This window comes from Primulina eburnea, chromosome 15 (genome assembly GCF_022965805.1).
Source record: "Primulina eburnea isolate SZY01 chromosome 15, ASM2296580v1, whole genome shotgun sequence".
NCBI lineage: Eukaryota > Viridiplantae > Streptophyta > Magnoliopsida > Lamiales > Gesneriaceae > Primulina > Primulina eburnea.
In genome coordinates, this window is record NC_133115.1 from 26,093,028 (window position 1) to 26,165,116 (window position 72,089).

At 36.0% G+C, this 72,089-nt stretch overlaps 3 protein-coding genes across 4 annotated transcripts; 1 reads left to right on the top strand and 2 right to left on the bottom strand.

Moving 5' to 3' along the window:
• Positions 1 to 15,679: 15,679 nt before the first annotated feature.
• LOC140813922 (plant UBX domain-containing protein 8-like) lies at positions 15,680 to 22,070 on the top strand. Of its 2 annotated transcripts, none has more exons than XM_073172733.1 (11): positions 15,680 to 15,879; positions 17,724 to 17,785; positions 17,891 to 18,452; positions 18,543 to 18,626; positions 18,714 to 18,832; positions 19,434 to 19,653; positions 19,736 to 19,948; positions 20,026 to 20,157; positions 20,671 to 20,814; positions 21,066 to 21,122; positions 21,822 to 22,070. In XM_073172733.1, exons 1-11 carry the CDS (start codon positions 15,796 to 15,798, stop codon positions 21,927 to 21,929), a joined length of 1,785 nt encoding a protein of 594 aa, XP_073028834.1. In that variant the 5' UTR covers positions 15,680 to 15,795; the 3' UTR covers positions 21,930 to 22,070. The 2 variants fall into 2 exon arrangements, with proteins under 2 accessions (XP_073028834.1, XP_073028835.1); XM_073172734.1 differs by having other exon boundaries at positions 15,754 to 15,890.
• A 1,873-nt stretch (positions 22,071 to 23,943) lies between these two features.
• On the bottom strand, positions 23,944 to 26,150 carry LOC140815587 (uncharacterized). Its single transcript, XM_073174664.1, has 3 exons — positions 25,530 to 26,150; positions 24,566 to 25,458; positions 23,944 to 24,322 (listed from the first exon to the last, which is right to left on the bottom strand). The coding sequence occupies exons 1-3, from the start codon at positions 26,148 to 26,150 to the stop codon at positions 23,944 to 23,946; spliced, it is 1,893 nt and encodes a 630-aa protein (XP_073030765.1).
• A 107-nt stretch (positions 26,151 to 26,257) lies between these two features.
• LOC140815588 (uncharacterized) lies at positions 26,258 to 35,404 on the bottom strand. The gene is made up of 4 exons (XM_073174665.1): positions 35,006 to 35,404; positions 34,781 to 34,920; positions 26,799 to 26,880; positions 26,258 to 26,263 (listed from the first exon to the last, which is right to left on the bottom strand). Exons 1-4 carry the CDS (start codon positions 35,402 to 35,404, stop codon positions 26,258 to 26,260), a joined length of 627 nt encoding a protein of 208 aa, XP_073030766.1.
• Positions 35,405 to 72,089: the final 36,685 nt, after the last annotated feature.

The window sequence follows — 72,089 nt, forward strand, 5'->3', positions numbered from 1 at the left end:
GCCTGCATGTCTGGAGGTAGAGGTGGAGGAGCGTCTCTTCTCTCCTCTCGAGGCTCTCTTTCCTCATCTCTTGCTTCACAGTCGATCACACGTCTATGAGGCATAATGTTCCAATAATTTACCCAACACGTAAACCCCACATGCAGGAACATGATATAGACAACATAAGATGCACATACTCGAACTTAAAAATATGCACATGCTGAAATCAGAATTTTATGCTTACTACATATCATAAATTTGAAACCTTAAAACTTACAGACTTGAGGTGTGACTTCGTGAGCTTTTTATGACTGGCAGTAGGCATAACCCTTTACCAGAACACCGCTCTGATACCAACTGTAATGTACCGTTACTACTAAAATTTGCGGAAGAATTTAAAATTTTCTTAAATAAAAAAATGAGCATCCAAAATTTGATAAAATGAACTGTACGTCTCAACAAAGGTCTAAAATAGAGTTTGACAATAGTATTTGACCATTTTCATAAAGACTTAAAAACATGACGGTCCTCGGGTTTAGCCTCCCGCTCAGTCCAAGCCTGCTCCTTGGTCCCCACCTCCTGTCTCCTCATAAACATCCTCACCTGCATCGATCAAGTCTAGTGAGTCTAAAGACTCAACACGTATAAACTGGAGATAACAAGTACTACATATTAAAATTCACATACAACTTTAAAATAGAGCATACATACTTTAAACTTGAACTTGCATATTAAAAACTGAACATCATACATACATACTTAGACGTGCCATCAACATAAACTTTACTTAAACATGCTTGCATACTTAATCATACTTGAACATACATAACTTCATCATTTTGCGTAGAGGCATGTTTCAAAGCATGTGACCCATACATAAATACGCCTGATCAGACTAAACCACAGTACTGGGCTGACAGGGAAGGTCCACTGTCACATACATGAGATCTCCGTTCATGTTTTAACGGGTGGATTGGTCCCCGTTCATGATTTAACGCTTTCCAATCCGGATCTAAACCTGTTCATAATTTAACGGGGTGGGTTGGTCCCTGTTCATGATTTAACGCTTTCCAACCCCATACATACTTGGTCACATGACAATTAGCATACCTCCAAAAACTTTAAAAAGTTTTCTTGCACGTCAACATACTTACTTGGCGTTGAGGAATTCGTTGAAATTCGATGTGGGGCCGTTGTTGCACATACTAACATGAATTCACATATTTAACTTGCATAGATTAGACGTATTAATCATGCTTAATTGCGAGTTCATTCAACTCCTTAGGATATTCTAAAATTCCCATGACTCGACTTTGTAAATCATTGCACTAAACCATGACATCAAACCTCAAAGTAAACATTACATTTTTCCCAAAATATGAAGTACACGGACCCCGTGCCCGGGTCCGTGTACGGGTCCGTGTAGGTACGCTAAAATGTGTCGTGAAGAAAAGGGAAGGCACGGACCCCGTGCCTAGGTCCGTGTACGTGCGCAAGAATTTACTCAAGAAAAAGAAGGGACACGAACCCCGTGCTAGGGTCCTTGTAAAGGTCCGGGTAGCTTCACAAATTTTGACACCGAGAAGAAACAAAGGCACGAACCCCGTGCCATGGTCCGTGTGGGGGTCCGTGTACCTGCGCAAATCTGAAACTCACGAAAATTCTGAACACGAATTGTTTATCATTTTGGACTCGGTTATACGGACCACGAACCGATACCACGAGACCAACCTAAGATGCCATAACATTGACCTAATTCATACAAACGTCCCAAAGCAACGACGTTCACCCTACGACACATATGACACAAAAATACGGCAATTGACATCAAATCGTTTCCTACGACTTATAATTAAATAAAGTGTCTATCGACATGAAACAAAACCTCAAAAATACTCCCAACATAAATATCAATGTACCCATATGCAGCAACGATCACCCGTTGATCCCCAACGAAGCCTACAACATTAAAACTTCAAGAACGCATCAACATCAATATTTCTGAAAACGAAGTTTGATCAGTCCCACGAAAAACATCATAACTCGCTCAATTTTAATCCAAATAATTAGAATTTACTGTCAAATCGAAAGTAACAAAAAGTTTTACAATCTTCGTGTTGAAAGTTTTCTCAATAACGTGACCGAGAACTCGTAGTATTTAAAAGTACAACAAAAACGAAATTTTAGATTTAAAATGGTTTCAAAAGCGTTCTAAACATAATTGCTCAAACTCCTACGCATCGCACATGAATTTTTGCACATAAATATCAACACACGCATAATATGACGAGATCGAGCAACAATAACAGTATATATGTGCCTTTTGATGATAAACTTTACCGAAACGACGATAATGAAGCGGAGAAAGAAGCGAGGTTAATACGGGACGAACGTGGCTCGATTTTTCTTGAATAAAAGTGACGAAATTTACTGAAATTTATGAAGGAAGGGGGCGGCTTCTGAGTGACTCCAAGAACCCTAATATTTGTTATTATAAATGTGTAATTGAGAATGAATATGTAAGTGTGTGTTGTGTGTTGTAGCGTGAGTTTTAGTGTGTGTAAACATGTGTGTGTGCGTGTGTTTAGGATAGTACTTAGGGAATAGTTAGTGTTAAATAATTAATAAACTCACTAATAAAAAAGCTAATTAAAATACCACCTAACATACCATTTATAATGCTAATAACATGCTAACTCATAATAATTTTAAAATAAAATGCCTCACTACTAATTCTTTAACAGTTTAAAATAATTAAATCACATAGTGATAAAATTAGACTTTTGAAAAAATACTAAAACTAAATAAATTACTTAAAATACACCTTCCTAGCTTTAAAATAAAATACCGCATTTCAAAATACCAAAATCGTCACCGGTCTTTTCTTCGATCCCGTCTCGAGTAATCGACTGAAACATGAAACTCGAAAACATTTTAGCGTGCATCACATAAACATAATTAATTTAAAATAATGCATTTAAATAAATCATGCATGGATAAAACTCAGTTTAACTTAAATAAATGCTTTAATAATTAAATTAATGCAAGGGTTATACGTGTACTGAATTTGGGCACTACATGAACCTTTTCTTTGGTTCGCCGATCAAACGTTCCGGCTTTCACCAAAAATGCTTTTGCTACAATATCAGCGAGCACTTGAAATTCCATCTTCAAAAGCTTCTTAAAACAAGATGGAGAGAGTTCCTCTCCAGAAGCTGAGAAACCAAGTAGAGCAGTAGACATTTCCTCCTTAGAAATGCTAGAAAATTCAGAGAAACCAGAACAAGGTAGAAATAAAGTTGATCCCAATAGGCACTGTCGATGGAAATAGATGCGTTCCCTTGAGAATATGTGGTTTTTCCTTCTTGTACAGTTGCCTTGGCATAGAAATCCAAAAGAGCATATTTGTATATAACTGTAGGTGCTTCGAAGAATTTTTTGAGTCCGGATTTCTCAATAGCTTGAAAATTTTTGACAAGATGTTTATCCTTTATAGTTAGGACGGAAGCAAAGTTAACTTGATAAGGGTTCAAAGTGTAAGCTTGGTGTGCTGTAGTTGACCACCAAATTAATTCCTACCCTTTTAAATAAAAACGAGTGTAATGGTGAGTAGGGTCGAATCCACAGGGAACGGGAGATGATTTCTTTCGAGCAAGATGCAAATAAAGGGGGGATTTGTTTAATAAAAACTAATAAAATACTATAACTAATTTAACATGCAAGAAGAAATAATTAATTAAGATGAAAACTAATGAAATGTAAATTAATATTGCCAAGCTCGATTCAAGGGATTTCTACTATTCAATTGTATCACTGTTCATCGGCTAACATATATTTATTCATGCAATTACAAGCAATTAACTTTAGAATATAGGGATAGCCGCTAAAATTCTTGTGTTTTCCTAAAATAATTGACCAAACCCATCATCCAGTCAAAACTTATCAATAATTAACTTGGCACGATAGCGTTCCATATTAATTAAAAATAGCATTTTCGTTTTGTGAAAACAGTTAATCCTAAAAAAATCTAACAACCGAGATAGCTGCAATTTGAAGATTTAGTTCCGTCGATTTATTTAGATTAAATATATTATGATAGCACAATACATCTAATCTATGCTACTCATGTTCCAATCGTTCATGACAATTACGGATCACTGAATTCATGGATAGCAGTAGAAAATTATATATCGAATTAAATTGTCAGATTAACCGAGATACAACTTTCATAGAATTAAATATAAATCAACAAATACTTGAACAAAACACGAATATTAAATTAAAGTGCAAATAGCCTCACAGTAATAAATCGAAATAGTAAAAATATCCCTTAAACCAAAAATAAAAGTTAGCCTAAAGTTGTGGAGAGAAGTTGAGAGAAAATCCTTCTGCCTTTCTTTTGCTCTTCACGTTGGATTGATGGAGAATTGTGAATTGAATGGTCTCCTGTAAAAAATAATCCGCCGCCTCCTTATGTGTAGATGGTGTAGGTCATCAAAAAAATAAAAGATTAATGAGCCCAAAAGTCTAAAAGCCCAATATTCAAAAATAAAACCTAATCATAAGCAGTAGAAGAGTAGTCACAAGGTGTGATCACGCCTTATGCAAAAACATCTTCTGAATTTTTCTGCTCCACGTCTTCCACTAAGATCATATCGGCAACTTTAATTATGATATAAAATCACCCTTTTTAGCCCAAATTTATCGCAAGAACAGAAAACTTCACCCTACATTAAAATCACACAAAAATGTGTCAATTAAGCACGTTGAAAGTGGTAACAATGAGAGATATGACAACAAAAATTCAAACTATTACGAGCCTATCAAATCTCCCACACCTAAACCATGCTTGTCCTCAAGCATAAAAGAGTTCAATTCATTGTCACAGCTCATTATCCTCTTTCTGCTTCATTTACTTGTCCGTAAAATATTTTTTTCATGCACCAAAGAAATTTAATTGTTGTGCATCTGACTACCAACATCATGAGCAATTGCTTCCATCCGCATGTGTAGAAATAAAAATACATATGGTCCAAACACTCCTCACAGGATTCGCTCATTTCACTCGTAAGTGTCTAGGTATGTGTCAAGGAGCTCTCATGCCAAAACACTGAAAATTTTTACCATAAGCTTGCAAATATATCATATCCTCTACAAAATGAATGAATTAAAATGCACAAACAAGGGCCGTAAAAGGGTTGTACCGTGGCTAGAGGTCAGGTAGGAAAGAAGGCACAATGGGTTTACGGAATTGAAGAAATCATACGCACTTTTCACAAAGACATTTGCATCTAACTATCAATAACATCTTCAATCTCATTATAACATCCAAGAAAATTTTTTTCTTCGTTGCTCTTATTTTCCTTCTCACTCTCCTTTTTTTTTTCATTTTTCTTTTCATTATAAATATATATTTTTTTTCTCTTTTCTTTTTTTTTTTGTTTTTTTCATAAGGAGTTTTTGAGACAACGATTTCGAGTATTAATCCTCGATCTCAACAATTTGCACTTTCTTGGCTCAAAGCGTTGTTAAATGCGAAAAGTTTGTATGATTCTCCAATTCAAGGTTCAAATAGAGAAATAACCAAAAAAAAGGATTTTATCATGGCTTGTAACGTGGTTATTTTTCAACAAATAGGCTCAGGCTCGAACTTGGCTCACTAGGGGTAAATGAATCAGGGTAGGCTCAAAAAGAACGACACTGATGATGCGAAAAAAAAAAGGGTTTGAACCTAATGCCCTTTACTTTGTTTATGGACCTAATCCATCACAAGGTATCAACAAAGACATGTATAACAATGCAAGTTCTAGAAAAATTAACAATGTATGACTAACACACAATCAAGAAAAAACTGGAGCATGATATGATGATTGCTCATAGGCCCAAAGCTCACAAAAAATGGTATGTGTGTTAGACCCCATACACTTGTCATTTCAACACATCATCAAGAGAAATTTCCCATAAATATAGCAGTAAGAATGCAAAATCAGTTGCACACAGAGAATACATCAGTTTTTTTTTCATAGACTCGCATCAGAGGCATTCAAGATTCAAATGAGAGAGATAACGAATAAACACTAGATGCTTTATGGATCAAACAAATTCATTTTGCCGGACTCTCTCCTCTCTTTCTTCTTTATTTTTTTTCTAGTATAAACATGAAAAAAAATTTGAAAAAAATAGAACTTGAAACGAGAAATAAGGCTATATACCCCCTCCCACACCTATATGTGACAATGTCCTCAATGACACAAAATTTAGATGCGCAACATAAACAGTAAAAGCAAGTAAGAGAAGTTAGAGAACTCCCCTGAAAATTGTTGGGCATCATAGAGCAAAACTTTCTATTGTCGTGGCGGTGTTGAAGAAGCCTGCAAGAGAAGATGTGAAAGGGGTGAGAACAAATAGAATAAATAAAAGAAACGTAAATTTTTTTTTTTAAATAATAATAATACTTTTATTTGCCCTTGAGACAACATCAGAAGATGTTTTCTTATAAGGCGTGATCACGCGCTGTTAAGAGACATCTTTAGCATATATGGCCAAAAATTTTCAAAATCAGAAGATGTTTTCTCACAAGGCGTGATCACGCCTTGCTAGAAAATATCTACTGTGTGTAAGACAATTTTTTTTTTCAGAAAATGTTTTCGGACAAGGCGTGATCACGCCTTGTCCCAAGACATCTACTGTGTTTAGGGTAAAAAAAAAATTTTTTTTTTTTTTTTTGGTGCAGAAGTGATATTCTTGTAAGGCGTGATCACGCCTTGTTAGAAGACATCTTCTGCACAAAGGTAACAAAAATTGTACTATTTGAAAAAAATAAAAATAAAAGAAATTAAAAATAATAAGAACAAAAAATTTGGGTTGTCTCCCAAAAACGCTTGATTTTTAGTCGTCGGCTTGACCCTCAAAAACTCTCATTCAAAGAGCGGCTGACGCCCAAAGTACGTGTCATATGACACCATATATGGGTCTTGGTTCCATGTGCCCTCAAGTTTGGCTAGATGTATGCAATGTAAGCTCGTCTCCTCAACAAAACGTGACTTTAAATAATAGGCATGAGATGAGTGTATCATCGTTGGCCCTTGAAGAACAAAATCTGTTGAAATATGCAATGGAAAAAGACAAGGATCTCCTAGATGTATGTATGATAATGATATCGACGAGCTCAAATCGATAATCTCAGGAGCTTGTTCATCTCTCAACTTCATTGGTGTCTCATCTTCATGTGAGATTTCTTCCAAAACTTCTTCAGACTGAGGTTCAACAGTTTCCTCATTCAATGGCACGCGCTTGTTCACCATATCATTTAATCGACTTATGATTATTTCAAGAATATATCCCTCATCTTCTTGATGCTCGAAGGGTTGGTCTGTAAAATCAGATTGGCTAATTTCTGGAGTGTATTGGTGGCTCCAACTCTGCAGTGAAGGATCCCAATATTGATGGTAGTCAAAGTCGGCCATATCATTTAGCAAATATATCACACTTTCTTCACATCGACTAAGTAGTGGACTACCAGTTGTTAGTGCTCCATTAAATACCCATCTTCGTGTAACTGTATCCAAACCTTTAAGAAAAAGTCGAATAAGAACATAGTTAGAAAAAGCATGATTCTTGAATGTTGTTACCAAATTATTGAATCTCTCCCATGCTACATAGAATGGCTCTCCGTTTTGTTGGGCAAAAGTTGTGAATATTTGTCGATGAAACATCTCGAAGTATTTCACAACAAAAAATTCTCAAATTCTTCTTCTCTCGATGAATCACCTGTAAGAGAAGAACAAAGCATAAAACAATAAAACAAAACAAAACTCGAAAAAAACTAACCTTGCACCGTTCCCCGGCAACGGCGCCAAAATTTGGTGTGCTGTCGTTGACCACCAAATTAATTCCTACCCTTTTAAATAAAAACGAGTGTAATGGTGAGTAGGGTCGAATCCACAGGGAACGGGAGATGATTTCTTTCGAGCAAGATGCAAATAAAGGGGGGATTTGTTTAATAAAAACTAATAAAATACTATAACTAATTTAACATGCAAGAAGAAATAATTAATTAAGATGAAAACTAATGAAATGTAAATTAATATTGTCAAGCTCGATTCAAGGGATTTCTACTATTCAATTGTATCACTGTTCATCGGCTAACATATATTTATTCATGCAATTACAAGCAATTAACTTTAGAATTATAGGGATAGCCGCTAAAATTCTTGTGTTTTCCTAAAATAATTGACCAAACCCATCATCCAGTCAAAACTTATCAATAATTAACTGGGCACGATAGCGTTCCATATTAATTAAAAATAGCATTTTCGTTTTGTGAAAACAGTTAATCCTAAAATCTAACAACCGAGATAGCTGCAATTTGAAGATTTAGTTCCGTCGATTTATTTAGATTAAATATATTATGATAGCACAATACATCTAATCTATGCTACTCATGTTCCAATCGTTCATGACAATTACGGATCACTGAATTCATGGATAGCAGTAGAAAATTATATATCGAATTAAATTGTCAGATTAACCGAGATACAACTTTCATAGAATTAAATATAAATCAACAAATACTTGAACAAAACACGAATATTAAATTAAAGTGCAAATAGCCTCACAGTGATAAATCGAAATAGTAAAAATATCCCTTGAACCAAAAATAAAAGTTAGCCTAAAGTTGTGGAGAGAAGTTGAGAGAAAATCCTTCTGCCTTTCTTTTGCTCTTCACGTTGGATTGATGGAGAATTGTGAATTGAATGGTCTCCTGTAAAAAATAATCTGCCGCCTCCTTATGTGTAGATGGTGTAGGTCATCAAAAAAATAAAAGATTAATGGGCCCAAAAGTCTAAAAGCCCAATATTCAAAAATAAAACCTAATCATAAGCAGTAGAAGAGTAGTCACAAGGTGTGATCACGCCTTATGCAAAAACATCTTCTGAATTTTTCTGCTCCACGTCTTCCACTAAGATCATATCGGCAACTTTAATTATGATATAAAATCACCCTTTTTAGCCCAAATTTATCGCAAGAACAGAAAACTTCACCCTACATTAAAATCACACAAAAATGTGTCAATTAAGCACGTTGAAAGTGGTAACAATGAGAGATATGACAACAAAAATTCAAACTATTACGAGCCTATCAAAGCTCCGGCCATTTCTGTAAACAAGATGAATTTGAAATAAGATCTGGAAGAGAAGTGAGCAAGAGAAATCAGTAGCTAGTAGACAATAGTCTGGAAGTGTAAAGGTGAAAAGAAATGAAAGAGGCGGTTAATATTCAAAAATGTACAGCAGTGAAACATAAGGACACATGTCAATATGTTTGCGGTTGGGTATTTGAAAAGTTTAAACAGAGGGTGTTAGAAAAACTAATGATTTCAAAGTTTGAAAAGTAATTAAAAGCGCGGGTTGTCCAATTGGTTACTGAAAATAATATCCAAAAGAAGGTTTGTCGTTTTATGATTATATCTACTGGAAGTTACAAAGTACTGAGATATTTCCAGAACTTTTATGAAAACCAGTAGACACATTTTTTATCGAAAAGACAAACATCATTTCTGCTTCTGACAAAGCATGAAAATAACAGTCTGAAAACGATACTGTTCCCCCTTAATTAATGAAACTAATAAATGCGAAGATACGAAATCTGAAAGAATGGCAGATGATTCTTGGTATTCGTGTAGACATATAGCCGTCTCTTCAGCTTCTCAAGATTCTATATAAGTGACTGCAAGTTCACAAACTAACTCATTTATACTTTTATCAAATCAAATGGGTAGAATAAGTAATCTTAGAGTCTTCTCCAGAGTCTGAATCAGCAGAAGAGATCCAGAGGCAATTTCCAGCTTCTCGTAATAAGATGTTTGAAGACATCTTTTTTCAAGATATGAAGACTCGGAAGAAAATCCCCAGTTTATAATATGAACAATCAATTATATTGTTCAAAATTATTCGGACTAAGTTGTGGAATCACCTCTTCCACAACCACAATCATTCGAAGAGATGGGATCCCAGCAGTCCTTAGTTAGATTTCTGTTGAAGTACTTTGCAATTAAGGACTTCAATATGCTGATATCAACAAATGTAGTAGATAAACGTTATGTAATGTTTCTGGTTTTATGAATGAAAGATCTCATTTTGTCATGTCTTTGTTTATCTACTGCTTTTATTGATTGCATTAATAAATAATGGATAAAAAAACTCAGTCTGTGTAAATCAAAGAACGGTTCGGTTGACTTGAGACTCTTCAACTTCTTCAACATTAAATGTAACATGTCTATAAATAAGGTAACAAATGTTAAGGAAACAACAATTCGATATGTCGGACTCAAGTAATTCGGATGCCTGTAGCAGTACTCATGTTTTGGTAACACTAGAGACACTTCCTCATCTGGAAGCCTTGAAGAAAACCATTGAAGAGTATGTCTGGATAAAGGTCATGTCTTTATGGTTCAAGGTGCAAGATCTTCAGAATGTGCAACAAAATGATTTGACTCCTACTATTGCACAAAGATCAACAGCAAGGAAGTACAAACGGGAGTTTGAAGTTGATCATGTTTCCGAGCTTGCAATTGATAGAGTTCTGCTTCATGTGATGCTCTGGAAGGAATGACATCAGCTAGAAAAGATTTCCAGTGCAGAGTCCTTTAGTAGGATTAGGAGTCATGAGTTGAATAACTGGATTTCTGAGTGTCAGGACTCTGTAGGAAATGAATTAGATCGTGTAACACGGTTTCAATTACATTCTAAATAAAATAAAAATAGTTGTCACAAGTTTTCTCTTTACTCTTCTGCAAATAAATCAATGTTAGTCGAATAACATATAACTGATAATATTTACCGAAATAATCAAGTTAAATTAATTAAACCGAGTATATTACGAAAATAAGAAAACTTATTCTCAGACAGAGGTTTTGTAAAGATGTCTGCTGCTTGTAAATCAGTAGAAACGTATTCAAGACGAATGTTCTTCTTCTGCACATATTCTCTAATAAAATGATGTCTAATGTCGACGTGATTTGTTCTGGAATGAAGTACTTGATTTTGCGTAATTGCAATGACACTGGTATTGTCACAGAAGATAGGTGATTCAGAATCATGAACACCATAGTCTTTAATCTGTTGTTGTATCCACAATATTTGAGAACAGCAGCTTCCAACAACGAGGTATTCTGCTTCTGCAGTAGACGTAGCTATAGAAGTCTGCTTTTTACTAAACCAGGAGATCGGCATATCACCAAGGAATTGACAAAAATCACTTGTGCTTTTCCTGTCTAGTTTGCAACCTGGATAATCAGCATCTGAATATCCAATAAGATTAAAAGATGAATAATTGGGATACCATAAGCCGAAATTTTGAGATTGAAATCTTGCATAAATGCAAACAGCAAACATAATATCAGGTCTACTGGCAGTAAGATATAACAGAGAACCAATAAGACCACGATACTGACTTACCTCTACTGGAAATCCACTATCATCCTTATCAAGTTTAGTAGATAAGCTCAATGGAGTGGAAGCAGCAGAGCATGCTTCCATGCCAAACTTTTTCAGTAGCTCCTTGGTATACTTAGCAATAATAGCAGTAGTAGCAACAAGAGCTCTGGTTGGTAGATTTGTTGAGGGTTCTTCTCCGCTTCTTACTTCCAATTCGAACTCATTTGCCTTCAAGTCAGCGAACAAGTCATGTAGCTCCAAAGTGTTTAGATCTTTAGAGACTCTCATGGCCATTGTTTTAATGTCTCATTCCCTGGGTAAAGCTCTCATCACCTTGAGTGCTATTTCTCTATTCCATGCTCTTTCCCAAGGCTGCTAGTTCATTAACCAGGCTGCTGAACCGTTCATCAAACTCATTTAGAGTTTCTTCGGCTTTCATTTTCAGATTTTCAAACTTCTGCATTGCTACAGACAGTTTATTTTCTTTAGTCTGCTCATTTCCTCCACATATTTGAATGAGCTTTTCCCAAATTTCTTTCACGGTAGAACACATCTTGATTTTGCTGAATGTGTTCTTATCAAGAGTTTTATAAAGAATGTCCTTCGCGACGTTGTCGAGATTGGCTTTATTTTTATCTTCTCCAGTCCATTCACTTCTTGGTTTGTCAACCATTTGCAGCGCACCATCAGTAACAGCAACATCTGTATTAGGCTTTAAAATCTTTAATGGAAAATATGTGATGACATACCACATGTCATCGTCTTGGGCTGCAAGATGAGCTTGCATCCGAATCTTCCAATCATTAAAGTCATCTTTTGAGAACACAGGAACCTTGCTAAAATGTGCCATAACTGTTGTAAATATTTCAGAACAAGAGAAATCTGGTCTGATACCACTTGTTGGGGATCGATGTAGAGTTTAGAAGAGGGGTGGGTGAATAAACTCTTTCTCTTGACGATATTTTTTGCAAAGGGTGCTAGAATCCTGTTAGAGATTGTAGCTGTTCTTGTTCAAACATAAGTCCAGCAGATCACAATAATAAGTACGGAAACGATTTGATGGAGTAAGTGAAAACAGTAATAACAGTAGGCAGTAGAACAGTAGTTGTTTCTGGAAGTTCGAAGATAAAATCTTCTACGTCTCCCCTTCTTCTGTTTTCAGAAGGTATCACTAAAAGATTTTGGATTTTACAGTACAGACCCACTTCAGCAGGACTTATCATTTGCCTACTGAAACTCTTAGTATCTCAACACAATAAATAGACAATACAACAAAGTTCTGGAAAAAACTCTTTTCCAGTTTACAAACTCTTCTCAAATAAGTAATAACGCGACAATGATTGTAGAGAGAGTAAGAAATAGTCAGCACAAAATTATCTCAAAGGATCAGATAACTTAAGTGAAGCGTGTGCTGCTTTTCTGTATGTTGAGCCTTAAAGATGATAAGAAAATCTGAGTGCTCAAATCAACGTCCGTATGTTAGAAAATAAGCTCGTAGTTTTTGGTAACTTGTAAACGTCGTTGATCTCGTGTATTTATAGAAGTCTTGAATCCAACGTCTATAAATAAAAACTGCTTCTTTGACTTCTGATAAGATCAGCTTTATTGCTTAAAAGAGTTCCTGCAAAAAGGCTTTAAAACAATCAGTCTTGTTTTATACCAAAATAGGTAAGACGCATTAAATGACTTTGTTTAGCATTAATGAAGTATTTAATACTCGTAAAGTAACGGTAACATTTAATATATCAATGATGGGTTCGTTTCTAGCAGAGAGTCATGTTCTGCTTCTGTTTTTCTAAACCGCTAAGTACTCGAAGAGTACTGCTTAGTTAAGGCGACAAAAGAACTTCTGTTTTTATACAGTCTTCTGGTTTTACTTAACGACATCTACTAGTTTTGACTATCATCACCGCAATTAAATTAAGTTTATCACATATAGCTAGCGATCCACGTAAGCGACTCCTTACATTCCTGATGACATTTCATGCATTAAGCTAAGCACACGAGACCACGCTCGGACCCATACACGTGTGCCTTTGGATGTAACCCTTAAAAAAAAGGAAAAACTTTATGTCCTACCCACGCTCGGAGGCACGATCACGTGCCTCTGTGCATGGGTGACCCTAAAAAATGGACTGTTCAACCCACGCTAGTAAGCACACATTATCCACTCGCGCAAGCTCTACCAATCTAAAAAAAAGAATAATAATTTCCTTTTTCTCGTCTTAGGAATTAATCGTGACTCCAAGAACACAATTCTAGTCTTTACTCCATTGAGCAATGTCAAAAACTATTGAAAAAATTGAAGGAAATTTTCGCGTGGCTTGGGGAAGGGGGAGGCGGTTGGCATGAGAGAAGAAGAGTGAGGTTTTCTTTTCCCATCTTTGAACTCTTTTTTAAAACAAGTAAGCACGTATTAGACTAAAATAAACTAAATTGAAATTTCTTACACTTAAAAAAAGTAAAATACTACTTACTTTTTTATAAAAACACATCTATAATTTATAAAAATATCTCACTATAAAATTATAAACTTTGCTCATTGACTAATCTCGATTCCCTTCGTCTCTGGAACTATACTTAGTACTTAAAAAAATAAAAATATTTTTTTACATGGTATACATAATATTTCATAATTTGAACATTTAAAACTAGGGTTGTCAAAATGCGACACGACCCGTCAACCCGACACGATCCAATACGAAAAAAATCAGGTTCGGGTTGGGGTTTTTCGGGTTCGGGTTGGGTGGATTCGGGTTAGTGCCATGTTAGGCGGGTTTCGGGTGGGTCGCGGGTTGACCCGCGATTTTTTTTTTTGAAAATATTACCTATATTTTTATATATTTTATGTTTGAACAAAATTTATTGTATATTTATATGATAAATTTTCATCATTTAATATTTATTTTGCATATTTTTATTTTTTTAACCATTTCATTTTTTTTTTTTGAAAATATTACCTATATTTTTATATATTGTATGTTTGAACAAAATTTATTGTATATTTATATGATAAATTTTCATCATTTAATATTTATTTTGCATATTTTTTATTTTTGTAACAATTTTTTATTTGATTTAGTAAATATACTTTTAATTTTCTACGATTAAACATTTAAATTTAAATCGAAAATTTTGTTAGTATGTGTTTAAATTAAAATATTATTAATATTTTAAATTTTTTTTTGAATTTTTTACATTAAAATTTTAAAAAAATTAATAAAATTCGGGTTAGGCGGGTTAGACGGGTTGAGTTGGGTTATACGGGTTCGTGTTCGGGTTGGGGGTTTTCGGGTTGCTTCGGGTTCGGGTTGGGTTCGAATTGAAAAAAATAAAAAAAATTCGCGGGTTGACCCGAAACCCGACCCAACCCAACCCACCTGATTGACACCCCTATTTAAAACACATAGATTTGTGTAATAAATGTAAGACCGAGTGCTTTGTCGCTTTACCAAAAGCTATAGTTGGTGATAATGGTGCAACTCAAATCTTTTAAACCGTACAACAATTCAAGCACCACGGTTCAATCGCTCTACTAAGCAGGGACAAATATTGCACCCAACAATATCTCTCCCAATAATTGCACTCCTTGCAATCAATAGGAATCGAACCCATGACCTTGGCTCTGATACCAATTGTAGGACCAAGCGCTTCTCGCTTTACCAAAAGCTATAGGTAGTAGTAATGGTGCAACTCAAATCTTTTAAACCGCATAACAGTTCAAGCATCAAAGTTCAATCGCTCTACTAAGCAGGGACAATTATTGCACCCAACAATAAATAATTTAAAATCTCTCGTGAGTGAATTTGTGGACATTGGATATTAAAATAAAAACATTAATTTTTTTTTTGTGAACGGAAAAATGTGTCTAAAAAATTAGAGAATCTATTAAAATTAAGACTATATTGATTTTTTATTTAAAAATATAACAAAATAATTATGGCATTTATAATATTTTTGGATGAGAAGAAATACGATTATTTGATTTGGATAAGATTCGATAACATTAAGAAAATTTAGTGTGAGAGAATCTATAATATAATTTAAAAAATTATGAATTGATATTTGATATTAACTTAAATTAAAGAAAAAGATACGAGAATACACACATTTGATGTTCTTCATGTAATTGGTAATTTTATCCGAGGCCGAGTTCCCAGCCCAATGGAGCAAAAAGAATAGAAGTCTCAAAGTTACAGAATGGCCATTCATTTCAGGTTATTTACCAAAATACCAAATTATATATATGTATTTGTGCGTCTCACCATTTCCATCTGGTTCCTTGATTTTTCTCCAAGCAATAGAAGCAGCAGGAGGATTCTTCTTTTCTTTATTCCTAAAAATTCCTAATTTTAGAGAAAATTAGGGGAAAAAAATGGCGAGACCTGATCAGGAAGCAATCGACACTTATATGAGCATCACCGGCGTTTTGGAGGCCACGGCAATTCAGAAACTCGAGGCACGTTTCTAGTGAGAATCATGTTATTGTTGTCATGCTCATGTTGTGATTTTTTTCTGCTGTTGTTAGTCGATTGTTGTTTGAATCATTTGTTCTTTATCGGATTTGTGAAAAATAGTTTTTGATTTATGATGCGAAGTTTTAATTTATTTTGTGGCACTGCGCAGTGTGTTGGCTGTTAGCAGCTAGGGTTCGTGCTTTATGGAATTGAAAGAAATTATGGTTTTTATGTGTGGTTTAACTTCGGGTTTTCCTGTTCTTTTAAGATCCTAGTTACACGATATGCTTGGGATTGCAGTTTAGTGGATGGTTCTCACTTGTGTCTCCTATTAACCAATTCAGATTTGTGTAAGCTCGAACTTTTAGTAATCTATGTTTCTCATATTGTTTAAAAAACTATTTTGATCATTATTACATTATTGGATTGTCATCATAGTACTGATGGGTATGAATTTTTTTTGATTGAGTTGTAAGTTGTAGCTTATTGTGCTTGTTTTTTGAATTTTATAGCACCTGTGGCGGTGTGAAAATGCGTGCGTCAATAAGTGAATTACTTACACACTTTTGCCACTATGATTGGCATCATAGCACAGGATCAGTTATGATTTGTTTCTCAAGGAATCAATTGTCGAATTGCTACTTTCGCATTTACCGACCGGTAACAATGTGCATTTAGGGGTGTGACAATCTGTATTTTGGGGTGTGTGTGCTCTAATTTTATGATTCATAGTTTTGCCTTTTGCCATTGGTAAGGGATGAAACGAGAATAAGGCCAAAATCCTGTTCCACTCTGTTCCTCTATCTTAAAGTTTTTTTGTTTTTTTTTTCTATTTTCTTAAATGTTCACGTGAAATGTGAGAAAAAGCTGAAAATGGGATTTGAAGGCAAATACCCTGCAATAACGCACATGCACTTTTATGGATGTCTAAGTTGAGCTGCCATTCTTTTTTTTAAATACCTTACCCTTTGCACGTATGTGGAGATCTAGATTGAGTTGTTCTTGCTATTAATCATTTTAATACCCATCTCTTCATTAATTTTTTGTTACATAGTAATATGCTGTAGTGTCAGTGCTACTTCACTTGTGTCAGAAATCATTTTATATTTAGAATATTTTTTGCGGGGAAGTGAAAAAAAAATTGTGTGCATGCTTGCAAGTGTATCTGTTCATCTTTACAGGAAAAGCCAACAAGACATGCACCTTGGCCTGAGGTGAAGCAAGGCACTGTCTTTACGCTTATCATGTCAAGTCGCAACACTGTTATCTAAATATTGAAATGTTAATGCTCAACCCTCCTCTCTTTGAGTACACAGTCTCCCGATATTGCAGCTTGAGCCTTGGCTCCAAAGCATGTGTAACGTATTCTCATAATGGCTATTTTTTTATCGCGTGATGCCTATGAGACATTTCTTGTGAACCCATAGAAAAGGAGATTGTAGTCAAATGTTTACCACGGCCCACCACAATTTTTTTCTTTTTTAAATGGAAATGGAAATTATTGTAAATCGTCTCAGATTCTTTGTGATTACATGTTGTTTAACTCTTTGTCGAAGCATCCACAATCTTAATGCTAGTTACAATTGCTATCTTTCAGGACGCTGTAAGTTGACAATAGATCTCTGGTGTTTTAGTTTGATTATCAAGAAGTAATTTTCATTTGCTTGTAGTGCGATAATCATGATTATCAGAAAGGAATGATTTTTCTTTATGTGTATCTTATAATTTGTCATGGGTAAACATCAAACCATTTTGCTGATGGCCTCTCGTGGAATGTGTTCATGAACTTTTAATATTTTGTATTACCTGAGGTATTGATTGAATAGTTTTGTCATTTGTTGAGCAGGAGCATCGTGGAAACCTTAATGAAGCTGTTAATGCACATTTCACTGAAGGGGATAGAAACATGTTAGTATTTTGACATGTCTTCTCAAATCTCTCCCTCGGTTATTTTGCATATTTTTGGTTTTATGCTTCACATTTTGTAAGTCATCTGTGCTTCTGTACACTCAGAACTCAAGAGGTATCATTTACTGCTACATCGGAGGATGTTATGGACATAGATGATCCAACACCTGTTGAAGTCCGCAGACCATCTTCGTTGCTATTCCCTTCAGCAAGAGATTTGAATCCTTTCTCTCTCCTGGATCCTAACTATTCCAGAAATATTTTTGATAGTGATATTGGCATCGTGTCTCGGTCACCTTTTGTCTCACATCCAATAAACGTGAGAGAGATTCCAATTGAGGTGAAGGACGGAGATGGGGCATCGAGGGATCCTCACAATGATCCTATCATAGAAGAAGTCACTGATACTGAACATGATTTGGGTAAAGAGATACACGGGACCATTATAATAGACGATGAAGATGATGAGAAGGACGTGAATACACCATCTATTGGTGCTTCTAGGTATGGGAAACACATTAGTTCTGTGAATGCTGGACCAAGTGCTCCTACTGTCATGGATGTACCCGACTATAACAATGATATAGAAGAGGAAATGATACGAGCTGCGATTGAAGCTTCAAAGCAGGATGCTAAGCTATCAAATCAACAACACGGCGAGCATCTCGTATGTAATATTTGACACTTTATGTGCTTTTATCCTTTAACTTTGTGATTGTTTATTTTTCTGTATATCTTTTTTTTCATATTGGTACAGGATCTCATGGAATCTAACCCTCGACCTGGGCAATCACGCCAAGAAGATACTGAGCTTGAACATGCAGTTTCTGTGTCATTGCTGGTATGCTCTCTTTTTGTTTTTGGGTGTCTAAACGCACAATTTGAAATGATGGCAATTTACTCCAATTAAAATTATGTGAAAATGTAGAGTGCAGAGCAAGAAAAGGCACTAAGGGAACTAGATGGGAATGCTGGAGCTTCAGAAGTAAGAGCTGAGAAACATTCTGGCATGGAGGAACCTGGAGGGGCAACATCCTCAAATGGAAGGTATGTTTTTCTGCCTTACGTCCTTGATTGACTTTTTTTCATAGGTTTGTTGTGTTGAAGGTAGATTGACCCTTCAACTAGTGAAAACACATGTGCAAAAAAATAAACTATATGTTGCATTCTCGTGAGAAGTAGGATACAATGTGCCAGGGGCATGAAATATAATATTATAGACTGCTGACTGCTGTTATATGTGAACTCTATGATTTAAAAACTTTGGCCTACAGTGTTGTGGCTTAAGATATTAACTGAGAGAAAGAGGTGAGGTATTAAGTTGTGATTAATATCTAAGAGAAAATCAACTGTTAATGAAAATCAATGAAGCGCATGAGAAGTGGGTAGAAGTTACACTAGATATTATTGATAGTAATATCAGATGGACTACTTTTCATTTGAGCATTTTCTTTTTATCGTCAATTGAAATTCAAAACTGCTTGTAGGACGAGTCGTAATCTATTTTATCTGTTTTTGTATCATGTACTTGATCTGTAACAGTACACTTAATCTTCTCATTAACAACGTAGAACTATGTGTCCCTGCTGTTAAAATATACCCAATGCAAATTTTATGGGCAGAAGTTACATCAACATTTAATCTGTAGGAAACCCCAGTTGGAAGTTGGAGGCTCATCAATCCAAGTGGATGCTGAAGATGTAGAAAATCCACCGCTGGTTAGGCGAAGGAGGAGACGTGTATCTTCTGTTCCTGTTGAGACAAACAAAGATATTGAGAAAGCTGCGGCTAGCCCACCCTCAAGTCCTCGGGAGCACAATATTGTTAATCGTTCTCAGCGCAATGGAGATGACTTCGCTGTTGATGCGGTAAGTTCTATTTGTAGTTTTAACGCACCTACCGCTCAGTCATCCAGAAAATGATTGTTTTATATGTTTGATATTTTGGAAGTGGGGTGGTATCTCATCTGAAGAACATGATGAAGCGGTTATGCTTGAAGCTGCAATGTTTGGTGGCATTCCTGAAGGAACTGGATATCATTTCCCTTATGCTCCTCAGATCAGCCAGAATGGTTTTGATAGAGCCATGGGGCCTTACTCGATGAATGTACCTCGTCCTCCATCGCCTTCGCTTACTGCTCAGAGATTGTTACGAGAACAACAGGTTTGCATCATTAGCTTGTACTGATTTCTAGGTTCAAAGCTTTTACTTTATTATAATTTTGGATGTTTTTATTGCAGGATGATGAATATTTTGCTTCATTACAAGCTGACAGGGAGAAAGAATTGAAGGCCAAGGAAGAAGCTGAAGCTGCTGTTGCCGAAGAGAAACGCAAGGAGGACAATTTGCGCAGTCAGCTGCTAGAGGAACAGGTATCTTGTCATGAAGATTGTGGACTATGATGACAGTTGAAGCACTTGTCTGAACACCTATGCTGTTACTTCTTTTTTTGGAGTTGTCTTCATTATATAGATTCATATAGGATATAAATATGATATATTATTTCCTTAAAAATTGTCCATGGCTCGGGTGGATATATTCGTGTGGTCATCCTTGGTGGTGTGTCAATTTGATTGTGGATGAACGAAAATTCAAGAAACTTAATCTGAGATACAATTATGCTCTATTGGCTTAGTAAGTTTGAATTATTATTTGTGGATGAAATTAGTAAGTTTGAATTTGGTTTTAGGAATTTGAGAAACCATATACCTTGTTGCAAAGGGTGATCATTCTATTGCTGTGGTTGTGAACTGACCTTTTGTTTGTTGTTTAAAAAAATCGAGTGCGATTTCCAAGGATCTTTGAAGACATATGTGTTGCATGCTTTTAGAAGAATCAAGTTACGGATTAAGGGTATCTAAATAGTTTATGTTTCCATTGACTAGGAAATTGAGAGACAATTAGCAGCAAAAGAAGCTTCCCTTCCTCAAGAACCAGCACCAGATGATGAAAATGCTGTCACACTGCTTGTGCGAATGCCTGATGGAAGCAGAAGAGGTCGGCGATTTCTCAAGTCGGACAAGCTACAGGTACATATTTGATGGACTGGGAATCATGTACGCTCTCCTGGGGGAGTACCCATTTTGAATATGAACATTCTTGAATTCTAAAGTCAAGACATCCTAATTATAATTTTAATGGTATGTAGAATACTTGTGTATGTTTCCTAGGATGTCCATGTGTAGAATATTGTGTATGTTTCCTAGGATGGGGATTATATTCAACGTGGCTTAATTTTAACCGTGATGAGCTGACTCGGATTTTCTCAACTCCTTTCCAGTATCTTTTTGACTTCATTGATGTTGGCAGAGGGGTCAAACGTGGCAGTTACAGATTGGTAATACCTCCATCTATTCGTTTTGTTTACCCTGATTTGTTTACTTTGAGTTAAATCAGGCTATTGTTGTTAACGTAAAAAATACACACGCTATAACATTCAAATATGGCAAGATCATAACCCTGTCCTATCTTATCAAGTTTATGAGTCTCTCTCTGGATTTGGATTGTGAACTTCATCTGTCATCATGCAAATCTCTTATTATGCTGTCACAGATTTTTTGTTTACTATTATAAATGAGTATTACTAACGTAGTGCTCGCAATTTTTAAAAAAAGTTATTGACTTTTCCTTTACAATGTTTTGCAAATTTATGTAGGAAAGTCCATAATCTTTTTTTAAAACATTTGCACACACTACCCAAGACATCCAACAAGATATTATTAAAGTAAAAGTCCATAATAACTTTTTTTAAGCATTTACAAACACTACCTGACTCATCCAACTAGAGACCCCTCAAATACCTGGTCATATGTCAAATGCACATTGCCAAAAATAACATTCAACCGAAAGATGAAGGATATAAAAAAGATGAATTTGTTAGTTCACCTTCAGATTATGACCCATATAAATATCCACATTCTTCTACTGTGTTGTATATGTATACCCTCGTGTCTGTATATATACACTAGGTGTTGTCTTGATTACACAATATGATATAAGGTGCAGGTTCTGATCATTGGGTATTATTTTGTTTCAGGTGAGACCGTATCCTCGACGTGCTTTTAGTGATGCGGAATGTACCTTAACTCTCAATGAGTTGGGTTTGACTAGTAAACAAGAAGCTTTGTACCTGGAGTTGATATAACACACTTGTTTCATACAGTTTCTAAGAGTTTTCATCATAGACCTTCACAGGTTTGTTGCTTTTGGTAAATTATGATGTCGTTACAATTGTCTATTAACTTTATATGCATTAATACCTTTGGTACTCCAAAGTCGATCGACATACTGAATTGTGCTCGACATTTTCTAGTTGGTCTTGAATGCATACTTCTCTATGCTTGGTCCGGTTAAGCATAAGGTTGGTTGTTGATTTGGGTTCAACCATTGGATTTTCCCAAGTAATTAACATCTATAGAAGTCCAAAAGTCATGTAAGACGCCGGGCTAACTAGTCTGAGTCTCTTCCATTTAAAATCTTCGCGAACTGAATTGCAGAGGACTAGTTTCGGGTTTGTGTCTCATAGATTAATGGCTTATGATCTATACTCGATGGTAGGATATTGCTACAAGAAAACATGGCAATTAGCTGTGGCAAAAATCATTGCAAAATAATGATTGCATCCGTTCAAACAACGGAAAACAAAGACGTAAAGCAAAAAACCATCTCTAATGTCAGCGACGTTTTAATGCTCGAATACTGTTGCAAAAGATAGATGGTATATGAGCATGAAGATGTGGGTGAAATTTGTTTAACCGGTCACTAATTTTAGCGATTATTTAATACTTTGCTATTGCAGTTATTATTATTTTATAAATCCAAAAATTCACATATAATCATAACGTTTATCACCTTAAAAACAATCAGTCACCTGACATTGGTGGCGATGGTTTTTCATTAACTTGTCGCTGTTGTCTGCCGACGTGTTTTCTTTTACCTTTTTGTTTTTGTCGCTAATAGGGTTGCAATCGTTGATTTGCAATGATTTTAGAGCTGTCGCCAATCGCTGTATTTTCTTGTAGTTTCAAGTAATGCAAAACTCAAAAGAGTGTTAATTTTTAAGATCGCTAGGTAAAATATTTGGCTGTATTTAAATCGTGTTTGACGGATAAACACTGCTATCGTACTAACAGGACGAGTTTAAAATATAGTACGAGTTGTGTATAAATAGTGGCGTTTAAGTACACCGAAAGTTACTTAACACCGTTTATGGTGAGATTTGGGGTTTTTAGAAGAATATCAAACAACTAGAAGTTATTCAAGGGAGAGTTCAGTATATTCTTCAAACTCAATAATTTGAGATAACATTCGATCTATCTTCCGCATTTAGTAATCATGTTAATTAAATCGTGTACATTATATTTTAAATTCTTATAATTGGTATTAGAGCGAGTTTTATATATGTCTTCATAAGATTAAACAATTTTCTTTAAAAAATAAATTTTTGTTATTTTTTGTGCCATTTTCGAAATTCAAGCAAAACTGGACAAAATACCTCAACTTTGAAATCAACCAAATCTATCGTCGTATGGAACCCAACATTAGTGATTAAGGGTGTCAAAATCTGACACGACTCCATCAATCCGACACGGTTCAACCAAATCTGCCCAAAAAATGCTTTGAAATAAACTTTGAAGTCAACATCACTTTTGCCATTTCTTGAAGTGTTCTATTCTTACGTTCGGCTATCCTATTTTGTTGTGGTGTCTTTGGAGCAGAAAATTCATGTGAAATACCTTTTTTGTCACAAAAAGATGAGAATGAAGCGTTTTCGAATTCCTTACCATGGTCAGTCCTTATCCTTCTCACCTTCAAAATATGGAAGTTTGTAATCCTTGTGATCAATTTTTAAACACATCGAAAGTGTCTGACTTTTCCCTAATAAAATTTATCCAAGAAAATTGTGAAAAGTCATCTACACACACAAATGAATATTTCTTACCTCCGAAACTTTCAACTTCCATAGGACCCATAAGATCTATATGTAGTAACTCCAGACGGCGTGTTGTCCCAGATGATGGCAATACTGGGTGTGACGCGCGAGTCTGCTTACCTTTTTGACAATCTCCGCACACAAATGATATACCAAATGAAACATTAGGCATACCTCGTACTGCATCGTACTTACTCAAGTTCTTTAAGGTTTCGAAGCTTGCATGTCAGAGTTTTTGATGCCAAAGGTCAAGTTCGGTGATTTGCACATGCTTGCATGAAAGATCTTCACCTATTTGGTAGAAATTATCCGAAGACCTTGTACCTGTCATAATGCACATATTAGTTTCATCAAAAACTTCACAAGTATGTCTATTAAACTTAACAAGAAAATTATCATCACACAATTGGCTTATGCTTATCAAATTCAAATTTAATCCTTCAACATGAAGCACATTGTGGAGTTTTGGTAGTCCTTCCACATTCAAAGTTCCTTTTCCAACAATTTTTTCTTTAGCTCCCCCTCCATAGGTCACACTACCACAATTTTGTTCAACATAATCGATGAGATGTTCTCTTGAACCTGTCATGTGGCATGAGCTTCCACTATCAAAGTACCAATGATCTGAAGTATTAGTTTTCAATGAAATATAGATAACATTACAGTGAGTTTTTACCTTTGGTACCCAAATTTGTCTTACTGTAGGTCGATGGTGGGAGGTGTTGCGGGAAATGTTGGACAAAATTCGGGGCAACATCCGACTCGACTTTTGATTCCTGCGATCATCCTTGAGTTTAAAACAGTAGGGCCTGATATGACCAGGCGTAAAGCAGTAATGACATACATACCTGCGTTTTCGTTTCTTAGAAATTGGTGCATCAGGTTGTCTTTTTGATGAAGAGCTTTTGATTGGTGAATTGGATTGTGGTTGTGGAGATGTATCAGCTTTTCCCTTAACAAAAACAGTAGACTTGAAAGATTCACCTATTTTAAACACACTGTCTTTGAAACCTAAACCTTTCTTGTCATCCCTTCCCATCAAGAGTATGGATTCAAGCTTGGATGTGCTTGAGTTAAACCTGGAAAAGGTTTCAGTTGTCTTTTGAAGTTCTTCTTTGGTCTTACCAAGTTCCAGATCCTTTTTGCTCAAAATTACTGCAAGTTTGGCAACTACGGCTTTTAATTCAACGTTCTCTTTCATGAGACTTGAGTTCAACTTGTTTCTTTTGGTCCAATTTTCAAACAGCTCTTCATAAAGCTTTTGCACACTCTCCAGAGTGCGTTCTTCACAATCAGCTTCTGATTCATCATCTCCGCTCAAATTTCCAGAAGTTGTGGATTTCAAACATACTGAATTTTTGCAGATGTTGCGGCCAGGTGTGGCAACACCTAGGGAAACACCTAAAAGGTTCACCTGCAGCCAGCGATTTTCTGTAAATAGTGCATTCAAGGAGGTTTGATTTTCTTCATAAGTGGATTTCTCCTCAGCATCAGATTCTTCATCGCTTAGAGACACATTGTAGCCTTTGTCTTTTCGCAATCGGTTAGCACATTCATTTGCATAGTGTCCAAAGCCCTTGCACTCTCTACAATGTACCGATTCATACCTTTTTGAATTGTATTGTCCCTTGCCTTCATTCCTTGGTTGAAATTGTTGCTTGTCAGGGAACCTTTGTGACTTTTCAGGTGTAGGAAGACTAGAGAATTTAGATGGTTGTGCATACTTCTTCTTATACCGATTCTTTTCAAGTAATCACCAAAGTTTTTTGTGATAAATGAGATATAATCTTCGCAGAGATCAGAATCATTGACTTCTTGAGATATTTGAAGGAGTTCATTGTAGGAGTCATTTGAAGCTTGGAGTGCAATTGTCTTCCCTTTATCCTTCTTCTGCATGTCCAGGTTCATTTCGAAAGTACGTAATGAACTGATAAGATCTTCCAATGCCATCTTAGAAGTGTCTTTAGCCTCATCTATTGTGCAAATTTTTATATTGAATCTTTCTGGCAAAGACCGGAGGACTTTGCTAACTAGACGCTCATTGGAAATAGATTCTCCAACACTGAATGCCTCATTAGAAATTTCTCGTAGACGGCGATCGTACTCGAGTATGTTCTCAGATTCTTCCATCCTCATCATCTCGAATTTGGAAGTAAGCATCCTTAATCTGGTTCGTCGCACACTCTCAGATCCTTCACAGTGGCTTTGGAGGATATCCCATGCACTTTTAGCCGAAGTACAGTTTGTGATCAAACTGAACATGTTCATGTCAACCGATGTGAATATATCATTTAATGCCTTTGAGTTTTGGTTAGAATTTTGCACTTCATCAGCAGTCCAGTCAGTTTCAGGTTTTAGCCGTTTGTCACCTTCTTTATCTATCATGACTGGTGGAGTCCATCCATTGATTGACACGCTTCCATGTCCGTTCATCTAGAGATTTTATGTAGTACCTTATTTTGACCTTCCATAGGCTGTAATTGGTGCCATTGAGAACTGGTGGTCGAAGTGCTGCGCTTGCAAACGAAGTGTCCATTTGATTAGTCCTGTCAAACAAAAACAAAAACCAGAATAAGCACTTAGAATATCAAGAGAATGCTCTGATACCACTTGAAAGGATTATTTTGTCCGACATATATCGATAATAATAAAAATATCAGAATAAGATTAAAAATAGTCAATTCGTGTTTTTTCAGAATTAAATGTTGTGCCAGATGTTACAACATCTCGGACAACATCTACATGCAGCGGAATATTAACTTTTATAACACAAATTCACTTTAAATAGATAGATGGACAAGATTAAATATGCACAAATATAAATACTTGTGCGGTGCCTTTTTGCAAAAATTAATCACTAGAAAAACAAACCGATTACAAAAACCTATCACTAGTGATTATTACAAAAATCAATTTACTCAACAAGTTGAGAAAATAAAGTTTTCTAAAATAACCAACAATATTAAAACGTGAACAAGAAAGCAAAACTTGATCCCGAAAAGCACGATCAATTAGATGTAATCTTCAGTCAACAACGTTTTACGGATGTTGTCTGTAGATGTTGGAAACATTCAGTTTGACCTTCCATAGGCTGTAATTGGTGCCATTGAGAACTGGTGGTCGAAGTGCTGCGCTTGCAAACGAAGTGTCCATTTGATTAGTCCTGTCAAACAAAAACAAAAACCAGAATAAGCACTTAGAATATCAAGAGAATGCTCTGATACCACTTGAAAGGATTATTTTGTCCGACATATATCGATAATAATAAAAATATAAGAATAAGATTAAAAATAGTCAATTCGTGTTTTTTCAGAATTAAATGTTGTGCTAGATGTTACAACATCTCGGACAACATCTACATGCAGCGGAAGATTAACTTTTATAACACAAATTCACTTTAAATAGATAGATGGACAAGATTAAATATGCACAAGTATAAATACTTGTGCGGTGCCTTTTTGCAAAAATTAATCCCTAGAAAAACAAACCGATTACAAAAACCTATCACTAGTGATTATTACAAAAATCAATTTACTCAACAAGTTGAGAAAATAAAGTTTTCTAAAATAACCAACAATATTAAAACGTGAACAAGAAAGCAAAACTTGATCCCGAAAAGCACGATCAATTAGATGTAATCTTCAGTCAACAACGTTTTACGGATGTTGTGTGTAGATGTTGGAAACATTCAGAGCAACACGGGATCAACACTCTTCAAAACAGCACGTCTCTTGAATATGATTTTCTCTGAAATTCTGAACGTGCACAAGTGAGTGAATATTGTCCGAGGAAGAGAGAGCTTCAATGATGTCCTTGGTCTCTTATTTATAGATGTAGACTTTATCTTCATAAGAAAACCTATTTCACAAGGAAAGTGAGAGTTTAATAAGAAATAAACTCCTTTTAAACATTGACATCATATCTCCAAGATCTTTATCATAAATATAATATCTAGAAAATCTTTATCATAAAAATAATATCTAGAAAGGTAAAACTCAATATTCTACATGATATTATATCACAATAAAATCTTAACATAATTATGTAGAAAGGCAAAACCATAATTAAATATTATACTCAATCAAATCAACAAGGAAAAGAGAATATTAGAGAAATCAATTTAATATGGAAATTATATTTCTCTTCACTTGTTAAACAAATAATTAAGTAAAATCAAAATTTTGTCCAATGAACTATATAATTTCAAATAAATGAAGTTTAGCAATAACACCCTTAATTATATAAAATTATATATTAAGTTAATTCGAGTTACATTAACAAAAAAATGTGATTAATTTTGTAAATATAATAAATTTTATCCCATGTGGACTTTTATTATATTATGATCAATTAGGATAAAATTTCAAAATACAATTTTCTTAATTTACCCACATGAGTTAAAGAAAATTATTTTGATAGTTTTATTATAAAGTTATTTAAAATATGATTGAATTAATGAAACGATCCCATACTTTAAAATAATACTACTTTAATATCTGCGAAACTAATTTTTTTACTATGTAATTAACATAATACGGGTATATATATGTATAACGCGACTTTCTTGCATAACCATTTTCATAAAATAATATTTTAATGCTCATCATACATAATCGTAATCGTAAATTATTTTCCGTAGAAGTCTATTCAATGCAAGTGACACATAACATAATTCGTCTGATCAAACTAACCACAGTACTGGGCCAGCATGGATCACCACAATACTTGGACCGGATGTTCACTCCCTAACATATAACATAAGTCCCCAAAGAGATTGGAGAGGCTCTCAGACACATTCTCTGGCTTCCAAACCCATAAACATAATTGGCCACAAGACAAATCGCATATTTCAAAAATAATTATTTTGTACGTCATACATACTTACGAACATCGTGGACCTCGTTGGATCGTCCCTGGACATGCTGCCACAACATCCTCAATTAATATCCAAAACAGTCCCTAAATATGCATTCGGAGGCGTACGACTCTCAAATTAAATAGAACCACTTAGGACATACCAATCGACTCGGGACTCGACCCACATGTGAATCACATCCCAACCTACTGTTAAGGCCCTAAACCAACCTCAAACCATGACCAAACCCCTTAAACCATGCACAACAATCCATCAAATACAAACTGCCCAAAGAATGACACTATGACACATATGCGCTCTGCACAACTCCATACAGATTCCAACTCGAACCAAGCCTGAACCAAGCCCTGGACTAGACTAGACCCTATGTAGAGCCCAAAATAGTACACGTAAACCCTTGCAATTATTAAATGGTTAAACTTATTTATTTAATTTTAAAATGATTTTTAACCATGCATGATTTACGATTCACATTATTTTAAATTGTTACATGTTTATTTGATGCACGTTAAAAATATTTTCTTGAGTCTTGTGTTTCAGGCGAATAATCGATGAGGGATTGAGAAAAGAGACTGTTGACGATTTAGGCGATTTATGAAAATGTGGTATTATATCTCTTGTCAAAAAAATTGGTATTTTAAATGATTTATGAAAGTTTTAGCATTTTAAGACCTAATTTAATTTATTAGATGATTTTGAGATTTTTAAGCTTTTCCAAAAAAAAATTGCTAAGTTGAGTAGTGGTGATTTAAACCTTGTAAATTATTTTATTTAATATTTTATTGGGGTTAGATAATTAGATTAGTATTATTTTATACCTAATTATTTAATTAAGCAATGTTTAGCCCCTAATTAATCACACACATACACACACGTTACACACACACCCCACTGGTTACACCATCAGCACACACACACATTTCACACACCTTGCATTCACTCTTTTTGGAGGAGAAAACCTAGGGTTCTTAGGTTATTTCAGCAGACATCCCTTCCTTGCAAACTTTTGAAGATTTCACTCATTTTCGAGCAAGAAAACATGAAGCAATCATCTCCCGGTCATCCCCCGTGATCCACCACGTCGGTATTCGTCATCGTCGAACGTTTAGATGCAAAGGCATGTATATTCTTTAATTTTTGCATCGATCTTGTCGTAGTAAGTATTTTGATGCGTATTGTATGCAAAATCCGTGTATGTTGTGCAAAAAGTTGAAACGAATTTGGATCAAAATTTTAGATCTCAAAACCGAGTCTGTTATCATTTCGAGTACAGTGAATTTTTGGTCGACTTTATGACAAAAACTTTCAACATATAAAACGTAGTACTTTTCGATACCTTCTATTTGACAGTAAATTCATAATTTGGACAAGAAATGAGTGAGTAATGATCATTTTCGTGTGACTGCTCAAATTGTGAAATTTTAAAAATATGTTCTTCATGTTTCTTGAGTTTATGTGGTTGCAGGCTTCGTTGGGACTCACCGAGTGGTGCTGCGTTAGGATATGTCATGTGTTGCGATCAGAAGTCTTTTGGTGTTTTGTTTCGAGTCGGTATGGGTTTAGTTGCATTAGAAGTCATAGGGAAGCAAATGGGTAGAAGATGACATTTTTGGGGTTTGGTTCGTGCAGAGTTAGCGCTGCAGAGCTGCATTTGGAGCACCGCAACGCTTGAGGGTGGCGCCTAGGCGCTAGAGTGGCGCTGTAGCGCTATTCCTCAGCGCCTAGGCGCTGGTTTTGGTATCTTCAAGCTTCAAGTTTAAGTGATATTGATTCCTTTGGGTACTAATACGTCGTTATGTTCAAGATTAGTGAAGGTTAGTTTATATTTTACGAGGTTTGATTAGGGAATGTTGAACTATGGTTTAGGCGAGATCCATGTCTTTCGTTGCTTTGGAAATTTCATACTCCATGTCAAGATTGTTTCAGGGTTCGAGTCGTGGTTTAGTATGTTGATTAAACGTGGTCAAGTCCCGAGTGGTCTGGAAGGTCATGTTATTTAATTACTTCGGTGGTGAGTTTGTTTGGTACGGTTAAGTTATGAAATTTTAAGTTGTTGGTATAATGTACTAGTATGCATGTGCAACAGTAGTCCCGAGCGAGATCCAACGAATTTGATAAGATCGGTTGGTAAGTGAAAGATTTTTTATAAGGGAGGGGAGAGATTGAATATACACTTTGCAATTTTACGGGGGGAGATTGAATAAACACTTTACAATTTTACCACCTTTTAAAATAATGAGTCAGTTTAGTGATAAACTGAACTCGGGAATCTTGTTATGTCAATGTCGATCAGTTAACTAATGAAAGTGCGTAAATAAACTGACTGATAGATAGAATAAAGCTGAAATTAAGAGACAAAAGTTTTATGGATGTCATACAAGACTTGTACAGACCCCTTTTAGTTTTGGACTTAACAATGCCAAACTGAAACTTTTAGTTTCAATACAGTTTATCAGTTCTCAACTGATCTGAAACTACTTAGTACAACTGATCTCTATAATATCGGATATTAAAACGATAAGTGTTTGTGCTTGTGAGCTCAATGTATAGCCTTGAATGCTATGAATATATATGCTAAGTGTGGGCTTTTGTTGAATATGAACAGAAAGCTTGTGATGGATCGTGTGTGCTAGCGCCTTCGAAGGCATTTCACACACATCAATCTTCAATGAGCTTCAATAGCTCGTGTTCTAAGAATATTAGCACCGATGAATTAAATCGAGTTTGGTTTTAAACCAAGCGGAAGAAACTCGAAGTAATCCTTCGTAAAGAAAGCTGAAATGTTAGAAAATATTTTAACTTGTGTAAACTAACTAACCGAAAGAGCACAAATTAGTTTTTGCATTCTTGTATTTCAGTTATGGTAACAACTGAACACACGAACACTCCAACTGATCAAAACAATTTGAAAACGATAGTTAATCAGTCAAGTACACTAGATATGTTTATGGATGTTCAGAGACTTCAACTGCTCCTATATCACCCCATCTATCTCCACGTATAGGATCCACTAGAAGACTTTGATTCTTATAATTACTTGTACAAGCCCCACTCAGCTAGGACTTATCCACTACCTAAACTGAACTCCTAGCTACGACTGAAAACAGCAACTTCCAGTCAACACGTCTTTAATGTCTATGTGAGAAAGACTACATACACAAGTTTAATGTCTTTGTGTAAGACTGTTTTGGGTGGTTTTGAGAGTAAGTATGTGTGTGAGAACTGAACAAGAATGTTCTCACACACTGAGGGAAAGTGGCTTCTAAACTAAGCTGATACAACTATGAAGAATTCCCTCTGGGCTTAAGTGCTTCTGAAAGCTAATATTCAACTAAGCGGGCTCTTTTCTCTCTAGTATTGTATATGTGCTTCCCTCTTATTTGAGTCTTTACCGATCTTCTCTTTATATAAACGGAAGAAGCTGATCGTACAGTGAGACTCATTTATTGTATCTGTTGCATTTGAATCGACTTCTTGGACTTTGTGTCTCGTCTTTTTTACTGTCCTTCTGAAGCGTTTTGTCTTTAATGCTCTAATGCAACGTCCATTATTGTCCTTTTACTGGATAATGGCTTTGTACCTTCTCGCACAGCTGAAATCCACTCGAAAGAGTTTATCATCATCCATAATTGAAATATTGTAACTGATGCTTCGAACTGGTCTGTTGAACTGGTCTTTCAGTTGGGCTGGTGATATCAGTTGACTCGTCAGCTGAACTGATTTTACACTCGTTCAGTTGGACTAATCAGCTGGGTTTCTTCATCAGTTGAACACTCCTTCGGCTGGCCAGGCTTCTGAGGTTTTTCTGCTGAATGACCTATCAACTGGTCAATCAGCTGTACTGCTCAAAAGACGTAGCCAGTTAGACTGATTCATTTTATGCGATCAGTTGGGTCTTTAGTTTTTCGATGTAAACATTTTGTGAGAGATCCTAGATGCTGCACAGCTAAGGTAGATCATGAGTAACACAATTAAAAAGTTTTGTTGTAACACTCGTGACTAAAATGTATAATTAGTGTGGAAGCTTTAAAATATAATTTGGAGAAAATGTATAATTTAAAGAAATTTGGGCAGCATCTTCCCGTAAATAGGACATGCCACCTGTCTCAAGCAACACATAAAATACATGCAAAAGATTTCATATTCATGAGATACCATTTAATATAGTATCTACACATATTTCTACTCAAATACCAAAACAAGGTTTACAATATTTCCCAAAATAAACATAACCATAACATAACATAACAAAAATAGCATCCAATTGAAATCTCCAAAGTTTGGCATATTCCTTTCTCTCGCTTCGACAACTCAGGAATGATCAGTCTTTCTTACATGTGCCTGCATCACATAAACATAGCTGGAATGAGTATAAAACTTAGCAAATGGAATCAATACTAACAAGATACACACACACACACACACACATATATATATATATATATATATATATATATATCATTTTATTGAAAAACATAAAATGGATAGCCTCAATTTCATTTTCTTGAAAACATTAACCATTTCATTTCATAAATTTCGAATCATCATTAATATCATCCGTCAAGAATCATAATAAAACAATACATAGGGATGATATTCATTTCATTGATCAACTGAAGAATTGATAGTTCTTATAAGATAGTTCATTCATTGCTAACCCTCTTCGTAAAAACGAATCTTATAGGAAGGACACGTACCTCTGCATAAAATGCATCTTATAAGAGAGCACATATTTTCATCGTTAATTGGCCAATTACATTGCGGATTCAGAATTTCCAGAGGCAACACCGCTACTATCACTATCAATGCAATCATTCAATCATATAAAACTTCATTCAAGCATTTTATCAAACATCTTTGAGGCATCATAAATAGTTTAACTCCTTTCATTCGAAAATGCATATAATTGCACTACCATATATACATATTTACATATATATATATATCATGAATGGAATTTGAAAGGAATTAACGTCATAAAATCATCAAAACACATACATATAGGATCATGTGGTGCATTCAAGGAATGATTCCACTTACAACACTTGGAACACTTGGTTTCCTAAACCTTGACGATGATCCTACAACAATAAACCCAATAACTAACCATCAACACCAAAATAATAACATTAGATGACCATTTAACCCAATACATCTATCACAACTATCAACCCTAACTCCACCATCTTCAATAACTCAAGAACAAGAAGAAATCCACTTACTCTTTGCTCCTTTTGCTAAAAAGATGAAGTTCCAACTCCGGATTGAAGATTAATTTGCTTGATTGAAAGAAAGGATAAGAATAAAATGAAGAACCCTTGCTTGGAATCGTTGGAGAAGAGAAAGAAAAGAAGAGAAATGAGGAAAAGTTGTGTCTCAACCGATTTTATACCTTAAAACACCCAAAACACGTTTTTTGTACTGCTCTGGGCGCTTGGACGGTCATAAACTACCGCCCTAGCGCGGACTATACTGTCCAAGACCAAAATTCCAGAACCTGTGGCGCTCGGGCGGTCATTTCTTACCGCTCGAGCGCCGCTCTGCGCACAGCCATCTCAAAGATCGCCTCCGAGACGCCTCTTCCCATCATAATTTGGAAAAATGGTAGACATGAAAGTTGTAGCTCTATGTCTTGGCTTGCATCTCCAATTGACCTCATGTCATTTGAAGGTCTGAGTAAAGAGTTATGCTCAATCTTCCAACATGTGTCATTGGAGGAACGACGACACACACGACAAACTTCAGGGCATTTTTGGCTAGTCTTCCACAATGATTTGAAAATAACTCAAAACAAGAAAGTTATAGCCTTATTTCTTAACTTTCTAATGGAAGTGACCTCACATCATTCGGATCATTATACAAAACATTATGCTAAAAACCACAACTACTGCCACATTTTCATACCGTTTTAGCACTTCCATTACCTACTTAACTAAAGATCAGCTTTCTTTTCTACCCATATATTCTCTGTTTCATTCTATATAATTCAATACTATTCATATCATATCTTAAAACCATAAACCATCACCATTACATCACATATCCCCAAACGATCATCATAATAAACCACAAAAGGGATAATGACCATACTTAATCATAATAATTATCTTACATCATATGCATATGAATGTCTGGGCGTTACAATTCTCTCCTTCTTAAGAAATTTCATCCCCGAAATTGCCATTACTGTGCAAATAACTCAGGATATCGCTGCTTCATTCCCTCCTCTGGTTCCCACGTTGCTTCTTCAACCAACTGATTACGCCAAAGAATCTTGATAATGCCGATCTCCTTATTCCTTAGTAATTTAACCTTGCGATCTAAAATCTGGATTGGTACTTCTTGATAAGTCAAGTTCGGCATCAGATCCAACGCTTCATGTCTGAGAACATGGGAAGGGTTCGAGATATACTTTGATAATGCCGATCTCCTTATTCCTTAGTAATTTAACCTTGCGATCTAAAATCTGGATTGGTACTTCTTGATAAGTCAAGTTCGGCATCAGATCCAACGCTTCATGTCTGAGAACATGGGAAGGGTTCGAGATATACTTTCTGAGCATTGAGACGTGAAATACATTGTGGACTCTATCCAAGTCCGGTGGTAAGGCTGCACGATATGCTCTTTCTCCTATACTGTCCAGAATTTCAAATGGGCAGATAAATCTTGGGCTCAGCTTTCCTTTTCTGCCAAATCTCGTAATGCCTTTGAGAGGAGCAATTTTGATAAAAACATGATTTCCAACTTCAAACTCCAAAGGCCTTCTTCGGTTATCGGCATAACTTTTCTGTCTGGTTTGGGCCGTCTTCATTCTGTCCTGGATTAAAGTAATCACATCAGCTGTCTGTTGGACCAATTCTGGTCCTAACATCTTTCTTTCACCGACTTCATCCCAGTTCAATGGTGATCTACATTTCCTGCCGTACAATGCCTTGTATGGTGCCATGCCAATCGTCGCCTGATAACTATTGTTATATGTAAATTCCACAAGTGGCAATTTAGAATCTCAGCTACCAGGAAAGTCAATCGTGCAGGCTCGTAGCATATCTTCAAGAATCTGAATCACCCTCTCCGACTACCCGTCACTTTGAGGATGATAAGCTGTGCTAAAAGCCAACTTGGTGCCCAAGGCTCTGTGCAAGCTCTTCCAGAATTCAGAAGTAAACCTTGGGTCACGAGCAGATACAATTGACACAGGAACACCATGAAGTCTCACAATCTCAGCTACATAGACTTCAGCATACTGGTTCATTGTAAACGTTGTCTTGACCGGAAGAAAATGAGCCGACTTGGTTAACCTGTCAACAATCACCCAAATGGAGTTGTAACCCTTTGCTGTTCTTGGAAGTCTCGTTACGAAGTCCATAGTGATGTGCTCCCACTTCCACTGAGGTATTGGGAGGGATTGCAAAGTTCCAGCAGGTCTTTGATGCTCAATCTTTACCTGCTGACATGTTAGACATTCAGATATAAACTTTGCGATGTCACTTTTCATACCTGGCCACTAGTAGAGATGTCGAAGATCTTGATACATCTTTGTGCTACCTGGATGTATCGAGTATGCCGCGGTATGAGCCTCTTTCAAAACATCTCGTCGAATGTCATCACCACTTGGAACACATATCCGACCTCTAAACGTTAACAAATCATCAGTGTTCATCGCAAACTCTGTATTTCCTTTCTCATCGGCTTTAGATCGCAATTTCATTAACTGATTGTCATTAGGTTGCTCCCGTCGTATCCTATCTGTCAACGTAGGTCAAATAACCAAAGCTGAAAGTCTAGTGATGGTCCCTTGCTCTACTATAGCAATCTCGCTTCTCTGAAGATCCAATAACAACGGCTCCTGAATCAATGAACTCAAAGAACAAATTGACTTACGGCTCAAAGCATCTGCAACCACGTTTGCTTTACCTGGGTGGTAGCTAATGGTCACATCATAATCTTTAACAAGTTCTAACCACCTCCTCTGCCGCATATTGAGTTCCTTCTGAGAGAATAGATATTTCAAGCTCTTATGGTCTGTGAAAACTTCACATTTCTCGCCATACAGATAATGCCTCCATATTTTCAATACTGCAGTCAACTCAAGATCGTGGGTGGGATAATTCTTCTCGTAATACTTCAACTGACGAGAAGCATAAGCGATTACTTTCCCACGCTGCATCAAAACAGCTCAAGTCCCATCTTTGACGCATCAGTGTAAACAATAAAATCTTTAGTACCACACGGAAGTGCTAGGATAGGGGCTGATGTCAACTTGTCTTTCAACATTGAAATCCGTGTCGGCACTCGTTTGTCCACTCAAACTTCACTGCTTTTCTCGTCAGATTGGTTAATGGCAGGGCTATTTTGGAGAAATTGGCAATAAAACGTCGATAATAACCTGCCAAACCAAGAAAACTACGCACCTCGGAGACTGTCGTAGGAATAGGCCATTGTTTAATCGCTTCAATCTTCATGGGATCCACTGCAATGCCGTCTCTCGAAACAATATGGCCCAGAAATGATACTTGCTCTAACTAGAATTCACACTTTTTCAACTTTGCATATAACTGCTTTTCCCTTAATAATTGCAATACAGTTCTGAGATGCTCGGCATGGAGTTCCCGAGTCTTGGAATAAACCAGGATATCGTCAATGAAAACGATAACAAAGCTATCCAGATATGGCTTGAAGACTCGGTTCATTAGATCCTTGAAGACAGACGAAGCGTTCGTCAGCCCGAATGACATGACTAAGAACTCATAATGACCATACCTGGTTCTGAATGCAGTTTTAGGGATGTCGGCTTCCCTAAATTTCAGCTGATAATAACCAGAATGCATGTCGATCTTTGAAAACACTGTCGCTCCATGTAACTGATCAAAGAGATTGTCAATACTTGGTAATTGATATTTATTCTTGATCGTGGTTTTGTTGATCTCTCTATATTCAATGCACAACCGCAAAGATCCATCTTTATTTTTGACAAATAAAACTGGAGCTACCCACGGAGAAGAACTCGGACGAATAAAGCCTTTGTCTAATAGATCCTGCAACTGATTCTTCAGTTCCTTCATTTCAGTCGGGGCCATTCGGTAAGGAGCTTTAGAAATCGGAGCAGTACCTGGAACCACGTCAATCACAAAATCAACTTCACGGTCATGTGGTAATCCAGGCACATCATCTACAAATATGTCAGAAAAATCCCGAACTACCTAATCTCATTAAACTTCATCGTCATCTCAGTATTTACATCTATCACAATAGCTAAAAACCCCTGACACCTCTTTGATAACATTTCGTGAGCTTTGAGACAAGAAATATAAGGAGTGCCAAGAGAAATACCTGGACTTAGGAAAATCACGCTTTCATCATTTTCTGCAGGAAATCGTACCGTCTTAGCCACGCAGTCAATAACCGCACGATATGACGATAGCCAGTCCATTCCCAAAATAACATCAAACGCCACCATGAGAATAATAATAAGATCAGCAAATTAGATTTTCTCATTAACTTGCACTGTACAACCTTTAAGAATACTAGAAGGCCATATTTTGTCTCCCGATGGCAACAAAATACTATAGTGGAGGGGTTCAAAAGATGGAACAACATTCAAAGAGCTCAAGAAAGTTTCAGACATAAAGGAATGCGTAGCACCAGTGTCAATCAATGTAATAGAAGCCTTGCCTGAAATTAAGATAGTACCTGATCTAACAGAAGAATCAGGATTTGCGCCTTCTTTGGTCATTGTGAAGATTCTTCCTTGAACCCTATCCTTCCCTTTCTCGCCCTTCACTGGAAAATTTTTTATAACATGTCCAACACCTCCACAACGAAAGCATCGATTACTTTCAACCAAGCACTCACCTGTATGCATTTTGCCACATTTTGGACATACAGGTCAATTATATGTAGGCGGTGGCATAGGAGCTTTGGGTCGATGCTCATCTTTTTCTTTGCCTCTGAACTTGCCCTTACCTTTCCATCTGGATCCTTAGCCTTTAGTAGAAAAATCTTGGCGCTTCAATTGTCTTTCTCTTTCAATTTCCTTCTCGTCCTGCTCAGCCATCCTTGCTTTTTCAACAATCTCTTTATATGAAGCAGCTTTAGACATTCAAACGTCTCTTTTAATTTCAGCTCGGACACCTCTAAGAAAATGCTCGCCCTTTTCGATGTCATTGCTAGCCAGATATGGGGCAAACTGACACCCCTCTTCAAATTTGAGAATATACTCTTGCATTGACGTATTTCCTTGCTTCAGTTCTAGAAATTCCTTCACTTTCTGACTTCGAACATCTCAAGGAAAATATTTGTCATAGAATAAATCTTTAAACTCTTGCCACTCGAGTGCCGAGACATTAACTGATATCTTGGTGGCGTCTCACCAAGTCCTCGCCGTCTTGGTCAGTAGAAAAATGGCACAGCTGACTCGATCATTATCGTCAAACTGCAGATAATCATAAATAGCCTCCACAGCTTTGACCCATTCCAAGGCGACCATGGGATCAGTGCTACCATCAAATTCTGGTGGCTTCATCTTACGAAATCTTTCGTATGCGCCTTCACTACCGGGCTCGGGTCTCACTTGCTCTCTCTCTCTCTGTCCCTCGCCCTGCATTCTGCATCCGTAAGAGCTGCTGAATTTACTCTCCATGTACCTTCGCCTGTTCTTTCAGTAACTTGCTAAATTCACCAACCACTCTAGATGATGAACTATCCTCCCCTTCTGGTGCTTTACGCTTAGGCGGCATGATCCTATGATACATATTAGTTTAAAACCATTTCCATACATAACATATCATAATTATTGAGGCTACACATCCATATTATATCAAATGATGCAGGTACATACATACCAAATTGTCGACAGCATAGGAAGTCATATGCCAAATCATTGGTCCGAAAATCTCGGCTATGATACCACTAAATGTAACACTCTTGACTAAAATGTATAATTAGTGCGGAATCTTTAAAATATAATATTGAGAAAATGTATAATTTAAAGAAATTTGGGCAACATCTCCCTGTAAATAGAGCATGCCACATGTCTCAAGCAACACATAAAATACATGCAAAAGATTTTCATATTCATGAGATACCATTTAATATAGTATCTACACATATTTCTACTTCAAATACCAAAACAAGGTTTACAATATTTCCCAAAATAACCATAACCATAACATAACAAAAATAGCATCCAATTGAAATCTCCAAAGTTTGGCATATTCCTTTCTCTCGCTTCGACAACTCAGGAATGATAAGTTTTTCTTACCTGTGCCTGCATCACATGAACATAGCTGGAATGAGTACAAAACTCAGCAAATGGAATCAATACTAACAAGATACATATATATCATTTTATTGAAAAACATAAAATGGGTAGCCTCAATTTCATTTTCTTGAAGACATTATCCATTTCATTTCATAAATTTTGAACCATCATTAATATCATCCGTCAAGAATCATATTACAATAATATATATGGATAATATTCATTTCATTGATCAACTGAAGAATTGATAGTTCTTATAAGATAGTTCATTCATTGCTAACCCTCTTCGTATAAACGAATCTTATAGGAGGGACACATACCTCTGCATAAAATGCATCTTATAAGAGAGCACATGTTTTAATCGTTAATTGGCCAATTACATCGCGGATTCAGAATTTCCAGAGACAACACCGCTACTATCACTATCAATGCAATCATTCAATCATATAAAACTTCATTCAAGCATTTTATCAAACATCTTTGAGGCATCATAAATAGTTTAACTCCTTTCATTCGAAAATGCATATAATTGCACTACCATATATACATATTTACATATATACATATTTACATATATATATATATACATATATATATATATATATATATCATGAATGGAATTTGAAAGGAATTAACGTCATAAAATCATCAAAACACATACATATAGGGTCATGTGGTGCATTCAAGAAATGATTCCACTTACAACACTTGGAACACTTGGTTTCCTAAACCTTGACGATGATCCTACAACAATAAACCCAATAACTAACCATCAACACCAAAATAATAACATTAGATGACCATTTAACCCAATACATCTATCAACCCTAACTCCACCATCTTCAATAACTCAAGAACAAGAAGAAATCCACTTACTCTTTGCTCCTTTTGCTAAAAAGATGAAGTTCCAACTCCGGATTGAAGATTAATTTGCTTGATTGAAAGAAAGGTTAAGAATAAAATGAAGAACCCTAGCTTGGAATCGTTGGAGAAGAGAAAGAAAAGAAGAGAAATAAGGAAAAGTTGTGTCTCAACCGATTTTATACCTTAAAACACCCAAAACACGTTTTTTGTAATGCTCTGGGCGCTCGGGTGGTCATACACTACCGCCCTAGCACGGACTATACAGTCCAAGACCAAAATTCCATAACCTGTGGCGCTTAGGCGGTCATTTCTTACCGCTCGGTCTCCGCTCTGCGCACAGCCGTCTCAATGATCGCCTCCGAAACGCCTCTTCCCATCATAATTTGAAAAAATGGTAAACATAAAAGTTGTAACTCTATGTCTCTGCTTGCATCTCTAATTGGCCTCATGTCATTTGAAGGTCTGAGTAAAGAGTTATGCTCAATCTCCCAACATGTGTCATTGGAGGAACGATGACACATACGACAAACTTCGGGATGCTTTTGGCTAGTCTTCCACAATGATTTGAACAAAACTCAAAACAAGAAAGTTATAGCCTTATGTCTTAGCTTTCTAATATAAGTGGCCTCACATCATTCAGATCAATATACAAAACATTATGCTAAAAACCACAACTACTGCAACATTTTCATACCGTTTTAGCACTTCCATTACCTACTTAGCTAAAGATCAGCTTTCTATTCTACCCATACATTCTCTGTTTCATTCTATATTATTCAATACCATTCATATCATATCTTAAAACCATAAACCATCACCATTACATCATGTATCCACAAATGATCATCATAATAAACCATAAAAAGGATAATGACCATACTTAATCATAATCATTACCTTACATCATATGTGTAGAGGCCCGTATTTCGTATTCATAAATTTTCGGAATTATTAAAAATTTTCTAAAATAAATAATTGTCTTGTCTCATTTAATTAAAATAAACATGTAAATAGTTTTAAACTTTAAAATAACAACGGAAGCAAATATTATTTCAAACAACAATTTAAAAATACTCAAACGTAAACATCAATTTAAAAATACTACAACACATTAAACTGAGTTTGAATAATAAAAAGGTGCATAAACTAAATCGTGGGGTCCTCGGGTTTACTACTGCTGTCCCAAGATCACTCACTGGTCTCCGTCCACGGTCCCGACCTCATCAATACCTACAACAATCATGTCTAGTGAGTCTAAAGACTCAACATGTATATGTCGTGAATAACAAGTAAATATATCATAAAATCGCATGTAACGTAAAAATAACGTATCGTAAAGTGCATGGTGAAAATCGTATCGTGAATAATTATAACTACGTGCATATCTAAAAATCATACGTAAAAGCTTTGCTCAATAGAGCTCTGTCATAACATATCATAATTTTCTGGTAGAGATAATGTTTCTAAGCAAGTGGCCCATAACATAGCGTAAGCGACTGATCAGACTAAACCACAGTATACTGGGCGGTAGAGATCAATCACAGCCCTTGGACTGGATGTTCGTACCCATACATAATCATAACCGGTCGTAAGTCACCGGGCGGAGAGGTCCTCGGTTGCGCCTACCGACTTCCAAACCCATAAGCATAAAGTGGCCACAAGACATATAGCATATATCTCAAAAATAAACAATTTGAATTTTTATGCACGTAATATAATTATAACCTTATTTTTACCGGATGAGTTGGATCGTTCCCAGGCTTGCTGCGACTTACTACTAATATGTGACACATGCAATAAATCTTAATTTGACAAAATTTTAGCAATAGAACCAAAAACGAGACTATTCGGACCAACAATTTGATTTTTGACCATGGCTTCGTACCAACCCGAACCAACATTAAACCGACGTTTAACCATGATTTAAAATACCCCAAACATACTGAAAAATTTGCATAATAACTGTAACACACGAAAATAGGCGAAAGAAATCCAAAAACATAAGACGCTCTTTCGAGAGTCATTTTGGCACCTTTCGCCGTAAATTCTCGTACGACCTCTAAACTCGACCAAATCACGAACGGACAAAAACATGACTTTCCTAACTCATTGAGGTACTTTCTAGTCCAAGGTCATGGGCTAAAAGCCAACCAAGAGCTCAAACAATTACCAAAACCGAAGTTCAAAGCTGCTGGAAAAGTGTAGCAGCAGTAGTTTATTTGCTTGTGGTGAAAATTCCAAAATAAATGACTATGGGCTTGAACCACTGCCCAAGGACTCTTACCAACATCCTAAGGCATGTCTTGGACCATGGATAAGGGCTAGAAGCCAACCACAATCCAAGGAAACACCTAGGACAATTACAGCATAGCAACCAAGAACACCACTTGCTGCATAGTGTGTTGTATTGAACCATTTTACTGTCTTGTCTCGTTCCAAGGGCCATTTTATCGCCCATGGCTCGATCTAGACATGGTGGAGTGTTGTAGGAACCATGGATATGGGCTAGAAGCCAACCATAATCCATACAACACAACCAAAACCGAAACACAATCCTACAGAATTTGGGGGAAACCGAAATGAACTTGTTTTGTTTTGGTGAATTATTGATGGATCAGTTAACCAAGCTTGGAAAGGACACCTTGGTCACGTCCTAAACATGATAAGGAAGGGTTCTAACCATGGCTATAGTCCCCAGGACAGCCAAGATTCGAACATCCCTCAAGCAACTCAAGGACAGCAAATTGTGACTCATTTCTGCAGCTTATGTAAAGTTGCTGTCATTGCTTCGTTCTTTGAGGGTATGGACTGAAACCAATGGACCAATAACACCCTAACACATTCTAAATTATGCCTAGAAGCAGCCTTGAGTGCCTGGAATCGAGCAACCTCCTGTAAGCAACAAAGATCAGCAAACCGTGAAGTGGAAAACAAGGGAGCCGAAAGTTCTGTACAACTTATTGCTTGGAGTGTTGCTGTCCATTTCGGTTTATGTCTTGAATCATGCATATATGATGGTTTTAAAATATCTATAGGACTTGATTGAAGAGAAAAGAAACAACATATACATGCCTGTAATTTGTTTTGAAGAAAAACAAATCAAAACGACAATATGACGCGACGGAACCGAGTTGGATATCTTGTCTTGTTCCTGTTGTGATTTTCACGATTTCTACACCTGGTTTCTTCTTGATATTTTGGTCATAGGGATGGGGGAAATGTTATGTAATGGAGGTGGTGGTTACAAGAAGTGTTAAATGGGTATTCAAGTGCATTTAGTTGAGAGTTACAAGTGATGAAATTGGATGGAATTTGAAACACATTTTTATTCCCATTTTTCTGCCGATCCTTGTTCTTATTCTTGCTGTATACCCACGTGGATTTGCTAGGAAATGAGTTGAGGAAGAATTATGTGCATTATAGTATTTGAATGTACTAATAACTAGTGAATTAAAGGTGATGAATTGTATTCATTTTAAAGGTTATTGAGGTGACTTGAATGAATTTACTACACTTTTGAATTGTCTTGACCAAATATTATTACTACTTCTTGCATGGCATGTTTTAAATCTTGCATTTTAAATTCTTAAGGTTTAATACACTCATTATATATATTTTTAGTGAATGACAAATTACTTTAGGATAGAATATTGCATGGCATACTTGACTTAAAATTTAAGTATTTAAATGTTATGTTTCATTTTTTTGAATATTTTATACCTAGATTAATTCATCCTTATTTGTTTACACATTTTAATTTAAGCTTTAATTAAATATTTACCTAAAGAACTTATTTACCAATTTAGCTCTAATTAATTTATAAAATCCCAAGGATATTCTTTTTCTTTAAATTAAATTATTCTTTGACTTAAATTAAATTTAGGAATATTTTCTTATTATTAATCTTATCTCTAATCTCCAAACTCCGGTCCAGCCTCGCGTATTTATCCTGAAAAGACAAAACTAAACATCTACTTTTAAAATAAATAATCATGATTTAAAATTATTTAAAATGACTTAAACACTTCATATATTTAATTAAAAATTCATTTTTAATTTAAATAGTAGCAATTATGCATGGCTTATACGTAGTCTGATTTTCGGGTCGTTACAATATGCATACGAATGTCTGGGCGTTACATTTGTTATCATCAAAATAAAGATTGTGAATTTGAAAAGTTCCAACAATCTCCCCCTTTTTTATGGTTTCAAAACTTGAGCAATTAAGCGCAATATATTCAGTTTAAGAGTTAGTACATTCAAATTGTCGAAAGCTCCCCCTTAACAACTGAATCAAAGAGATTTTTAATACAAAAGAAAATCCTTTTTTAAAACTGAGTAGAAAGGAAGAGAGAATTTAAAACAGTATTTATTAGTTGACTGAGAGAGTAACTGGATTTTAATACATATTTTCAGTTAAAAAGAACGCTCCCCCTCAGGAACTGAATAAAAGCCCGTATTTGAGAATTATTTAATTAGTCATTTAATCATTCATGCATCATAGGCAAGATAACTGAGAATATCTATTCAATCACAAAGAGACATATCTGAATAATCATGATATTTTATTTGAATAAACTTCCATGTATTTACATATGAGTACATACATTAGTTGAGAAAGGAAAAACTGCTACAACAATAGCATATTTTAAACAACATCAGATATCAGTTGGTTTCTGTGACAGAACTGGATATACCATCAGTTGGTTGTCTTGATTGTTTGAACTGCTGCATCAGTTGTGAGTTCAATTTGCTAGAGAAACGAGTAAAACTGTTTTGAACTTGTTCTCTGTGCTTGCCCAACTGGTCGAGCAGACTCTGACTAGGCTCACGTGGAGTTCAGCTGGTGATTAAATCAGCCAACATCCCAACATAGATGAGTTTTGTCTGAAGAACAACTGACTTGATAGTTTTGCAACTGATTTCTTGTTCAGTGAGCAATTCAGTTGTTCATCTTTGCAGATGTTCCTCAGTCCCCTGCAAGCTGACTAAACGCTCCGAAGTTAGGAAATTGGAGAAGTGGCCATAACGAAAGTTGCAGGACCTATCCTCTCAACTCTCTACCAAAGAACGACATATAAATATTTTCAAATAGTTTTGAAAATCGTATAAAACTTTTCAAATAGCTTTTAACACTATTTCAGAGTAATACTTTAAAATAAAAACACAGTTTTCTTCAAATGTTCTTCTTAGAACAACCTCCTCTGATACCAACTGATGGATCGTGTGTGCTAGCGCCTTCGAAGGCATTTCACACACAACAATCTTCAATGAGCTTCAATAGCTCGTGTTCTACGAATATTAACACCGATGAATTAAATCGAGTTTGGTTTTAAACCAAGCGGAAGAAACTTGAAGTAATCATTCGTAAAGAAAGCTGAAATGTTAGAAAATATTTTAACTTGTGTAAACTGACTAACCGAAAGAGCACATATTAGTTTTTGCATTCTTGTATTTCAGGTATGGTAACAACTGAACACATGAACACTCCTACTGATCAAAACAATTTGAAAACGATAGTTAATCAGTTAAGTACACTAGTTATGTTTATGGATGTTCGGAGACTTCAACTGCTCCTACATCACCTCTTATATCTCCACGGATATGATCATCCACTAGAAGACTTTGATTCATACAATTACTTGTACAAGCCCACTCAGCTAGGACTTATCCACTGCCTAAACTGAACTCCTAGCTACGACTGAAAACAGCAACTTCCAGTCAACACTTCTTTAATGTTTATGTGAGAAAGACTACATACACAAGTTTAACGTCTTTGTGCAAGACTGTTTTGGGTGGTTTTGAGAGTAAGTATGTGTGTGAGAACTGAACAAGAATATTCTCACACACTGAGGGAAAGTGGCTTCTAAACTAAGCTGATACAACAATGAAGAATTCCCTCTGGGCTTAAGTGCTTCTGAAAGCTGATATTCAACTGAGCGGGCCCTTTTCTCTCTAGTATTGTATATGTGCTTCCCTCTTATTTGAGTCTTCACCGATTTTCTCTTTATATAGACGGAAGAAGCTGATCGTATAGTGAGACTCATTTATTGTATCCGTTGCATTTTAATCGACTTCTTGGACTGTGTGTCTTGTCTTTTTAACTGTCCTTCTGAAGCGTTTTGTCTTTAATGCTCTGATGCAACGTCCATTATTGTCCTTTGACTGGATAATGGCTTTGTACCTTCTCGCAGAGCTAGAATCCACTCGAAAGAATTTATCATCATCCATAACTTAAAGATTTTAACTGATGTTTCGAACTGGTCAGTTGAACTGATATTTCAGTTGGGATGATGAAATCAGTTGACTCGTCAGTGGAACTGATTTCACACTCGTTCAGTTGGACTGATCAGCTGAGTTTCTTCATCAGCTGAACACTCCTTCGACTGGCCAGGCTTCTGAGGTTTTCCTGCTGAATCACCTATCAACTGGCCAATCAGCTGTACTTCTCAAAAGACGTAGCCAGTTAGACTGATTCATTTTGTGCGATCAGTGGGGTCTTCAGTTTTGCGATGTAAATATTTCGTGAGAGATCCTAGATGCCACACAACTAAGGTAGATCATTAGTAACACCATTAACAAGTTTTGTTATCATCAAAATAAAGATTTCGAACTTGAAAAGTTCCAATAGCTTGTGAAGAGATTTCAGTAGAATAACAACTTGGTAGTTCGGTTCATATCTTCTCAGCTGTTCTTCTCGGCTATTTATAGGCTTTGCTTCCAACGGTAACAATGAATGCGTTAGAATCTTTCAATCCGTTGTTTGTCACATCAATATTCTTCTGACAATCGTACACTGTAGCATTGCTGAAATGCGGCGTTCCCATTACATGTTGCAGTCTGCTTTTGTATAGTTGTCGGTTGATAGCTACATTCCTTAATTGATGACATGTCAAACTGTTTTATCAGTTTTACACAACCGATAGAATTAGCTGATAGCTCTCAACTGATTGTAGTAAACTGATCAGTTCCAACTGATCATCCAGACGACTACATAGTTCAGTTAGCTTAGTTCAGTTACCTTATCTGTTCACTAATATTCAGTTAAACAACCAATAGTTTGCGTATTTTTAGCTCGGTTCTTTTCAGTCTTCTTGATCAGTTTGTTTAATCTTTTTACGCTCGGTTTGTCAAACTTCCGAAATTAAGTTCCAACAATTTCCCCATTTTTGGTGGTTGACAAAACTTAGAAAATGTGAACTGATCAAGCTGAATATTTTGTAGATAAAATAATCTTTTATTGACAACTCTTTCAATGTACAGATTCATACAAAGAATGAAAGAATAAAAGAATCTTCCGCTGACTAAAAATCTTTCAAAATCTGTCAAACTCTTCAATTGAACAAGAATATAATGACTGTCTTCTAACTGATCTGGATCTCTTTATTTCTTTGCTCTTTTATCAGGTGGTCCTTGATCAGTCAGTTGACTAGGTCTCTTCTTGGATTGCTTTTGCTGATCTTCATCTTTTTCTTCTCCCTCCTTTTTGTCAAAATCATCAACCCTGCTGGATAAAACATGTTCTTGCAGCAAATCCATTCTCTTTGTGACTACATTCTGGAAGAAATCCATGCGTTTTATGAACACTTCTTGAGCTTGGAAATAAGCTTGAATCGCCAGTCGTTCCTTCTTTAACTAATCTATTTGGAGAAATAGTGAAGTAATATCCTTTTTGACCTATTGTAAACTCTTAGAAGCATTCTCCTTTATATAATCAATCTTCAAGGTGTGAAGCAGTTGAGTTTATTCGATGTCAGAAATGGATGAGATCACATTGTGAAGGTTGGACTGAATGTCTTCGATCATAGATTCAGTACCCATAAGCATTCTGGTTCCTGCTCCATGTCTTATTGATTAAAGATTACCAAGGCTCTATCAGTTGATTTAGTCACAACAGTAACCATTTCTGAAACATCTTCTGGTATTGCTTCCTGTTGAAGTTCTGGAGGAGGAGTGAAAATCTGAACAGCAGTTGAGCTAGAAGGCTCGTCAGTTTGTTTATCAACTGATGTTGTAGTTGGTTCTTCAGTTGGTGGATCAACTGATACTGTAGTTGGCTCTTTGGTTTGTACTTCTTCAGTTGGTTCCTTGTACAACTGAGCCACTTCAGTTTCCGATAGAACTGCTTGTTCAGTCATGGCAGCCGACTGAACTGGTTCTTCAGTTTCTTGCAAAATAGCCTCTAAGGCTTGTTGTTCAGTTAAGCTCGGTTCTTCAACTGCTTCTGTAGTTAGAATATTCAGCTGGATATCAGTAGCGACTGATTGTATGACTTCGTCGATATTTTCCAGTGATAACTCAGCATCAGTGTAGAGCTGGAGATCTGCAGTAGAAGATTGAGGAAGTGAAGGTGATGGTTGAGCATCATTTGAGGAAAGAGCAGTTGCTGGCTCAGTTGATTCAGTAACTGGTTCCTGTGATGACTCTGGGTGTTGAACTTATTGTTCAGCTTGCTCTTCAGATGAAGGACTTTGAGCATTTGTTGGAATAATCAACTCTTTATCCAATTCCAAACTTTTGATCTTCATCTATAGTGATCGTAGATCCTTGTCCAGCTAATCATGAACTGCTTTGTCATTGAAAGCAGTTGGACTGGTTGAATCATAATTTTGGCGGAGCTGAGCAATCAGTTGTGCGAGTTTCTTGACATTCACCAGATCAAAGAAGTATGCATTCCTTTCCAGTGCTTGAACAATCGAGACAGCTTTGACTACCTTCAAGACTACATTTTCCAAAGCAATGAATTTCTTCGAAACTGCTTTCTTCTGCAATTGTTTCGCAAAAACTTCGGTTCTAAATCTGATTCATTCATTGTAAGTCTTGAGCTTTGATTCAAAAAACTCATTGACCTCTTTCCATATCAGGTCGATATGAGTTTGAATTGAGTTTTTCGGTCGGGGGCTCTTCAATAATCTTTCTCTTTCTTTTCGGGTCAGTTAGGACATGAGAGATACTCATCCCTGATTCAGTTGCATCCACTTTCTCCCTTATGACTACTACTTTTGGTCAAGCAAATGGTAGAGTAGTTGGAGCAGTGATGGTGATCAATGGAGCTTTGACTCTTGCTAGTTTTTGCTTATCACCATATTTGGTGATAATCTTCTTAGATGGATCAGTTAGAGGTGGTGACTGACCTTCAGTTGATGGCTCGACTGGAACTGCCCTCAAAGGTATGGCGATGATAGGCTGTTCAGCTCCAGTCAGTTTCAATCTTTCAGCTGAGATTGTTTCCAGAACAGCTGCCGGTTTGGTTTTGAGAGTTCTTGGCTTCGTCATGATTTTTGGAGATGGAGTTCTCTCTGAATCTGTCTCACTGACAATCAGTTTCCATTTGATTGTCTTTTTCTGAGATAACTTCTTGACTTTCTTGATTGATTTGAGAGCTTCATGCGTCCCAATCTCCTTCTTCACTTTAATGAACTGCTTGGGTGACATGTCCAGCTGGATTTTTGGTAGCTGAACACTCTTAGCATTGAAAATTTTGAATTTGGATGACTTCTCAGAAGAGTCACCCACCAAACCATTGTTCTTCAACAAGTAGCTCAGTGGTACAGCAAATCCCTTCGACTGTTTGGACGATTGAAGCATGTTCTTGAGGATAGAAAAGATGATGACTGACCATTTCAGCCTTCGTCCAGCCATGATAGCAGTCATCACTTGGAAATTTTCCGAGGTGAGAGCAGAAAATGAGCCTGCTTTGGCGAGTAGTCCTTTGGCCACAATGTCAGCCAGTAACTGAATCTCTGGCTTCAGTTTTTTCTAATGATCAGAAACCTTGATTTTCCATCCATCTATAGATAAGATTGTCTTCATCTCCTCTACATCAAACGTCTTAACTTCAAAGATATTAGCCAAGCCATCAGAAGGCAGTTGGAAGAGATTGCTGAAGGAGTCTTCGTTAATGATCAGCAGTTGACTGTTGACGGTTGAAGTGATTTTGCAGTCAGCAGAGATGAAGCTATTAGCATACAGATCCCGAATCTATTTAGGATAGATTTCTTGACATGATAGTCCCAAAAATTTCTTCAGTCCAGCTGCTTCAAGCTTGAGAAAGATATCCTTGATAGCTTCGTCCTTGACAGACAAAACAAATCAAAGTCAATAGCCATTGCATTGAGAATGTATGCAGTGACTTGATTTGCCATTGCTGATAGTTTGAATATCTGCGAGAAAAAGTTGTGTATTTGATTTTCTCTGAGAGTTGTAATGCGCGTAAAGAAACTGAAATGAAGCGGGTTCAAGTTCTTATGTTTGTGACTGTTTAAATTTTTGGACACGTGTCAGTCCAAGATAAAATCGTGTGTACGTAAGGTGAAAACGTGAACAGAAGTCTGATGGACCACGTGGGGCCACGTTTCGAATTACTATGAATGACATTAATTAAATGCATGATTTTAATAGTTACATCACTTAATATGGAATACTTATCGAATAATCATTTAACTTATTAGATAAGATCAGTTAGGTCAGTAAATGAGTGATCAGTTTAGTTGAAGACCAACTGACTATTGTCTTATCAGTTAACCGTTTAAATTCGACATTCCCCCTTCAATAAATGCATATTAATAAAATAAGGTAGAAGAAACTCAGTCTGAATCAGTCCAAGTGCATTCTGTTAATTGATTCTCTTCATCTTCTTCTACTTCTTCAATATGGGTCTATTTCAAATCTTGCCACTGATGAAGGTCTATTTCAAATCTTGCCACTGTTTTATCAAAAGGCTTCAGAAGAATTTCCTGTAATGATTTGTCTAGTTGGATGTCCCTTTGGCTAGATGCCAATGAAAGGGAAATGAATCGTGTAATATGTAAAAGATATTATTAATAAAGTTGCTGTTCTGATTCATTGTTTTTTCCTTTCTTCATACTAACTGATATCAGTTGACTAACTGACAATTGATTAACTGAATAATAATTAGCAATAACTGACATATCGGCATTAAAACAAATATAATTAAGACATCAATTAAACCAAGAATATTGCGAAAATGAGAAAACTTAGTCTCGGGTAATGGTTTGGTGAAGATTTCAACTGTTTGTTGATCAGTTGGTATCTATCCCAGCCTGATTGCCTTCTTTAGAGCATGATCTCTGATGAAATGATGTCTGACATTGATATGCTTGGTCCTTGAGTAAATAAATGGATTATATGTAATGACAATTGTGCTTGTATTATCACAAAAGATTGGTGATTCTTTTGCAATGACTCCATAGTCTTTCAGTTGTTGAAGAACCCAAAGCAGTTGAGCGCACCAGCTTCCAGCAGCAAGATATTCTGCTTCAGTTGTGGAAGTTGCTATGGATGTTTGCTTCTTGCTGAACCATGAAATCAGTATGTCTTCTAGAAACTGACATGATCCACTGGTGCTTTTACGATCAAGCTTAAATCCTGCATCTAAATAGCCAACTAAATTGAACGATGAATCCTTAGCATACCATAAGCCCACATTTTGTGTGTCTTTAAGATATTTCAATATATGGTTGACAGCTAAAAAATGCGATTGCTTAGGATTTGCCTAAAATCTAGAACACATACAAACAACGAATACAATATTAGGACGACTAGCAGTTAGGTATAATAAAGGACCTATTAGATCTCTGTAAAGTGCCGTCTCAACTGATATTCCACCCTTGATCATTATCTAATTTAATCGATGAAATCATCGGAGGATTTGCAGCTGAACATGTTTCCATGCTAAATTTCTTGAGCAATTCCTTCGTGTATTTAGTCTGACTGATAAAAGTACTAGTTTCCAGTTGTTTCACTTGCAGATCGAGAAAGAATGTCAGTTCACCCATCATACTAATCTCAAATTTTTCGTACATTAAATTGGAAAATTTCTCACATAATTTGGGGTTAGTTGACCCAAAAATAATATCATCAACATATATTTACACAAGTAAAAATATGATCATTCTTTGAAAATTTGAACAGAGTCTTATCAACTGATCCAACAGTAAAATCATGATCAGCTAGGAATTTTGAAAGTGTTTCATACAAAGCTCTTGGAGCTTGTTTAAGACCATATAGAGCTTTGTTCAAATGATAAACATGATCAGGAAGAGAGTGATTAACAAAACCTAGTGGTTTTTCAACACATGCTCATTCCTGCAACTGATCATTCAGAAATTCACTCTTCACGTCCATTTGTTAGACTTCAAAGTTTTTGCATGAGGCATAACAAGGAATATTCTGATTGCTTCCAGTCTTGCAACTGATGCATATGTCTCGTCGTAATCTATTCATTCTTCTTGCCTATATCTCTGTGCTACAAGCCTCGTTTTATTGCGCACAACTGAACCATCTTCGTTCAGTTTTTTTCTGTACACCCATTTCGTACCTATAACAGTTTTAGAAACTGGTCTTGGAACTAAGTTCTAGACATTGTTATGGGTAAACTAATTTAGCTCTTCTTGCATAGCATTTATCCAGTTAGGATTAGAGAGAGCTTCATCAGTTTTCTTCGGTTCCAGTTGGGAAACAAAAGCTGAATGAATAAATAAATTATTCATTTGATTTCGAGTTCTTACCGGATCAGACCTATCACCAATTCTGGTGGATGATATTTCTTTCATCTGTATTCAGCATTTGTTGCATCGATCTCACAACTATTTCAGTTGGCAACTGAATGTTCTCTTCATTTTCAGTTGCTGCTACTTCAGTTGGATTATAATATTATCATTTTGCTCTACCAACTGATTATAAGGAGCAATTTCATGTTCAACTGATTGATCCAGCACTTATGGTTCTGGTGTTTGAAGGATATTTTGATTGATGTGATTTTCTTCTTCATTATCATCCTCCAAACTTATATCTGTAAATAGCTCAAGTAGATCAGTTGGCTTATCAGTTAGTACAGATTCATCAAATACCACATGAATTGACTCTTCGAGATTCAAAGTGCATTTCTTAAATACTCGATAAGCTTTACTAACTGATGAATAACCAAGAAATATTCCCTCTGCAGATTTAGCATCAAAATATTTTAACTGATTTTTGTCATTATTGAGAATAAAACATTTCTAGCCGAATATTTTGAAATAAGAAACCACACTTTTACGTCCATGCCAGATCTTATATGGCGTTTTCAAAAGATTTTTATTAATCATCGATCTGTTCTGGGTGTAACATGCAGTGTTTACTGCATCAGCCCAAAACCTCTGAGAAATATCAGAATCAGCAAGCATTGTTCTAGCAGCTTCTTTAAGAGTTAGATTTCTTCTCTCAGCTACACCATTTTGCTGAGGTGTTCTAGCTGCTGAAAGCTCATGCTTGATCCCAGTATTTTCTAAAAATTGTAAAATATTTTGATTGATGAATTTAGTCCCTCGATCAGACCTTATTCTATCAATACATACCGATTTTCCATTTAATAATATTTTGAAAAGCTTAATCAGTTGTGCAGCAGTTTGGTCTTTAGATTTAAGAAAGATAATTCAAGTAAATCTTGAAAAATCATTAACGATCACCAATGTATGTTTCACTCTCCCTAAACTCATGACTGTTATAGAACCAAAAAGATCCATATGCAGCAGTACCAAGCATCTGGAGGATGATTTACTCCCCTTGTTTTTAAATGAAGATCTTACTTGCTTATCAAACTGACATGCTAAACAAATTTTATCCTTTGAAAAATATATTTTGGGCAAACAAGTTACAAGATCACGGTTACTCAGATAAGCAATAGGCTTAAAGTTTAGGTGGTTCAACCTTTTATGGAATAACCAGTTCTTAGAAGATTTTGAAGCTATAAAACAAACTGGTGCATTAGGTTGATCAGTTAGAGTTGTCTCCAAAACTGATGTTTGGGCCATTTTATTTGATCATTTGTGATATCAAATTTTCTTTCCCTGTCAAATGCCACGAGCATCCACTATCCAGATACCAGATTGATTCTTTGTTTGTACCTGTCACCTACAATCACACACAATGAATAATTTTGGTACTCATATCGATTTGGGTCCTAAACTGCTTAGTCCTTTAGGAATCCAGACTTGGATTAGTCTGACTGACTTTCCAGTTGTTGTGTTCCAAATGGTTTTTCCTGGCTTGTGTGTGCTTGGTGTGTAGTGTGCAGATGAGGCAATATGTGCTTTAGCCTTGTTCAACTGGTTGTTCAGTCGATATCTTTTCTGAACGGGTTTGCAGTTATGGTAATTGGAATAGCCATTTGGAGAAATCAGGTGTTTATTTTTGAACCTTTTAGGTGGCCAGCTACGCGAATCAGTTGAAGTTTTAGGGCTATAACAAATTCCATACATTTTGGCCTTGTTCTTATTTTCAATAGGTTGTTCAACTGGTCTACTCGGCTCAGGTTGTTCTTGTACCACAACTAATTTGGCAAAGTGAATATATTTCCCTTTTCCCATGTTCAGTTTTGGCTGAGTATCACTGGTAGAAGTTTCATCATGATTGCTAAAGCCTAAATCAGTTTTATCGGTAACTAATTTTTGCATATCTTGCATTTCAGCTAGTGCAACTGATGATTTATTTCATGCATGAATAAGCTCAGTTTGCTTTGAATTCTCAAGCTTTAACTGCTGAATCATATATTGATTCTTGCTTCTTTCAGCATTCAGCTCAGCAATCTCCCGTTTGAGACTCAACAGTTCAACTGATTTATTAGTTTCAGTTTTATCGTCATTGAGATCAGTTTGCTTTGCTTTGGCCTTCTCAAATGAGAGGGCAAGCTTGTGATACTCGTTGACCATGTCATGTAATGTGGGAATAAGTTTATCACGTGTAAAGTCAGTTGAACTAAAATCGAATACATGTTCACTGGTTGATTCTAGTTTTGTGTCATCAGCCATCAGACACTTGACTTCCTCATCATCGCTGGAGCTGCTCAAGCTCTCAGGTTTTGATTCATCGTTGTCAGATTCTGTCCATTTGGATTTACTTTCCTCAGCTAGAAGAACTTCTTGTTTCTTTCTGAATGATTTCTTATCATCTTTGGTTCTTCTCTTGTGCTCATGTGATTTCTTTCTCTTTTCAGCTGACACTCGACTATCCTTCTTTGGCTTAGGACAGTCAGCAATGAATTGTCCAGTTTTGCCACAGTTGTAGCAAGCATTTGGTTCTTCCTCGGTGTTATTCCTCTGATATTGTCTTTGAAAAGAGCCTTGATTTCTTCTCTTGAATCTTCCAATTTTTTTGACAAATAATGACATTGCATCATTACTTAACTGATCATCTGTTTTCTCAACTGAACCAGTTGTGTGGGGACCCGGACGCTAATCATTTTCTTAATCATCGTTGGGATTTAATTATCAGTTCTGATAAAATAGGGTCTAAAAATTTTTCTTTTTACAATGTAAATGCGGAAGCTCAATTGGTACCAGGATTGTGCCAAGTATCTATATATCCATGTGATCTTGGGTTCGATCCTGGGGAGGCACAAACTTAAGTTCATGGGCTTAAGAGTTCTATGAGTAACCCATACGACGCCTATGGAAAGCCCGTGAGTGACACCACAGGGTGGGCAAGCCCACTGGGCCTACGGGCCAAGTCACAAGATCGGGATAGCCTTGGGTCGATTGGGGCAGTGGGCCGTATGGGCGGTCCACTGGGCCTGTAATGGGTCGTTACAACTGTACAATCTAAGTCTAAGGTTCGGTTACTAAGTTCAAGTAATAAACCAAATCTACAGTAAGTCCGGAATCACCACGCTAACTCGTCTTCTCTTATCTTCTTCTTGACACCGATCCAGCCCCACCTGTTGTCATGCACACATACAAACAAGACAACAGCCGGATAACTCCGGTGAGAATAAATCCCAGTATAAAACATGGTAAACATGCATATACATAAAGTAAATCATTAAGTATTCTATCATGAATATAATTCAATTCAATAGATTTCATACTCTATGAAATTTAATCAAGATAAGCATGCAACTCGAATCAGATAAACATGCTACTCAAATTAAATCATAAAAACATGCTATCATGACTGAAAGCAATAGCAATGGGTTTCATAGTCTATGAAACCACATCCATAAACGCATGCAGTTCTAGTCAAATCATGTCTAGACTCGACTCAACTATAACTCTAGGGATCCCGGTGTGAATAAGACGTCAATGGCTGTCACCTACCCTCCCACTCGGGGTGACTGTACGTCTTATTCCTAGACTTCGGTCTGAGCTGTATCGACGGCTGCAATAGGAGTCAGAGCTGCTCCAAAGCTGAGATACACCGAACATCTAGATAATTGACAATAGCTGTCAAAGACTCTCCTCCTATCTTAGATGCAAGAAATAACAATCTGTAAATAAAGCATAGCATATCAACACATAAACAAAACATATCCATATCAGAATATAACAATAATCTAGTATGTGATTTTGTTGGGAAAACTCAAATGAGATCTCAATTGAGTTGTATCTTCCCGAATATCACATGAATTATACCTTTGTCGTCCCTGTCTGACGAAGACGATGACCTGTATTCAACTCTGTCCATATCAAATCTGAAATGACAATATCGAATACCACGTATCAGTAAATAACTCAATACACAATCTGTTCTGATCAATACTCAATTCAGTATATAATCTGATCAATGTCTGAACAAGATATAATCTGATTCATATCATCGATATCACAATACAATCTGAATCATATCGAAATCTGATTAATCTAAATCAACTGATGTTTCGACGGCATAATAATACAGTCTGAATAACCCCGTCAACTGAACATCACAACTATAATACTGAAACTCATAATCTGTGTCACTACAATTCATACTCTGAATACTAACACAATTCTGATATAGAATCTTAGTCAATATCTTTCGAAAATCATAACAATTACGTAACCAGTCTGTTCTTTAATCTGACTTCAATTCTACAATGTCTACGTTAGTAGAAACACCATATCTGAATCATATTCGATTCTAGCAACATCATATTTTCAAAACATCTCAAAACGTAACGAAACTTACGTCCTTGTGTAGCTCGTGTCGAGAGGAACACGATACTGCGTTCGGATTCGAATTCTGATAGACGGATATTTCAAAATCATAAATCTAAAAGGCGTAAGGATTTTCTCCCCAAAAGCTTCGCCTCTCTCTCTGAATTTCTGAAGAAGGAGACGTGTAATACATATGTATATATACCTTGCATGACATGCAAAACGTGTCTTCATTCTTCACGCTACACGTTAGACCGCGGGTGCGGTCGTGCATTGTACCGCGGGTGCGGTGATGCTACGGGATTGCCACCGCGGGTGCGGTCTACCTTGCACCGCGGGTGCGGTGTGGCTACGGGCAAAATGCCCAACTTTCTGTCCATGCACCGCGGGTGCGGTGATGTCTGGCACCGCGGGAGCGGTGCTGTTTTCTCAAACTATTCTAGTTTTGCAACATTGTTTCTCCCCTTCTGTTTTTGCCTTCCTTATGCATACTTTATATATATCAATACGAAGTATCAAACTCAATTCTCGGGCCTTACTTAATGCCGATTAATAATCTTGGTTTATCAATTCTATAATTCTTGGGCATTACAAGTTGTTTCTAGTTTGATAGCACCAAGAGCTGTTGTAGCTGCTGGTGTGGAAGGTTCTCCTTCTCTCTTTTGCAACTCGAACTCATAGTCTTTCAGATCAGCAAATAGATAATGTAATTCGACCTTATTCAGGCCCTTTGATTCTCTCATAACCATTGTCTTAACATCCTGTTCCTTAGGAAGACCTCTGACTACCTTCAGCGCTACTTCTTTATTTGAATACACATTTCCAAGTGCATTCAATTTGTTTATTATGCCGCTGATTCTCTCATCATATTCGTGCATAGATTCTCCAATCTTCATTTTAATATTATCGAATTTTTGAACATCAATTGAAAGTTTATTTATTTTTTGTTTGCTCATTTCCTTTGCAGAGTTGAGTCAACTTCTCCCAGATTATTTTTGCAGTCTTGCACATCTTTATTTTGCTGAAAGTGGTTTTATCCAGCGTTTTGTACAAGATATCTTTGGCCACATTGTCCAAATTTACTTTTCTTTTGTTCGAAGATAGAATAAAACTGAAATTAAGAGACACAAGATTTATGGATGTTCGAAGATTTCAATCACTCTTACGTCACCCCTTCTATCTAGAAGATATGATATTCACTAAAATAATTTGATCAATACAAGACTTGTACAGACACCCTTCAGTTTTGGACTTAACAATGCCAAACTGAAACTCTTAGTTTCAATACAGTTTAGAAGTTCTCAACTGATCTGAAACTACTTAGCACAACTGATCTCTCTAAGATCGAATATTACAACGATAAGTGTTTGTGCTTGTAAGCTCAATGTATAGCCTTGAATGCTATAAATGTATATGCTAAGTGCGAGCTTTTGAAATCTTTTGAATGTGAACAAAAAGCTTGTGAAGAGAGTTCAGCAGAATAACAACTTGGTAGTTCGGTTCATATCTTCTCAGCTGCTCTTCTCGGCTATTTATAGGCTTTGCTTTCAATAGTAACAATGAATGCGTTTTAATCTTTCTATCCGTTGTTTTCGACGTCAATATTCTTCTGACAATTGTACATTGTATCATTGCTGAAATGCGGGGTTCCCACTACATGTTGTAGTCTGCTTTTTTATAATTGTCAGTTGATAGCTACATTCCTTAACTGATGACGTGTCAAACTGTTTTATCAGATTGAAACAGCCGATAGAATTAGTTGATAGCTCTCAATTGATTGTAGTAAAACTGATCAGTTCCAACTGATCTTCCAGTCGACTACATAGTTCAGTTAGCTTAGTTCAGTTCCTTATCTGCGCACTAATATTCAGTTAGGAAACTAATAGTTTGCGTATTTTTAGATCAGTTGTAGGACCGAGCACTTGCCGCTTTACCAAAAGCTATAGCTGGTGATAATAGTGCAACTCAAAACTTTTAAACCGCACAACAGCTCAAGCACCACGATTCAATCGCTCTTTCTAAGAGGGACAATTATTGCACTCAATAATATCCCTCCCAATAATTGCACTCATTGCAATCAATGAGAATTGAACCCGTGACCTTGGCTCTGATACCAATTGTAAGACCGAGCGCTTGCCGCTTTGCCAAAAGCTATAGCTGGTGATAATGGTACAAGTCAAATCTTTTAAACCGCACAAAAGCTCAAGCACCACGGTTCGATCGCTCTTTTTAGCAGTGACAATTATTGCACCCAACATCAGTTCTTTTCAGTCTTCTTGATTATTTTGTTCAATCTTTTTACGCTCAATTTGTCAAACTTCCGAAATTAAGTTTTCTACAGAATCCCTCAACGCTTTGTAAGTATGTTTGACGTAAAAAAAGAGAAAGTGTTTTATTTTTGAGGTATGAGAAATGTCTTGTGACCAATTATGAACGGGTTTGGAAGCCGGAGAACAAGTCCGGGGACCTCTCCACCCCGGTAAAGTGTGACCACGTTTTGATCAGGATTGAGAAGCGGTAAAGTATGACCAGGGACCAATCCATCCGGTAAAGTATGACCGGAGATCTTATGTATGTGGTAGTGGACATCCCTGCTAGCCCAGTACTGTGGTTTAGTCTTATCAGGCGCACTATGTTATGGATTACTTGCTTTGAAACATATCTCTATGCAAAATGATGATTACATATGTTTAAGTATGTATGATGCAAGTAGGTTTATGAAAATGTTGATGAAATGAAGGCACGTCTATGCTTATGTAAGTATGTTCAAAGTTTAAGTATGTATGGGCTACTTTAAAATGCATGTGGTTTTATTATACGTTACTTGATATTCCCAATTTATATATGTTGAGTCTTTAGACTCACTAGGCTTGATCGATGCAGATGAAGACGAGTTTGAGGAGATGAGAGGCGGAAACCAGTGAGCTGGTTCGGACTGTGCGGTGGACTAACCCGAGGACTGCCTTAGTTTTCATGGATTTGATTTTATGCACAATAAAATTGTTTACTCTGATCTTTTTAACGAATTACTTTATGATGTTTTAAATAAGTATTTGTTGCAAGTTGTTTACAATTTCAAATATTTGTTCAAGTATTTTAATTATTTGGCATTTTGAATGAGAATTTCTTACTTAAGAAATTTTTTTATTATTCCCAAATTTTAAGTATGTTTAAAAGTACGGTACGTTACACCTTAAGACACCACTTAAGACCTTGGTTTGTCCCTTTCCAGCCAAAAACTCATGCTTCGGCCCTAAAAAAACCCTAGCCGTGTGCAGCCCCTACACGACTCCTCAATCCTGCGCGCGCGACTCCAATTCATCTCCAGCCACCTTGCTATCCAACCAGGCTCTAAGCGACAAAGACCAGGCTTACCCCGAGACCCTAAGACCCTGCCTAGACCTTAGCCACAAGCCCTGTCCAGCCCTTGCGCTGAATCACACGGCCGAAGCCATGACAGCACGTCGCGCAGCTCCTACAAGACCCATGGCTTCTCGCTATACCAAAAGCCTATCGACCCATCTTGGGCCAATTTTAACATCAAAACACACCCCATAACACAACCATGCATAGCAGCATGCCTTTGGATCGGTCGTCTAGCGAAGCCTGCAATCAAGAACTCAAGAAAACGTGGAAGTTCATACGTATTTTGTATCGAAAACGATATCAGTAATGTTCTACCATTCATATAATCAAACCAACGAATTTTCATGCATAATTCATATCAAAATTCAGTATATAACGTGATTGATGCTTCAAAGAAGGGTTTAGACATTCCTTTGCGTATTAAACGCACGAATTATTGAATACCGATGTAGGGGGAAACGGAGGCCAGTCGGAAAATTTTTTCTGCGTTTTCTTGCTTCAAATGGGCTGAAAATCTTCAAGGAAAATAGGGTGAAGGACGGGTGATGGTGGCTGCTAGGAGAGGAAGCCAAAAACCCTATTCTACAAGTTTATAAAACTCACGTTTTTTAGTGTGTGCGGCTAGTGTGTTTGAGTGTGTGAGGCGTGAGTTGTAGTTTATTATTAATCATCCTATTCAATAATTTAAAATATTAACTAGTTATTTAATTAAATAACATCTTTTATTTAAAATTTAAATGCCAAGATCAATAATTAAATCCCACAATTTTGAAAAATGACAATTAAAGATACTTAAATCCTAAATTCAACTAATCAATTAAATACTACCCAAACTAATTAATTAAAACATGAAATAATTATATCTCAAGTGAAAGGATTTAAATCCCTCACTTTACAAAATTTTCTAATTAAAATGCTTAGCATTCTTTTATTTCACTCGATAAATTAAATATGACCTTTAATCGCTAAAATTCATAAACTATTTAAAATAAATAATTTCTTGGCTTAAAATAAAAATATAACATTTTACTTTAGAGCATCAATCATCTCTGGTCTTCTTTCCCGGCCTGACATTGAATATTCGGCTGAAAAACTAAAACTCGAGAAAAAACTTTAAATTGCATAAAAATAAACATATAAACATTTAAAATAATTTAAACATATATCATGCATCACCTAAATCATTAATTAAATAAATTAACACTTATAATCATGTATGTGATTTACGTGTACTAGTTTTTGGGCACTACAATTAAGATTTTAGCCCATAAGAAAGTTTTATATCACTAGATTTTTATACATGATTTAAATTGGTAAAACATTAAACTTTTCTCAAAATAGTTTTTTTATTAATAAGTATGTTTATTAAATTTTTTTAGTACAACTTGTAAATTTGTCTGATATGTATTGTGATAACCACAAAATTAAAAATGATACAAAGTCTGGGAGGAAAAAGTTTTCCTTCAATTAGGGTAGATGGACATTGACTATTCTATAAAGAAAGATGAACCACTTGTCATAGATGAATACATCGAATCTGATGAGGTTGAACTTTATGAAAAGTGGGAGCTATTTAATAGCCTTTGTGTTATGTTCATAAAGAATAAAATCTATGTTGGTATTTATGGTTCAATTGACGGGGATGAAAAATCAAGGATATACTTAAGGAAATTGATGAGAAATTTGCAACTTCGGACAAGGATCTAACCAGTACCCTAATAATTAATTTCCCATCATTAAGGCTCACCAGTGTGAAATATGTGCGAGAGCACATTATAAAAATGAGGGACACAGCAGCTCGATTGAAAACACTTGAGGTAGAGATATATGATAAATTTTATGTGCACTTCATGTTTTTCACTCTTCCACAAAAATATGGACATTTCAAAATTTCCTACAACAAACATAATGATAAGTGGTCAGTCAACAAATTAATGATCATGTGTATTCAAGAAGAAGGAAGGTTGTTGATGGGAACAAGTGATAATGTTTTATGACTGGACAAAGAAAGCCTATGAAGCAAGCCAAAGTCAAAGGAAAATGAGAAAGAAAAATTGCACTCCAACCTAGCATTAAGAAAGAATCCAAGTATTTCTTCTGTAAAAGATATGACACATGAAGAAAGAATTGCACCAAATTCAAGGATGTGCTTGAGAAGAACGGTATTCCTATTTCATTTGTTTGTTATGAATCTAATATGATCAACATAATTTATATAAAACGGTGGATTAACTCGGGTTCTACAATCTATGTCACAAATACCTTGCATGGTACGTGAAATCTAAATAAGCCAATAAGAAGTGAGTGGAGCATCTATTTAGGAAACACGATGCGTTCATAAATGGAGGTTATGGGAATTTGCATTTTGATTTTGGATAGTGTTTTTTTTTTTTTGAAAAAGACATTTTATGTTCCAAGTTTTTCTAGAAATTTAATTTCAATTTTAAGTGTTAAGCCGTTTGGATATTCTTTCAATTTTTGAATAAATCTATGAATCTATTTTATAAATAAATTATTTTTGGGAATTATACTATGATTTATCGTCTTTTTTCAAATTCTTTACAAAATGATATCAATACAACTTTGCATTTTCAAACATGTATTACAAGATATGTTATAAATAAGGATTCCTCTATATTGTGGCACCGGAGATTAGGGCGCATCTCCATAAAGAGGATTAAGAAATTAGTAAATGATGGAGTACTTAATACTTTAGATTTTACTAATTTTGATATTTGTGTTGACTGCATAAGAGAAAGCAAACCAACAAATCCAAAAGGTGTGTCAAGAGGAGTACCAAATTATTAGATATTATATATTTAGATATATGTTGTCCAGACCTGGACATGTAAGGTCCGAAATATTTTATCGCTTTCATTAATGATTACTCACGATATATGTATATCTACTTGCTTAATAAAAAGCATGAAGCATTGGATGCTTGTAAGGTTTTTAAGGCTGAAGTAGAAAACAATGTGAGAAACAAATTAAGATCGTAAGAACTGATAGAGGTGGTGAATGTTATGGCAAATACACCAAAAATTGACTGCAGTGTATATATTAAATTGAGTTCCAACCAAGGTTATCCTAAAGACACTATTTGAAATATGGAAAGGTTTGAAACCGAGTTTGCAACATCTACACATTTGGTGATGCCCGTCTAATGTAATATTTTACAACCCACAAGAGAAGAAATTGGATTCAAGAACCATAAATGAATATTTTATCGGGTATGCCAAAAAATCCAAGGGTTATATATTCTATTGTCCATCGAATAACACCAAAATCGTGGAATCAATAAATGCGAAATTTCTTGAAAAAGACTTGATTAGTGGAAATGAAAATCCTCAACATGTAATTCTTGAAGAAGATCACATTAATGATCAACCTTCTTATTCAAGTGTTCCATTGGTTGTCTTCCGCACACCTCAAGCTCCAATGGGTGACAGACCACCAATTATTGAAAATCCACAAAATTCTGATGAAAATCTAGTTGATCAGACTGTTAATGGGGAACAAGAAACAATTGCTTATAAAAAAAATTGATCAAGAAGCTCCCCAAGATGATAACCTAAGAAGATTTACTAGAATAAGAAAATCAGCAATACCTAGTGACTATATTGTGTATTTTCAAGAATCGAACTTTAACATAGGGGCCTAAAATGACCCTGAAACGTTTTCAGAAGAAATAAGTTGAAGTAGATCGAAATTATGGTACGAGGCCATAAAGGAAGAAATGAATTTTATTTCTTCAAATGGTTCAATAACTATTGGATGTAAATGAGCCTTCAAAACATACAAAGATTAATTGAAAAATATAAAACAAGACTCGTTGCTAAGAGATTCACTCAAATGGAAAGAATCAACTATAAAGAGACCTTTTATCATGTCTTTAATAAAGATTCTCTTTGAATAATTATGGCAGTAGTTGTACATTTTGTGCTTGATTTGCAACAAATGGATGTGAAAGCAATGTTTCTCAATGGTCATCTAGAGGAAGATGTTTACATGAAACAACTAGCGTAATTTCCTCTAGTGATGGTGAGCACTTGGTGTACAAGATTAAGAAATCAATCTATGGATTGAAACAAGCCTCACGCTAGTGTTATATAAAATTTCATGATGTTATCTGAAGGTCAGTGAGAATAAAATTTGTTTTCTTATTATATATGTAGATGATATATTACTTGGAACCAATGATAAGATATTTATGTATGAGATGAAACAATTTCTATCTAAAAAATTTGATACGAAGGTTATGGGTGACACATATTATGTCATTGACATCAAGATACATAGAGATAGGTCTCGAGGGATATTAGGATTGTCTCAGAGACCTAGACAAAGTTTTATATATATTTCAGATAACGAATTGTTCATCTAGTGTGGCTCCTGTTGTGAAAGGTGGCAAATTCAATTTGGATTAATGCCCGAAAATTGAATTTGAAAAGGAATTAATGAAAAACATTCCTTGTGCTTGTATTGTTAGATGGTTAATGTATGTTCAAGTTTGTACTAGAGCTTACATAACATATATAGTTGGAATGTTTTGGAGATATCAAATTAATCCGAGCATGGATCACTGGAAAGCTACAAAGAAAGTGTTGAGGTACTTTCAAGGACCAAATAATACATTCTTAAGTCAGAAGAATTGAGAATTTTAAAATGATTGAATACTCTGGTTTAGACTACCTGGTCTGCATTGATCCAAGAAATCCACTTTTGGATATATTTTCTTGCTAGCTGGCGGAGATGTATCTTGGAGAAGCGTAAAGAAAAATTTGACTGCAACTTCTACTATAGAGGATGAGTTCATATATTTTTTTGAGGCCACCTCACATGGTATTTGGTTAAAGAGTTTCATTTCGGGGCTTAGAGTCGTGAATTCTATTTCTAGGACATTGATGATTTTTTGTGAAAACTTGGCTTCCGTTTTTATGGCTAAGAACAACAAAATAGGAATTCGAAGAAAGAACATCGACATTAAGTATTTAGTCATAACATAACATGTTAAAGATAAGACGATGGTTATCAAACACGTTAGCACTCAATTAATGACCGTTGATCCTTTGATATTATGAGACTGGTTTCCTTTATGTGTTTTTTGTTATAAGTACAAATTCAATTGTCAAGGAAACTCTGTTATAATATTTTTCTCATTTTTTTTACTTTGTGAACATTCATTAATTTGATAAACATTACTAAAGTTGGGCCTTGAATAAACATAAGGTTTATTCATTAATCTGTAGGACGCTAAAAATTGTTTTGGGAAAGAGTCTTAAGTTTCATTAAAAGAATGAAATGCGAAATTTTTTTTAACAAAAATTCCAACTTATCAAATAAGTTTAGGCATGGGCACGATACCAAGGGTTTACTCCATTCAAGAATTCCTACCCATCTACTACGTTAAGGCATGGGAATTACACATAAGGTTTACTTCCTTCAAAAATTTCAGCCCGTCAACTACGTTAATGCGTGGGTACGATACTATTCTTTAAAAAAATTTACTTGATATACACACCGTTCAATAGAAGAATACCAACTCTTAAACCATGTCATGAAAATATTATGAACAACATAATACGAGAATAAAGCAGCGAACACGACGTCAACGTTAGCCTTTAAAATAATGAATCAATCTTAAATATTCATCGACTAGAGTAGAAAAATTTAGAAAATGAAGGTTCTTGAGAAAAACATCAAGGCTCGGATAAGTGCTCCCCTCAACCCTGACCCGCCATTCCTCGCCAGCAAGCACCACCTCAGTTTTATTCACCTGCATTGATGAATTCTAGCGAGCCTAGAAGCCCAACAATTAGTTCAGTAGGTAACAAATAATATATAATAAAAGCAACATGCATTAAACATATAATTCAAACCTCAATATATAAAAATACTTTTATTCTCACCTCAACTTATTTAAAATTACGACATAGATAGTTAATATATTCCTCAAATCTTTAAATCTTTATGCAAAAACATGGCTCATAACCTTTTCATCAAGGTCATAACCTAATTCCCCAGACTGGATCCTCATATTTTTCTAGCTTACCTTTTAGAGTGGATCTTAAATTCCTGGCTTAAATCCCCAAAATGGATCTGATTTCTTGCTTAAATCCCCAGATTGTATCTTAAATTTTTTGCTTAATTCCTCAGAATGAATATTAAATTTGGCGGGGCACTCGACTAAAGACCGATTTCCACATACATGTAAAAATCAATCATAAGCTCGCCACATATCATTAAATTTTGAAAGTTCTGTTCCCAGAGTGTGAGTGTGATGAGGGTGATTGTTGTGTGTATCAGAAAGTAGGTGTTGTACGTAGATGTTGTAACACCCACAACAACATGCAGCGGAAGTTTCAGTTTAAGAAGTTAACACACAACTTGAATTATAATAATAATACGAGAGACGAGATATAAATTATGCACAAGTATCAAGTACTTGTGCGGTGCCTCAGGGCAAAAATAATTTACTAGGAAAACTTGTAAGTTTACGAAAACCAAAACTAGTGAAAGAATAAAACAACTCCCTTACACAAGCGAGTAACAAATTGCATCCTACACCTCTAACAAACCGTATAACAAAACTATGTCGGATGCATCAACCGAGAAGTGAAAAATCTTCGAGACTCAACACACTAATCACAACCGTGTTTAGGTGTTGTCTTCAGATTTTGGCAGCACTTAACAGCAACAAGTTATCAATCACACGAGATGGCTACAGTCTCGAAAAACTCTTCGAACTCCTTCGTATCTCACCCATCCTTTTTTTTCGCCCTCATGTCCTATTAAAGCACACACAGAGTTTTTTTTAGAAAGAAACTACTTAAAGAATAAGGATCTCATATCTTTAAGATATTAAGATTCCATAAATTAAAGATATTATGACTCTCATATCGAATACCAAATCTACACGAGATCACATCATAAATTAGAGATTATTCTCAAGTCTAGAAAGGCAAAACATTAGAGATATTAAAAAGAAATTTATGAAAAAGGAAAATATGTCAAGGAATAAAATTACTTTCAATCTCCCCCTTTTTGCCTTTCTGGACAAAACACCCCAGCATGGTTATACAGCTCAACTCCCCTTGAGTTAGCAAATCAGTGACTCAGCCAACTTAGTTGTCTCCCCCTGAATTCTGCTGTTAAGCCTTCCCCTAATGAAAAATATCACAGGTGTTGTATGTTAGATGTTGCAACATTCAGAACATAACACCTAAACAGTTGTTCATTTCATTAATCAGGAGGAACAAAGATTAGAGAAAATAAAAGGACAAAAAAAGTAAGAAGGACTAGAACCATCAAGAGAGACAAAAACACTCAAAATCACCTTTATCCATCAATACTGCTGTCATCATCATCTCTTTTGGCTCCACTGGTTCCAGCTGTATCATCTACTCCCCCTTTTTGTCCAGAATGGATACTAGCAGCAAGTAGAAGCTCATAATCTGCCACTTGATTTTCGTAATGATCAATGGTCTCCTTGGCATTAGCAATCTGTTGTCGACCATAGGCAATTTGAGCGCGAATGTAGGAGAGAGATAATGTAACATAACCAGGAGGAGGCGTAGGGGGCAGGCTAGTCAATTCAGGCAGAGACTCCGATGTTGCATCAGCAGTGTTGCCAACATCCGGAGCAACACTGGAAGTCACCCAAGGCAGATCAATCTGTCTGTTGCCTTTAAAATACACAGGAGAAATCTTCAGGGAATCTCTAACAAGGCAAAGATCTTCATCAATGTCCTTAATGAACCCTTGAGACTCCAAGATCCCATAGATCAGTGAGGGATATAGTAGCTTAGTCTTCTTGAAGTCCCCTTCAGCATATTGTAATGCTGTCCTGAACACCAACCTCCCAAAATTAAAGGCCCTACCAGTGCCAATATTAAACAATACTGTTGGAAAATAAATTCTGGAGTTTGACAAAACACAAATCAAACGATCAAATCAACTAATACATGAAAGCAAATTCGGCAGCTGGACATTCAACTGAAATCAGTTGACACAAACTGATCAGTTGAGAACAAATCAGTTAAAACAATCAGCCGAAAACATTAAAGCTTCTCAACTGAAGATACCTCGGGAAAGATCATTCAACAGACAAAAAGACATATCAGACAGCAACTGAATATGGAAAGCCGCACTGCATAGAACAACGTATTTTGACTATTGAGATTAATACGCTGTCGTACAATAAATGATGAAGCGGCAATCGAGAACATTGTCCAAGAAATGATAAGGTGGCAATCAACGGATACGAGAATTCAAAATTACCGTTGAAAGATAAGTCTATAAATATGAATAAAGAGCAGTTGACAGAACAGACGATTGACCAATCTCAAACTTGCCATTACTATGTCAAAATCTCAGCTCACACTTATCAGATCTACTCGTAGCAATCAAGGCTACACATTGAGCAAACTAGCACTCTGAAATATTGATAATTCGATAAGTGCTAAGTTCAGTTACTTACAGAGATCATTGTATTATACTAAAAGTTTCAGTTCAAGCAATAGATAAGTCCTAACTGAAGTGGGTCTGTACAAGCGTTGTACTCGATCAAAGTCTTTTAGTGAATATCCTATCCTTGTGATAGAAGGGGTGACGTAGGAGTTATTCAATTCTCCGAACATCCAGAAACATATTGTGTTGTCTTTACTTCAGCTTTTTATTTCCAGTTAGATATTCTATCTTTCAATCAGTTTATCTTCCGCAACTGCTTATTCAGTTTAACTGATTGATATTGACCGACGGGATACTTAGTTCAGTTTGTAACAAAACTGAACTACCTTTTTCGAAAAACATTTAAATTCCTAGAAGTGTTTATTCAACCCCCCTTCTAAACACTCCTTAGTCAATAACCGATCCTAACAAGTGGTATCAGAGCAAGGCATATCCTGTCAAAGATTATCTATCTTCAATCTAATCACTATGTCTTCATTCAATAAGATTCCAATGTTCTCCAGGGAAGATTTTGATGATTGGAAAATCAGAATGCAGGCTCATCTAGCTGCACAAGATGATGACATGTGGTACGTCATAACTGACGGACCCATGAAAATTTTGAAAGCAAACACAGCTGTTGCTATTACTGAAGGGCACCTCACCGAATTGAAAAGCCTCGAGATGAGTGGACTACAGAGGACAAGAGAAAGGCAAATCTAGACAACGTTGCAAAAGACATATTGTATAAGACACTGGACAATGTAACGTTCAGTAAGATCAAAATGTGCAAAACCGCCAAAGAAATTTGGGAGAAGTTAATTCAACTTTGCGAAGGAAATGATCAAACAAAAGAAAACAAACTTTCAGTTGCTATGCAGAAGTTCGACAACATCAGAATGAAGATGGGAGAAACAATGGATGAGTATGATGAAAGAACAAGCTGTATCATCAACGAACTAAATGCACTTGGAAAAGTGTATACAAATAAAGAAGTAGCGTTGAAAGTAATCAGAGGACTTCCCAAAGAATGGGATGTCAAAACTATGGCAATGAGGGAATCCAAAGATCTTAACAAAGTTGAACTTCATGATTTATTTGCAGATCTAAAAGCATATGAGTTTGAACTTCAAACTCGAGAAGGAGAACCATCTACTCCAGCAGCAACTACTGCCTTGACTGCTGTTAGAAATGAATCAACTGGTTCAGTTGAGAAAACTGCTGATCAGCTGAGCAATGATGCCATGTCTCTATTCATTAAGAAATTTGGAAGATTCATGAGGAAAAATCAAGGAAATTTTCAGAAGAATTATCAAAGAAACAACTCCAGAGAAGAGTCTAATGTATGTTTCAACTGTGGCAAAGCCGGTCACTTTTTTGCCAACTGTCCAAAGCCTAAAAAGGACAATCAAACCTCAACTGAAAGAAAGAAGAAAATGTATGAGCACAAAAGAAGATCTAAGGACGAAAAGAAGCCTTACAAGAAGAAACATGAAGTACTCCTAGCTGAAGACAGCAAAGCCAAATGGGCAGAAACTGACAGCGAAGAGTCAGATCCGGAAAGCTCTTGCAGTTCAAGTGAGGATGAGGAAGAAGTAACATGTCTAATGGCAGATAACATAGAAGATCAATCAAGCTGCGAGCAGGTATTTGATTTTAGCTCTATTGATTTTACACGAGAAGAACTCATCTCAACTCTTCATGACATGGTCAATGAGTATCAAAAGCTTGCTTTATCATTTGAAAAACTCAGAGCAAAGCAAGATGATCCCAAAGACAATAAAACAAAAACTGATGAATCAGTTGAAATGTTGAGTCTGAGAAGGGAGATTGCTGAACTCACTGATGAAAGAAGCAGGAATCAATCAATGATTCAAAAAATGTCGCTTGAAAATACAAAGCTCAATGAGCTCATTCAAGTTTGGAACAAATCATCTAAAGCTTTAACTAATATACAGAATTCTCAGAAATCAGTTGATGATAAAACTGGTTTAGGATTCTGCAGTAAAGATGATTTGTCTTCCCAAGATACTCAACCAAAACTGAATATGAACAAAGGGAAATATATTCACTTTGTAAAATCAGTTATGGTACAAAATCAAGAAGAGTCGAGCAAACTGATTGAACAGCCATCTCAGAATATGAATAAAGGCATGAGATGTGGAATTGGATATAATCCAAAGGGTAAGACTGACTCATGGAATCAGCAACCAAAAAATCTCAGCAGAAAATATTCATATGGCTACTCAAACTACTACAATAGTAAGCCAATTCAGAAAAGATATCGGCTGAACAATCAGTTGAAAAAGGACAAAACACATGTTGTATCATCCACACACCATACACCAAGCACACACAAACAGGGAAGGACCATATGGAATACAGCAACAAGACGGTCAGTTAGACTGATTCAAGTCTGGATTCCTAAAGGACTAATCAACTTTGGACCCAAATAGAAAAGGGTACCAGAATCTTATTTTGTGTTTAATTGCAGGCAATAGGAACAAGCATTGGATCAATATGGTATCTGGACAGTGGATGTTCACGACACATGACAGGAGATTCAAACTTATTGTCTCAACTGGTCAAATACAATGGTCCAAACATCAGTTTTGGGGATAATTCCAAAGGTAAAACTGTGGGTA

Bases quoted from the DNA above. Each gene is read 5' to 3' on its own strand.
- LOC140813922 (XM_073172733.1), top strand. From the start codon at position 15,796: ATGGCGAGACCTGATCAGGAAGCAATCGACACTTATATGAGCATCACC. The intron at 15,880-17,723 runs GCACGTTTCTAG...TTTGTTGAGCAG, and splicing joins CGGCAATTCAGAAACTCGAG to GAGCATCGTGGAAACCTTAA. The intron at 21,123-21,821 runs GTAATACCTCCA...ATTTTGTTTCAG, and splicing joins AACGTGGCAGTTACAGATTG to GTGAGACCGTATCCTCGACG.
- LOC140815587 (XM_073174664.1), bottom strand. From the start codon at position 26,150: ATGAACGGACATGGAAGCGTGTCAATCAATGGATGGACTCCACCAGTC. The intron at 25,459-25,529 runs GTCAATGATTCT...TTACTTGAAAAG, and splicing joins TCCTTCAAATATCTCAAGAA to AATCGGTATAAGAAGAAGTA. The intron at 24,323-24,565 runs GTATGTATGTCA...GTACTTTGATAG, and splicing joins TCTAAGAAACGAAAACGCAG to TGGAAGCTCATGCCACATGA.
- LOC140815588 (XM_073174665.1), bottom strand. From the start codon at position 35,404: ATGAAGACGGCCCAAACCAGACAGAAAAGTTATGCCGATAACCGAAGA. The intron at 34,921-35,005 runs GTATATCTCGAA...GTACCAATCCAG, and splicing joins AGGAGATCGGCATTATCAAA to ATTTTAGATCGCAAGGTTAA. The intron at 26,881-34,780 runs GTAATGGCAATT...TTTGTTTGACAG, and splicing joins TATCCTGAGTTATTTGCACA to GACTAATCAAATGGACACTT.